Source organism: Triticum dicoccoides, chromosome 2A (genome assembly GCF_002162155.2).
Source record: "Triticum dicoccoides isolate Atlit2015 ecotype Zavitan chromosome 2A, WEW_v2.0, whole genome shotgun sequence".
Lineage (NCBI taxonomy): Eukaryota > Viridiplantae > Streptophyta > Magnoliopsida > Poales > Poaceae > Triticum > Triticum dicoccoides.
Window position 1 is genome coordinate 132635039 of NC_041382.1, and position 72089 is coordinate 132707127.

The 72089-nt window shown below is 48.3% G+C and overlaps 1 protein-coding gene across 1 annotated transcript; it reads right to left on the reverse strand.

The window, feature by feature from the left end:
- Positions 1 to 18104: 18104 nt before the first annotated feature.
- On the reverse strand, positions 18105 to 22765 carry LOC119353802 (oligouridylate-binding protein 1-like). Its single transcript, XM_037620483.1, has 12 exons — positions 22539 to 22765; positions 21299 to 21360; positions 20876 to 20978; positions 20672 to 20748; positions 20505 to 20566; positions 20325 to 20415; positions 20062 to 20137; positions 19946 to 19976; positions 19636 to 19755; positions 19088 to 19173; positions 18714 to 18887; positions 18105 to 18588 (listed from the first exon to the last, which is right to left on the reverse strand). The coding sequence occupies exons 1-12, from the start codon at positions 22659 to 22661 to the stop codon at positions 18307 to 18309; spliced, it is 1287 nt and encodes a 428-aa protein (XP_037476380.1). The 5' UTR covers positions 22662 to 22765; the 3' UTR covers positions 18105 to 18306.
- Positions 22766 to 72089: the final 49324 nt, after the last annotated feature.

Here is a 72089-nt window from a genome sequence, read left to right on the forward strand (position 1 = left end):
TTGCGAGGGCAATTGCTCCAGTGTTGTCACAGAAGAGTTTGATCGGCCCCGACGCATTGGGTATGACTCCTAGGTCGGTGATGAACTCCTTCACCCAAATCGCTTCATGTGCTGCCTCCGAGGCTGCCATGTACTCCGCTTCACACGTAGATCCCGCCACGACGCTCTGCTTGCAGCTGCACCAGCTTACTGCTCCACCATTCAACATATACACGTATCCGGTTTGTGACTTAGAGTCATCCAGATCTGAGTCGAAGCCAGCGTCGACGTAACCCTTTACGACGAGCTCTTCGTCTCCTCCATAAACGAGAAACATGTCCTTTGTCCTTTTCAGGTACTTCAGGATATTCTTGACCGCTGTCCAGTGTTCCTTGCCGGGATTACTTTGGTATCTTGCTACCAAACTTACGGCAAGGTTTACATCGGGTCTGGTACACAGCATGGCATACATAATAGATCCTATGGCTGAAGCATAGGGGATGACACTCATCTCTTCTTTATCTTTTGCCGTGGTCGGTGATTGAGCTGAGCTCAGTCTCATACCTTGTAACATAGGCAAGAACCCCTTCTTGGACTAATCCATTCTGAATCTCTTCAAAATCTTATCAAGGTATGTGCTTTGTGAAAGACCTATGAGGCGTCTCGATCTATCTCTATAGATCTTGATGCCTAATATATAAGCAGCTTCTTCAAGGTCCTTCATTGAAAAACACTTATTCAAGTAGGCCTTAATGCTGTCCAGAAATTCTATATTATTTCCCATCAGGAGTATGTCATCTACATATAATATGAGAAATGCTACAGAGCTCCCACTCACTTTCTTGTAAACGCAGGCTTCTCCATAAGTCTGCATAAACCCAAACGCTTTGATCATCTCATCAAAGCGAATGTTCCAACTCCGAGATGCTTGCACCAGTCCATAAATGGATCGCTGGAGCTTGCATACTTTGTTAGCGTTCCGAGGATCGACAAAACCTTCCGGCTGCATCATATACAGTTCTTCCTTAAGATGTCCGTTAAGGAATGCTGTTTTGACGTCCATCTGCCATATCTCATAATCATAGTATGCGGCAATTGCTAACATGATTCGGACGGACTTTAGCTTCGCTACGGGAGAGAATGTCTCGTCGTAGTCAATCCCTTGAACCTGTCGATAACCCTTAGCGACAAGTCGAGCTTTATAGATGGTAACATTACCATCCGCGTCCGTCTTCTTCTTAAAGATCCATTTGTTTTCTATCGCTTGCCGATCATCGGGCAAGTCTGTCAAAGTCCATACTTTGTTTTCATACATGGATTCTATCTCGGATTTCATGGCTTCAAGCCATTTGTTGGAATCCGGGCCCGCCATTGCTTCTTCATAGTTCGAAGGTTCATTGTTGTCTAACAACATGATTTCCAGGACAGGGTTGCCGTACCACTCTGGTGCGGAACGTGTCCTTGTGGACCTACGAAGTTCAGCAGTAACTTGATCCTAAGTACCTTGATCATTATCATGGTTTTCCTCTTCAGTTGGTGTGGGCATCACAGGAACGGTTTCCTGTGCTGCGTCACTATCCCGCTCAAGAGGTAGTACTTCATCGAGTTCTACTTTCCTCCCACTTACTTCTTTCGAGAGAAACTCTTTTTCCAGAAAGCATCCGTTCTTGGCAACAAAGATCTTGCCTTCGGATCTTAAGTAGAAGGTATACCCTACAGTTTCCTTAGGGTATCCTATGAATACGCATTTTTCCGACTTGGGTTCGAGCTTTTCAGGTTGAAGTTTCTTGACATAAGCTTCGCATCCCCAAACTTTTAGAAACGACAGCTTAGGTTTCTTTCCAAACCATAATTCATACGGTGTCGTCTCAACGGATTTAGACGGTGCCCTATTTAAAGTGAATGTAGCTGTCTCTAGAGCGTATCCCCAAAATGATAGCGGTAAATCGGTAAGAGAAATCATAGACCGCACCATATCCAATAGAGTGCGATTACGACGTTCGGACACACCGTTTCGCTGAGGTGTTCCAGGCGGCGTGAGCTATGAAACGATTCCACATTTCTTTAAGTGTGTACCAAATTCGTGACTTAAGTATTCTCCTCCACGATCTGATCGTAAGAATTTTATCTTTCGGTCACGTTGATTCTCCACCTCATTCTGAAATTCCTTGAACTTTTCAAAGGTCTCAGACTTGTGTTTCATTAAGTAGACATACCCATATCTACTCAAGTCATCTGTGAGAGTGAGAACATAACGATATCCTCCGCGAGCCTCAACGCTCATTGGACCGCACACATCGGTATGTATGATTTCCAACAAGTTGGTTGCTTGCTCCATTGTTCCGGAGAATGGAGTCTTGGTCATTTTGCCCAAGAGGCATGGTTCGCACGTGTCAAACGATTCATAATCAAGAGACTCTAAAAGTCCATCGGCATGGAGCTTCTTCATGCGCTTGACACCAATGTGACCAAGGCGGCAGTGCCACAAGTATGTGGGACTATCGTTATCAACTTTAAATCTTTTGGCATTTACACTATGAACATGTGTAATATTACGCTCGAGATTCATTAAGAATAAACCATTGACCATCGGAGCATGACCATAAAACATATCTCTCATATAAATCGAACAACCATTATTCTCAGACTTAAATGAGTAGCCATCTCGTATTAAACGAGATCCTGATACAATGTTCATGCTCAAACTTGGCACTAAATAACAATTATTAAGGTTCAAAACTAATCCCGTAGGTAAATGTAGAGGCAGCGTGCCGACGGCGATCACATCGACTCTGGAACCATTCCCGACGCGCATCGTCACCTCATCCTTTGCCAGTCTCCGTTTATTCCGCAGCTCCTGCTGTGAGTTACAAATATGAGCAACGGCACCGGTATCAAATACCCAGGAGTTACTACGATTACTGGTAAGGTACACATCAATCACATGTATATCAAATATACCTTTGGTGTTGCCGGCCTTCTTATCCGCTAAGTATTTGGGGCAGTTCCGCTTCCAGTGACCCTTCCCCTTGCAATAAAAGCACCCAGTCTCAGGCTTGGGTCCATTCTTTGACTTCTTCCCGGTAACTGGCTTACCAGGCGCGGCAACATCTTTGCCGTCCTTCTTGAAGTTCTTCTTACCCTTGCCCTTCTTGAACTTAGTGGTCTTATTGACCATCAACACTTGATGTTCTTTCTTGATTTCAGCCTCTGCTGACTTCAGCATCGAGAACACTTCAGGAATGGTCTTTTCCATTCCCTGCATGTTGTAGTTCATCACAAAGCTCTTGTAGCTTGGTGGGAGCGACTGGAGGATTCTGTCAATGACCGCCTCATCTGGGAGGTTAATGTTCAGCTGGGTCATACGGTTGTGCAACCCAGACATCTTCAGGATGTGCTCACTGACAGAACTGTTTTCCTCCATCTTACAACTGTAGAACTTGTCGGAGACATCATATCTCTCGACCCGGGCATGAGCTTGAAAAAATAGTTTCAGCTCTTCGAACATCTCATATGCTCCGTGATGCTCAAAACGCTTTTGGAGCCCCGGTTCTAAGCTGTAAAGCATGCCGCACTGAACGAGGGAGTAATCATCAGCGCGAGACTGCCAAGCATTCATAATGTCTTGGTTCTCTGGGACGGGAGCGTCACCTAGCGGTCCTTCTAGGACATATTGTTTCCTGGCAGCTATGAGGATGATCCTCAGGTTCCGGACCCAGTCCGTATAGTTGCTGCCATCATCTTTCAGCTTGGTTTTCTCTAGGAACGCGTTGAAGTTCATGTTGACATTAGCGTTGGCCATTGATCTACAAGACATATTTGCAAAGGTTTTAGACTAAGTTCATGATAATAAAGTTCTAATCAAATTATGAACTCCCACTTAGATTAGACATCCCTTTAGTCATCTAAGTGTTACACGATCCGAGTCGACTGGCCCGTGTCCGATCATCACGTGCGACGGACTAGTCATCGTCGGTGAACATTTTCATGTTGATCGTATCTTCCATACGACTCGTGTTCGACCTTTCGGTCTCCGTGTTCCGAGGCCATGTCTGCACATGCTAGGCTCGTCAAGTTAACCCTAAGTGTTTTCGCTGTGTAAAACTATCTTACACCCGTTGTATGTGAACGTAAGAATCCATCACACCCGATCATCACGTGGTGCTTAGAAACGACGAACTGTAGCAACGGTGCACAGTTAGGGGAGAACACTTCTTGAAATTTTATAAGGGATCATCTTATTTACTACCGTCGTCCTAAGTAAACAAGATGCATAATACATAATAAACATCACATGCAATTATATAGTTGTGACATGATATGGCCAATATCATATAGCTCCATTGATCTTCATCTTCGGGGCTCCATGATCATCTTGTCACCGGCTTGACACCATGATCTCCATCATCATGATCTCCATCATCGTGTCTTCATGAAGTTGTCACGCCAACGACTACTTGTACTTCTATGACTAACGTTTAGCAATAAAGTAAAGTAGTTTACATGACGTTATTCAATGACACGCAGGTCATACAAAAAATAATGACAACTCCTATGGCTCCTGCCGGTTGTCATACTCATCGACATGCAAGTCGTGAATCCTATTACAAAGAACATGATCTCATACATCACAATTCATCATTCATCACAACTTCTGGCCATATCACATCACATGATCAATCGCTGCAAAAACAAGTTAGACGTCCTCTAATTGTTGTTGCATCTTTTACGTGGCTGCAATTGGGTTCTAGCAAGAACGTTTTCTTACCTACGAATCACCACAACGTGATTTTGTCAACTTCTATTTACCCTTCATAAGGGCCCTGTTCATCGATTCCGCTCCAACTAAGGTGGGAGAGACAGACACCCGCCAGCCACCTTATGCAACTTGTGCATGTCAGTCGGTGGAACCGGTCTCACGTAAGTGTACGTGTAAGGTTGGTCCGGGCCGCTTCATCCAACAATACCGTTGAGCAAGAAAAGACTAGTAGAGGCAAGTAAGATGACAAAATCCACGCCCACAACAAAGTTGTGTTCTACTCGTGCAAAGAGAACTACGCATAGACCTAGCTCATGATGCCACTGTTGGGGAACGTTGCAGAAAATTAAAATTTTTCCTACGGTTTCACCAAGATCCATCTATGAGTTCATCTAAGCAACGAGTCTAGGGAGAGAGTTTGCATCTACATACCACTTGTAGATCGCGTGCGGAAGCTTGCAAGGTGATGATGTAGTCGTACTCGACGTGATCCAAATCACCGATGACCAGCGCCGAACGGACGGCACCTCCGCGTTCAACACACGTACGGGACAGGAGACGTCTCCTCCTTCTTGATCCAGCAAGGGGGAAGGAGAGGTTTATGAAGATCCAGCAGCACGACGGCGTGGTGGTGGATGCAGGGCGTCACAGCAGCAGGGCTTCGCCGAGACTACGAGGGAGAGACGTAACGGGGGGAGGTGGAGGCGCCAGGGGCTGGTGTATGAAGTCCCTCCTCTCCCCCACTATATATAGGGGTGCCAGGGGGGGGCGCCGGCCCTAGTAGATGAGATCTACTAGGGGGGGCGGCGGCCTAGGGGAGGTTTCCCTCCCCCCCCAAGGCACCTAGGGGTGCCTTCCACCACTAGGACTCCTCCTAGGGGGAAACCCTAGGCGCATGGGCCTATAGGGGCTGGTGCCCTTGGCCCATGATGGCCAAGGCGCACCCCCTACAGCCCATGTGGCCCCCCGGGACAGGTGGCCCCACCCGGTGGACCCCCGGGACCCTTCCGGTGGTCCCGGTACAATACCGATAACCCCGAAACTTGTCCCGATGCCCGAAATAGCACTTCCTATATATAATTCTTTACCTCCGGACCATTCCGGAACTCCTCGTGACGTCCGGGATCTCATCCGGGACTCCGAACAACATTCGGGTTTCTGCATATCCATATCTTCATAACCCTAGCGTCACCGAACCTTAAGTGTGTAGACCCTACGGGTTCGGGAGACATGCAGACATGACCGAGACGCTCTCAGTCAATAACCATCAGCGGGATCTGGATACACATGATGGCTCCCACATGCTCCTCGATGTTGTCATCGGATGAACCACGATGTCGAGGATTCGATCAAACCCTGTATGCAATTCCCTTTGTCAATCGGTACGTTACTTGCCCGAGACTCGATCGTCGGTATCCCAATACCTTGTTCAGTCTCGTTACCGGCAAGTCACTTTTACTCGTACCGTAATGCATGATCCCGTGTCCAACACCTTGGTCACATTGAGCTCAATATGATTATGCATTACCGAGTGGGCCCAGAGATACCTCTCCGTCATACGGAGTGACAAATCCCAGTCTCGATCCGTGTCAACCCAACAGCTACTTTCGGAGATACCTGTAATGCACCTTTATAGTCACCCAGTTACGTTGTGACGTTTGATACACCCAAGGCACTCTTACGGTATCCGGGAGTTACACGATCTCATGGTCGAAGGAAGAGATACTTGACACTTGCAAAGCTCTAGCAAAACGAACTACACGATCTTTTATGCTATGCTTAGGATTGGGTCTTGTCCATCACATCATTCTCCTAATGATGTGATCCCGTTATCAACGACATCCAATGTCCATAGTCAGGAAACCATGACTATCTGTTGATCACAACGAGCTGGTCAACTAGAGGCTTACCAGGGACATAGTGTGGTCTAAGTATTCACACGTGTATTACGATTTCCGGATAATACAGTTATAGCATGAATAAAAGACAATTATCATGAATAATGAAATATAATAATACTTTTATTATTGCCTCTAGGGCATATTTCCAACATAGACTTCACAGAAGCCTTCGTCCGTAACTTCACCAGCACCTACAAGCGGGCTCCCAAGCCCAGACAGCTCTCCTTGTGCGTACAAGGCCCCGCCGAATCCACTCGCGACTACCTCACACATTGGGCCGAGCTCCGCAACTCTTGCGAAGGGGTGCACGAGGTGCAAGCCATAGAATACTTCACTGACGGGTGTCGAGAAGGCACCCTCCTCAAGCACAAGCTCCTCTGCGACGAGCCGACTACCCTCGACGAGCTTCTGGTCATAGCGGACAAGTACGCCACCGCCGACTCCTCAATGAAGACTGAACTCCGGGTAGACGCGTCCGAGAAGGTACTCAACCCGGCGCCCAAGACGCCGGCTGGGGACTCCGGCCGACGCCCGTACCAGAACGACCACAAGCGCAAGGGCCCTGTGCCGCTCTCCACTAGTCGGCGGGTGGCCACAGTCAAAGACGAGCAGCCCGAAGGGCGGCCCGCACCCAAGAAGCAGAGGGGCGGCAGGCCGGCTTGGCAGCCGGCCTTCTCCTATGAGCAAACTATCGACGCCCCATGCAAGTTCCACAGCGGCGCGAAGCCGTCCAACCACACAACCCGGAAGTGCCACTGGCTCACCCGAATCTCCAAAGGCGAAGGGCTCGCGCCGCCTCCGCCTACTGGTCCGCCGCCTCCGGCTCCGCAGCTGCCGACCGCTCGGCCAGCAGTTGGAGCTGTGCACGACGAGTTCCCCGACGAGCATGACGCCTATGTCGTCTTTACAAGCCAGCCCGAAGGCCGGTGCAGCAGACGCCGAGAGCACCAGGAAGTCAATGTGGTCGCTACCAACCTCGCCGAGCACATGCACTGATCAGAAAAGCCTATCAGCTGGAGCCGGGCCGACCACCCAGAGGTGATGCCATCTCCCGGCTCTTATGCGTTGGTTTTGGATGCCACCCTTGCAACGGATAGACGCGCCGCCCGTTTCTCCCGCGTGCTGATAGACGGTGGGAGCAGCATCAACATCCTGTACCGTGACACCCTAGAGAAGCTGAACGTCAAGACGAAGCAACTCATGCCTACTCGGACTGTGTTCCATGGCATTGTACCTGGCCTGTCCTGCGCCCCCATTGGCAAGATCAAGATTGATGTTCTCTTTGGGGACAAGGATCATTTCCGCCGGGAAGCGATCTGGTTTGAAGTGGTGGACCTGGAGAGCCCCTACCATGCGTTGCTTGGCCGTCCTGCCTTGGCCAGGTTCATGGTTGTTCCCCACTATGCTTACCTCAAGATGAAGATGCCGAGCGCCAAGGGCATCATCACCATAGCTGGCGATTACAAGAAATCTTCCGAGTGCGCAGCAGCCAGCAGCCGGCTGGCCGAGTCCCTTGTGATTGCCGAAGAAAAGAAGATGTTGGACCGAGTCGTGGCCATGGCCGGCAAACAGCCGGCCCTGTCCCCCGATCCCAAGGAGTGTGATGCCCAAGGATCTTTCCAGACGGCCAAGGAGACGAAGAAGATACCTCTTGACCCCGAGCACCCAGAAAGGTTTGCCGTCATCAGGGCAAACCTAAACAGCAAATAGGAAGGCGAGCTCGCCGATTTCCTCCATGAGAATTTGGACATCTTTGCATGGTCCCCTAAGGACATGCCGGGTGTTCCGAAGGAATTCGCCGAGCACAAGCTACATGTCTGAGAAGGCGCAAAACCAGTCAAACAACCCCTCCGCCGACTGTCAGGGGAGAAAAGAAGGATTGTAGGAGAAGAGATAGCCTGGCTTCTGGCAGCTGGCTTCATTATGGAGGTTTTCTTTCCAGAGTGGCTCGCCAACCCGGTCCTCGTACTAAAGAAGAACAACAAGTGGCGCATGTGCATAGACTACATGAGCCTCAACAAGGCCTGCCCCAAAGATCCCTTTGCCCTGCCAAGGATTGATCAAGTGATAGACTCCACGGCCGGATGCGAGCTGTTGAGTTTCTTGGATGCTTACTCAGGATACCACCAGATAAAGCTAGATCCGGCTGACCGCCTGAAGACCGCCTTCGTCACGCCATTCGGAGCTTTCTGCTACCTGACTATGACATTCGGCTTAAGAAATGCCAGTGCCACTTTTCAGCGTTGCATGCAGAAGTGTCTCCTCAAGAAGCTCGGCAGAAATGCCCATGTCTACGTAGACGACATTGTGGTGAAGATAGAGAAGCGCGACACCTTGCTAGAAGACCTCAAGGAAACATTTGAGAACCTGCGTCGGTTCCAGATCAAGCTCAACCCCGAGAAATGCGTGTTCGAAGTGCCAGCCGGCCAGCTCCTAGGCTTCCTGGTCTCCGAACGCGGCATCAAATGCAACCCAGTAAAGATCAAGGCCATTGAGAGAATGGTGATTCCCACCAAACTTCGAGACATCCAGAAGTTCACTGGGTGCTTGGCCTCCCTGAACCGCTTCATCAGCCGGCTCGGAGAGAAAGCTCTCCTCCTCTACCGCCTCATGAAGAAGACCACTCACTTCGAGTGGAATGACCAAGCCGACCAAGCTTTTCACGAGCTGAAGAGTGGCCACGCCGCCTGTCCTGGCGGCGCCGACTGAGAAAGAGCCCATGCTCCTCTACATTGCTGCAACTAGCCGGGTGGTCAGCACCATCATCGTAGTCCAGCGCCCAGAAGAGGGCCGAGCCCAGCCAGTCCAGAGGCCGGTGTACTATTTGAGTGAGGTGTTGTCTACCTCGAAGCAGAACTACCCGCACTACCAGAAGATGTGCTATGGCGTGTACTTCGCCGCCAAGAAGCTGAAGCCCTACTTCCAAGAGCACCTCATCACGATCGTATGCACCACCCCGCTTGCCGAGATCATAGGCAGCCGGGATGCATCCGGCCGGGTGGCGAAATGGGCCATCGAGCTGGCCCCCTACACGATCTTCTACCAGCCTCGCACCGCCATCAAGTCCCAAGCATTGGCTGACTTCCTCGTCGACTGGGCCGAGACCCAGTACCTGCCGCCAGCTCCCGACTCCACTCATTGGCGCATGCACTTCGACGGGTCCAAGATGCGCACCGGCTTGGGAGCCGGCGTCATCCTCACCTCTCCCAAAGGCGACAAGTTCAGATACACGCTGCAAATTCACTTTGCCGCCTCCAACAACGTGGCCGAGTACAAGGCACTCATACACGGGCTCCGGCTTGCCAAAGAGCTCGGCATACGCCGGATCCTATGTTACGGCGACTCGGACTTGGTAGTCCAGCAATCATCCGGCGACTGGGACACCAAGGACGCAAATATGGCAAGCCACTGCTTCCTTGTTCAGCAGATCAGCGGGTACTTTGAAGGATGCGAGTTCCTCCACGTACCGCGAGCCGACAACGAGCCAGCTGATACCCTGGCTTGAATAGGCTCCACTCGGCAGGCAATACCAACCGGTGTCTCTCTACAACGCCTCCTCAAGCCGTCTATCAAGCCGTCTCCAGAGTCCGATTCCATCTTCGTGCCGCCTGACCCCGACGCAGCCGAGTCCGGCTCGAAGAACCAAGCAGGTGACCTGGGGACTTCGATAGTCGGCCCGGGGACGTCAGTAGGCGGCTCGGGGACTTCCGTAGTTATGCCCGACCCGGGGACTGCGGTAGTCGGCCCGGGGACTGCACCAACACAACAGGCGGCGGCCGAATCCAGCATTTCACCACCCAGCCCGCCCGCCCTGGTCGCAGTAGCCGTGTTGGCAATAGAAGAAGTCGCAGCTCCATCATGGGCCCAGTCCATCCTCAACTTCCTAATAAACCAAGATCTGCCGGCTGACGAAACAGAGGCAAGACAAGTCCAACGCCGAGCCGGAGCATACACAATCGTCAACAGAGAGCTCGTCAGGCGCAGTGTCACTGGAGTCTTCCAGCGATGCGTCGAGCAAGAGAAGGGCATTGCAATCCTCAGAGACATCCACCAAGGAGAATGCGGCCACCATGCGGCCTCAAGATCACTCGTCGCCAAAGCTTTCCGCCATGAGTTCTTTTGTCCGACTGCTTTGGATGACGCCAAGGAGTTAGTTAAACATTGCAAAGGGTGCCAAGTCTTCAGCTCCAAGCAACACACGCCGGCTTCGGCACTCAAGACCATTCCGCTCACTTGGCCCTTCGCCGTTTGGGGACTGGACATGGTGGGCCCATTCAAGACGGCGCGCGGCGGCATGACACATCTGCTTGTCGCCGTGGACAAATTCACCAAATGGATTGAGGCAAAGCTGATCAAGAAGCTGAATGGGCCGACTGCCGTGACATTCATCGCAGATATAACAACTCGGTATGGCGTGCCACACAGCATCATCACCGACAACGACACGAATTTCGCCAAGGGAGCATTGGCACGTTTCTGCGCGACGCAGGGCATCCGATTGGACTTAGCGTCCGTTGCCCACCCGCAGTCAAATGGCCAAGTCGAGCGAGCCAACGGCCTCATCCTTTCCGGCATCAAGCCCCGACTGGTCGTACCACTGGAACGTTCGGCCGGCTGTTGGCTCGATGAGCTGCCGGCCGTCCTCTGGAGTCTGCGCACTATCCCAAACAAGTCAACCGGCTTCACTCTTTTCTTCCTCGTGTATGGTGCCGAGGCGGTCATCCCAACTGACATCGAGTTCGACTCGCCTCGGGTAACCATGTACACGGAGGCGGAGGCCAAGGAAGCACGAGAAGACGGTGTCGACCTGCTGGAAGAAGGCCGGCTGTTAGCCCTCAACCGGTCCGCCATCTACCAGCAGGGCTTGCGCCGCTACCACAGCCGGAAGGTCAGACCAAGATCTTTCCAAGAGGGCGACCTCGTGCTCCGGCTGATCCAGCGAACAGCTGGCCAGCACAAGCTCTCGGCCCCTTGGGAAGGCCCCTTTGTCATCAGCAGAGCGCTGGGAAATGACTTCTACTACCTGATCGACGCACAGAAGCCGAAGGTACGAAAGAGAGACGACTCCAGCAAGGAGTCGGAACGACCATGGAACGCCAACCTCCTCCGAAGATTTTACAGTTGAACTGCAGTATGTATCACACTAACTTTTGTACTAAGTACGAGACAATAGGCCCCCCGAGGAGAGCTCGGGGACTGCCATCTTTTATCTATGAATGAAGAGTATCATGCTTATGATCATGTCATTACATTCACTTTTTTCGTCCGGCACCGGGTTCGACTAGTCGGCCCGGGGACTGGCCGCCTTGAGTTATATTAGAAGTCCTACCCGCAGTCAGACAAGTAGTGTGCCGGCACCCAAGCCTTCTCTTGCCAAAAGTCGCAGTTCGAATAACCGGTTGTCCGGCTGGCAAGAGTTAAAGGCAGGAAAGGACGCCCACACGAAAAACGGCTAGGGACTAACGGACTAATATAACAAAAGCCGGTTTTTCTCACACCACCGACCGACTAGCAGAGTAGCCGACCGGCTGGCTTCCATTCACCTCGCTTCAATCTAAGAAAGCTCGAGTACTTGCCTTCCCCCCCAAAAAAATAATAATAAATATAGCCAAGTTCTTCCCTAGCCACAGGCTGCAGAGCAGCTGCCGGTTGGGAAGGCAGCAGCCAGGGTAAGGCGGCAAAGGAAACATCCTAAGGATAAAAAGCATACGCGAATGGAAGCCAAACACACACACGATCATATTTACACAAAAGACCTTCGAAAGGCCAGCATTCAACATAGTTTGAGTACACCCCCAGTGGGTGGAACTGCGCAAGTTTAATAAAAATTGTTCAAAGAGTAACAAGCAAGAAAAGCAAGGACGGCAGATTAAACCAAGGGAACGACTGGCGAGTCGGGCAGGTCGGTAGAGACGGCAGTGCTGGCTGGAGGAGTGGCCGGCTGGCGAGCCTCGGCATGATCACCACCTCCCGCAGAGGGCGCGCTAGCACGCGCCTCGTTGCTGGAGGCACGGTCAAGCTAAGGCTGGCTGGCCGCTTCACCGGCCGGCTCGACGTCTTCGCCTTCCTCTCCTTCGTCGTCTTCACCTTCATCGCTGGAAGCGATCTCCTCCGCCGAGTCCTCACCCTCTGCCGAGTCCAGCCCGAACCATTCCTCCGGCTGGGCAACGCCGTCGTCATTTATCTCAAGAGCAAAGGCGCTGATGTCAGTGCACTCGGCGATCGTCGAGGCACGCTAAGCGATAGCCGGCCGCACCTCCTCCATCTCCTCGTCGGCTTCCAGCCGCCAGGTGCGCAGCTGGTCCAGGTTCAGCCCGGGATACCAGGCTCGGACGAACTCCAGCGCCCGCCCAGCTCCAAGCTGGGCTGCCGATGCCTTCCAGGCCTCGAAGCGGCCAACCGCAACCTCCAGCCAGTCGGCAGTCCGACTCGGGGTGCGGGGAATCGCTTCGCCTGGCCAGAAGGCGGCCAACATCTGCGCCCCGGCGCGCTGGAGGCGGCGGAGCATGCGGTGAGCCGGCTGCAGCCGGGCTTGGACCGCCAAGAGTTGCTCCTCAAGCGTCCGGCTCGCGTCCGGCGCGATTTCAGCCCCCGCCAATCGACGCGCCTCGCGGTGGGCCTCGATGGTCTGGGTGGCAATGACGGAGTAGCCGTGGAAGTAGTCTGCACAAAGAACAAAAAGCAGCACAAGTCAGAACACAAATCAGAGGGCAAGGGGCAAGCAAGGAGTGAGGAAGGCGGCTTACCATCGATCAGATCCTCAACCCGGCCGTAGCCCTCGCTCAGCGCTTGTTTTGCCTCAGCCCAGCTCGCCGCTTCGGTCTCGAACTCAGCTTTGAGGGCGTCCTCACTGTCCTGCGCCTTCTTCAGGGCCGCCTTGTGGCTCTCCTCCTGGTCGGCCAACTTCTTGGCCAGGCGGTCACGCTCTAGAACTAAGGCGTTGCACTCGGCTTCCTTGGCGTGAATGGCGGTCTGGGCCCCGCTGAGCTGCTCCCTCAAGTCGGCATTGGCTCCTGCGAGCATGAAGACAAAGGAAAAATCAATAAGGAAGAAGTCGTCAGGGAAGATCCGACCCGACTACTCAGCAGTTGGCCCGAATCTCGGGAACTACACCCAGTGGGTGCACTAACGCGCCCCCACAGGAGATAAACGAGACAAAGCACGCACTCCGGCTGTTGGTCAGGTCCTTGGTTTTCTGGCCCAGCTCCCGAGCCTGGGAGTTGAAGGCAGCAGCGCGGAGGTTATGGTATTCCTGGAAGATCAGACAGGATGCAAGAATAAGATAGCTGTCAGGGCCTAGTAAGTTCCAAGCCGCCTGCTCAGCAGCCGACTCAGAACTCGGTGACTACACCCAGTGGGTGCACTGACGCGCCCCCACGGAAGAAATCAAAAAAGCAAAACAACCAAGGCCAGAAGGCTCACCCGGATGACGGCCCGCGTCGTGAGGAACTCTTGGGTATATCGCCGCAGCGAAGCGACCTGGGCTTGAAGCCGGTTCCGGACCTCCTGGGCCGCCGTGTTCAGCTCGGCCGTCCCCCCGTTGGGCGTCCACTCGGACGTGCTGGCGTTGGCCGCCTCCAGGGCCTCCGCCGTCCGGCTGGCGCCCGCAGCTCTGTGCGGCTCCGGCGCGGAGGTAGCTCCCCCTGCGCACCGGCGAAATGCCGGCTGCACCTCGAGGCCGGCCCCTGCCTCCGGCTCGCCCCCGGCCGGCTGCTCTGGCGTCACGGCTGGTTGGCCGCTTTGGCCCGCTCCAGTCGGCGCCGTCTGCGGCGCCTCCTCCACGAAGACCACGTGGTCCTCCCTCCTCTCCATCACCGGTGGGTCTCGGTCGACCTCCTCTGACGGGGGCACGGGGATGTCGGGGGCCACGGCGCGGAGGGGAACGATGAGCTGCGGAGGCTGGTTGCGCGAGGCCTCCGCCTCCTTCTCCACGGCCACCGCCTCCGCCCGGGCCTTGGCCGCCGCGTCGGCCTGCTCCTTCGCCGCCTGGGCGGTCCTTCGCTCCGCCGCCTCCCGCTCCTCCCGCGCCTCCCGTGCGTTCCGCTCCGTGGCCTCCATGAGGTCGGCGCGGGGATCCACGTGACGGGAGCCTGAGGACCCTCCAGTCGGCCCAACTACGGAGCCGCCAGGACCTCGCTCGAGGGAAAGCGGTGCCCTGCCCGGCGAGCAAAGAAAAGTTTAGAAGAGCCTCAATCGAAGAGGACAACAAAAAATACAAGACGTTTGACGCTTACGCCGAGATCGCCTGCGGCTGTTTCACCGCCTTGCGGAAGCGGGCCGCCTTTACGGCCGCCTCATCCCGCTTGGTCGCCGCCGTGGAACCCTTGGATTTCTTCGGCCGACTGCCGAAGTAGGTCGACGCGGCCTGGCGTTTTTGTGCACCGCCACGGGCAGCCGGCGTGGCAGACGGGCCCGCGCCTTGATGATCAAGCGCCGGCTGGCGGTGCGGAACAACTTCGACCTCGTCATTGTCCGCCCAGTCCTCGAGGTCGTCCCCGAGCCCTGTGCCGCCTGCCTCGTCGCCTTCCCCCACGACGGCATCTTCCATGGCGGTCGCTCCCAGGTCCGGATCATCGACGTCGTCCACCGTGCGGTCAGGGAGGAGCTGGCGCTCTACCCCTGCGGCCCCGGCCGTTGGCAGAAGAAGAGGGTTCTGCTGAGGACAAACCAATTGATCAGAAGTCGGCCATCATGAGGCCGGCTACAAAAAGGAAGAAAAGAAGAAAAACTTACAGTAGGCGAAGGGTTGGCGCGAGAATACGGCCCCTTGCCGTATCATCGATCCTCGGCGAGCTTGCAGTTGGAGATGTAGTTCACCATGTAAGACACCTCGACATGACGCATCTCCCTGGTGCTCACCCGGCACGGGTCGAAGCGGCCGCTCATCTGACAAATCATGTGAGGCCGGCCTTGGAGTGGAAGTACTCGGTGCTCCACGAAGGCGGCCACCAGGTCGGCTCCGGTCAGGCCCTCCGACTGGATCATCACCCGGAGCCGGGCGACTGCTGCGTTCCCGGCCTGAGACAACGACCTGGCCCGGTAGCTCCACGAGGGTTGCCTTCCAGCCGGCGGTCCAGCTACGTAAGCCGGCAGGTTGACGAAGTCGCCTTGCTGGGCGACATTCTTTACGTAAAAATAGGACTTCTGCCAGAGCTTCATCGATTGGATCAGCGGGATGGGCGGGAACGGATTGTTCTCGCCCGTCCGCCTCATGGCGATGAAGGCTCCGCAGGGGGCGGGCACGCCCGCGACAACGGTGCCGAGCTTGCACTGGAAGAATTCTCCCCAGAGCTCGAGAGTGGGGAGAACCCCAAGAAAGCCCTCGCACAGGGTGACAAAAGCCGACAGCAGCATCACCGCGTCGGGTGTGAGGTGATGCGGCTGGAGGTGGTAAAACTTAAGAAAAGCGCGAAGGAATCCGCTCGCCGAGAGGCCGAAGCCGCGCAGGCAGTGCGAGCGGAAGATTACCCGCTCGCCCTCCTCCGGTACCGGCGAAATATCCCTCGCCGGCGCAGGACGAACCCGCACGTAGTTCTCGCCCGGCAGACGCCGCGTCCGGCGGAGGAACTCAATGTGGTCCTCGTGGACGTTGGAGCCGTCCCACGAGCTCGACAACACCATGGGAGCGATGCGGCGAGGAACAAGGCGATGCAACAGCGGAGACGCGCACGACCCCGCTACGGCGGGACCGAAGGAACCGAGAGGTCCGACGGCGGAGCGACGCGGCAATGGGTCGCTGCGGCGGCGGAAGGAAGGAGAAGGAAGGTGAGAAAAGGTGGAGCGAGGGAGGGAGTGCGAGCCTCTGCCGCTCCCTCTCCTTCCCCTACTTATAGACCCACGCGACGGAGCCGAGGAGGCGTGGTGTGGAGGAACATGGGATCAACTGCGCCCACTCCCCCACGTCCCGCGATTATTGCGCCCTGATGACGAAATGAAACCGCCGCGGGAAGGCGAGCGGTCCGTTGTGGGCCGCAGAAGATCCGCGCTTGGGCCGAGGCCTAGAAGTGGCGGGCCCGGGCCTGCGGTGGCGTCCCATCGCGCGCGTGCGTTGGCAGGCTTTCCTTGCCACGTGGCCCGCGGGGTGGCATGCGGTCAGCTCGCAGGCCGACCCACGTTCCCGTCTACAAGATACGGAGCTTTCCCAAGACGGCGCGCATAAGCAAAGCCGGCTCCTCAGGATAGGAAGCTGACCAAGCTTCTCGTCCCTTTGTCAGCCTTGAAACTCGATCAGCTTCGGGGACTACTGTCGGAGTAAACGACCACGGGTAGCCTAGCCGGCTCCCCCTGGCCCTTCTGAAAAAATAACGAGCCGATCCGGCCCTCAAAAATCCAAGACGTGGGGCCGCCTTCCCCTTGCCAGCTGTCTCCCAGGCCGACTATCGGAAGGCGGCCCGGCTTTAGCCCTCATGAAGAAAGCCGCGGGATGGCCGGCTCCAAGAAGCCGGCCGCGAGAAGCCGACTCCCACAAAGCGATCAAGATCGTACCCTCGAAGTCTGACCCGTCCGGCGCGGCACTGTTGCTATGTTGACCCTGATGCCACCCACGACGGGCTGTCAGCGCGGCCCACGGGCGGTGGGCCCCTTCAGGCAGAGAGACACCCGAAGGCGGCCAGGCCTCCCCCAGTCGGCCCAAGACAGGGCCAGCTCCCCACAGCCAGCTTGCTTCCTCCCTCGAAGGAGACACCCCATTAAGAAGACAAGACGAGGTGAGGCTACAGCGATCGCCCACCGGGCGGCAGCACTATAGCCACGCTTACCTCGGCGAAGCCCTCGTCACCAGGTTTGAGCCAACAGTAACCAGCCACCGACAAGGCCCTTGACAGTGGGGCCTGCCTGTCGACCAAGGAGCCGGCAGCCGGCGGGACCCATCAGCCGGCAGGCCCCAGCAGCCGGCGCAGAAGTCGGCGAGCGTAGACACAGACGGCTAGGGCCCACGCCCAGCCGGATTACCATTGTATCCCGGGGGGTGGGCCTATATAAACCCCCTGGGGCACCCATGCAAAGGGTGGATCTGAGCTAGTTTTAGACACCGCATATAGAGGAGAGGAGAGCTAGCCGTGCCCTTCTTCTTCTTCTCGCCAAACAGCTCAAGGAGCATCTTGTAGCCACTCATTCATCTAGTGATCATGCGAAGACCCCGCAGAGCAGCAGTAGGGGTGTTATCTCCATGGAGAGCCCTGAAGCTGGGTAAAATTCGCCGGCGTACATGTCTTCGCCTCATCCCGCTTCCAGGCACCGGCGACGTCTTACTGGCTCCCACAATGATAAGCCACCCATTGGCATATGTCACACCTACCACCCGACATTTTCCTTCCCTTCTAGCTTCTCAAATGAGTCATGTCATCTTACCTAATGATTTTTCTTTCAGCATGTGATCGATGCTGCAGTGCTGCCTCATCATAGAGATAAACTCCTTGAATTAGCCTCATCGATCACATTATCAATAAACAGGAGGGTGGCCTATATATATACACGAGAAAATAACATAAAATTCGATATTAACCGGTCAACTGGCATCACTACAGACACAGATTCGGTGCACTACCAACACAGCCAGACGGCAACACCAACATATAGTGTCACACTGCATATAGACACGACGAAGATAGAAAAGAAAACATAAAATCCGGGTTAAATTACAAAGGTGAGCTCCCTCCAAGGCTGGAATTAATAATACATGAGCTGCTGCTGCTGTTGCTGCTGCTGTGAGGTACCGACGTTCTGGCAAGTACCATCGTACATCGCCTGACTCGCACCTACACCCATCCCCATGGCTGCTTGCCTGAGATGCTGAGCCTGCATCAATGCCTGGGTCGAAGCCATCTTGCTCATCGCAATAGCACGTTGATACGCTACAAGATCGGTGGCAGCGGGGTGGCTAGGAGCAGCAGGAGGGGGCAGAGGTGCAGAGGTGGTACCAGGGGGTGTAGGCTTGTTGCCCCAGGAACACTGCAGAACAAGAGAAAAGACAGACGTGCATCTCCAATCAGGACATCAGTCAGAAAATACTAGCGAAGAAAGGGCGGTCAAGATGAACATCGGCAAAATCGTTAAGCAGGAAAGGAGCTGCTAACCTTGACTGGTTTACCACCCAAAATACGACCATTACCCGTCTGAATTGCAAGGGCAGTTTCAGCATGGTTGCTGTACTTGACAAAACCAAAGCCTTTGCCATGCTGGACACGGACCTCCTCGATGGCTCCAGCACCAAGTGCATGGAAGAAACGATGAAGCACGTCTTGAGTAACCTGGTATTAAGAACATCACGAAATCATTAAGGCAGCAATTGGGACAGATGTGATAATTCATCAGACATTTTGAAATAAATTCATTATACCACATGCAAAGTGATTCGTGTAACAGCAGAGTTTATAGTCTATATGAGCCATGCAAGTGAATGACAAAGCATAAGAGAAGCATCCATAGAAGCATGCTTGAAGAGAATTACCTCGTGAGCAAGGTTCCCAACATAAACAGTTCTGTACAGTGGATTATTTTCAGGAGCATCTTCATTTGACTTCTGCTTTGCATTTTCTGGACAAGACAAATAGTAGACACCACAAATCTCAGGATAAGGATAATAATGTAAACACGTTGATGACATATGAAGAACTGCAATACTTAAGTTCCTAGCAGTCAAAGCCCAAGAACATCATGTAAACATAAAGCATTGCAACAAAAACAGATATCACATAACCAAATAAATACAATCAAACAGCCTAGAATCACATACCCATATTCTGGTCAAACCAGCTAATTACTGCTAAATTTAGAGAAATGCAGCTTTAAGTGGGTATGCTTTACTAATCAAACTACAGTATCAACATGAACCAATAAAACCTTTATGAAAAGTATTGTTAACTAAAAGATTATTTGACAATGATAATAGCACATAACGAAGAACTAATGTTCTACCTAACCCATCTTTTGAAACCAACATCTTAGCAAATTAATAATCTAAATAGTACAAAATACAACAGATCTATAGAATTATACCTGTAAAATTGTTATTTACATCAGCTATACTTTTCGAATCTGATGTTAGCTGGTCCTCGCCACTGTTGGCACCTTTTGTTGCCCAGTTGCAACGAATCTGCCGATTCCCAAGCCATTGACCTAGAAAGGTTAATTTTTGTAATTTTGTCATCACCGGTACTTTAAAACTAAGAAGCTGGCACTCGCAATGTCATTTACATAACTGTTTCAATCGTGGAAAATATCAAATGCATAGGCCTATAGGCAAAACAAATCAAAATCCTCACTGCACACAAAACAGGTCTGAACAAGAAAAGTTTTGAGGGCATACCATTTAAGTCATTTATGGCACTCTGTGCATCCTGCAGACCAAATAAATCAATTTCAGCAAAAACCTGGAACGGACAAAGCACAGATTCAGATGGTTGGGACTGAGAATCAGCACACCTGTTGATTCCTGAAGGAAACAAAGCCATAACCTCTTGATCTTCCCGTCTTTTGGTCCCACATTACTCGAGCATCACTAGATAACACAAATCACACCATTTTAAAATGATTCAACACTAGGCAACACAAGCACCACTGTCAATCGACAAATATTAGGTATAACAGCACCATTACAAGATTATAGTTCAGGAAAGGCACAAATTCTCTAACTAAGCCCAATAGCAAAAGAAAGTAACGAATATAAGGAATCATGAAATGCTTACGAGCAGTTGGGAGAATATGCTGAGAAGAATGCAAATAATGCAGAATCCGTGACCTCGGGGCTAAGATCACCAACAAAAATATGGAAATGGTCTGTAAAATGAATAACGATTAACATAACTGGTCAAAAGCTACCGCACAAGATGCTAGAATAGTGATTCACAAGAAACAGAAGTACTAACCTGTTGTATCCTCCCTCTGACCACTAGCATATGCCCAATTAACTCTGATAGGCTGCCCAAAACTGCAATAATGTTCTTCAGTAAGATATAGTATTGGAAACAAGTGACAAAACTAAGTTTCAGAAGAATAGAACTAGTAGCTGCTCCTAGCTATTCTTTTTTCTTACATTTGCTTCCCGTTAAGTGTAAAAATTGCTAGGGCAGCTGATCCGCGTTCGTAGTAGTCAACAAAACCATATGAGGACTGCAGAAAAGATATAGTCAAAAGGTCAATTTTGCCATCCTCTAAACTTGAATCATTTATTTGTATTCACCTTCTAAAAGCAAACATATCTGCACCCAAAAAAAGGAAAACAGAAAAAGAAAACTACCTTCTCTTTTCTTATAAGCTTGCATCCGTCAACTGAACCAGCACTCTGGAAAACCTCCCGGAGAAGTGCCTCGGTCACTTGAACATGAATATTGCCGACATATCTAAAGTTTATAGAAACTTGGCAAATCAAAAAACAGCGTAAAAATTGCTTGTAGTTAAGTATTTGCCAGACAAAAATAGACGATATCCATGCAAGAGCATCAAAGTGAAACTAGGCACTCCCTCCAATCCAAAATAAGTGTCGCAGTTTTGAACTAAGGTTAGTTCAACATTAGTTCAAAACGGTGACACTTATTTTTGATCGGAGGGAGTATTAAATCTACAGGTGTGCAAGCAAAAGGAAGTAAAAGTTCAAAATGTGATATGCAATTCAAAGCATGCAAACAAAAAAAATAAAGAAAAAAACACTAATGGGACTCACACACTGCGGCATGTACTTGTATCAAAACCAGGTGGCAGATTTCCAGTAAGAATTGGCTCTATCTGCAAAAATAAAAATGTAAAAATATTGAAAGAAAGAAAAGAAAAATCTATTGATAAGAAGAATGTAAGGAGAAGAAGTCAAATGTGTGCAAGCTATAGAGCACAGCACACCCTATAAGATATCACCAGGAAGTTCCAATATGTTAAGTGCAACATCAAGAATAAAAGACTCTACATACTTTGCGATGAAAACCTAATCGGTCAGGAAAAAATGTATGTGTAAATGCAAAGTATTGGAAATCGTCATGTGTAATAACAATGTAAGCATTTTACATCAGGTGCATGACAAGGCAAGTGCAAAAACTCATGATTTGAGTGAAAGAGACTTAAAAACTAACCCACGATGTCAAATCATTTGGGTAAAAAATTATACAACAGAGCGGCAAGGTAAACGCGATTCCCAGCTAGATTTGGCTGAATAAAATTTAATCAATCAACCAAAATGTCCAGAACACTGTAATTTGAAGCATTAGCAGTCTTCCACCAAATAAGCATCACAAGCAAACCACTAACTAAACATCAAAGTTTGAATACTAGCACTCTAGAGCAATAAGCCCTCAATCCCGTTGAGAAAGTTAACCAAACAAGCTGAAATCATCCTATTAGTTTTACAAAGTGAAACAAATGAGAAATTGTAGCACCTGACACTTACCAATTACTCGCTAATCGTTCACTACAACATATAACATATAAAAACGCCCATATGACCTGGAGACTGTTCCCTCACTTAACTGAACATCAAAATCTAAAATCGCCACGGATTTGAACACTAAGCGCCTTAAGATCACTCACTCTGCTCCTTTTACCCGAAACGAAACAGAATGAACTTGATCGTTCACAGTCAGTCAGAAATACTGCTGTCCTCAGTTTCTACTTCGGCGCAAGAATCCAGTCCACCCGGACTTCGGAGACACACAGAACAGCAGAATTCCACGAATCCTCGGGCTCGCTAAACAACCGCTCCATTTACCATACACCACCGCAGACCAGAAGCGCCTCCGAATCCACTAAAACAAAGCGGGAAACAGGGGACAAGCCGGAAACGCCTACAGCCCTCCCCGATGTGCGCACACTAAGCTCATCCACAATCAGCCTTCTGGCGGACCAAACTTTCGCGGGGCGCTGCCGTGCGGGCGGGCGCGATGGGGGAGTGAGTAGGTGAGTGGTAACGTACGGACCTGCTGCGGCGGCGCGGCGCCGAGGAGGTGGTGGTGATGCGGCGGCGGCGGCATCGCGTACATGGACTGCATCGCGGCCGCCTGCTGCATCATCGCCGCGGCCTGGCTCTGCTGCGGCAGCATCGCGCGGCCCGGCCCGCTGCCCGGTCCGGCGACGGTAGATTGGTGGGGTGGGAGAGGGGATGGAAGGGTCGAGAAGGTCGGGGTGGAGGAGAGAGAGAAAGAGAGGTGAAGGGGAGTAAAGGGTAGAGTTTGTTTGTTTTGCTTCGTGTCTTGGGTCAGTCCCTGGATACGTGGGCCTGGAATCTCGCTCGCTTGTTTTCGGTTTGGAGAGAGAATCGTCCCGGCGACCCACCGGCGACCCCTGTATTTGTTTTCTTTTTCTTGACGCGAACTTAGGATGTTTATCCAGTGTTTAGAGCATCTCCAACGGCCGCACAATAATTTAGGGCCCAATAAAAATTATAGCGCGCCACTTTAGCATTTTTAATGCGTCGAGACCAACATTGCTTTTGCAGACGCCCAAAAACGCGCGCACAAAAAGCACATGGTGCAAATTGTGAAGCGTGCGCAATCCGAAACCCAAAATATGCTGCGCGCGATAGCGTTTTTCAGCGCGCGCCTAAAAAATTTTAGCGCTACAGCATCTGCTGGAGCTGTGCGGCGCCCAAAAAAACAAAATTTTAGTGCGCGGAGTTCTTTTTGGACGCCTGTTGGAGATGCTTTTAATCCTGCCTAAAATAACCACTGTTGATCTCTACTCTTTACTTTTTACTCCCTCCGTTTCTTAATATAAGAGATTTTAATATGAACTGCATACGAAGCACACTAAGTAAATCTACACTTTAAAATATGTCTATGTACATTTGTATGTGGTTTGTATTGAAATATCTAAAGAACTTATATTTATATTTAGAAACGGAGAGAGCATTAATTTATATATATAAAGACTTTACTTTAACTCCGCCTATGCTGTCTCAACGTAGCCGGTCCCAAGCCCAGGTAAAGGAGGAGGATTGTGATAGGCTTGGCGAGCCAACGTAAAAACTCAACCACTTTTATGGAGATGAAACCCAAAAGATTTTCGTTGGGGCGTAACCCTCTCAGCGATGCGCCACATCAGAACCCGGATGTGGTGGAAAATGGGCAAGGGCCGGGCCGTCACCCCCCAGGTGGCGCGCCGTATCTTGATCTGGATACGGTGGCAAGTAAGCGAGGAGCGGGTCGTCGCATCCTTAGTGGCACGCTACATCGGCGCCTGGATGTAGTGGAAAATGAGAAAGGGTCTTCGCATTTGACTTGACGAGTGCGAAGGATAAGGAAGCTAGCCGAGCCTATGAGGATTCGCTTAGATAGTTGGAACGTAGGGTCTCTGACAGGGAAGCTTCGGGAGCTAGTTGATGCAACGGTGAGGAGAGATGTTGATATCCTTTGCGTCCAAGAAACCAAATGGAGAGGGCAAAAGGCGAAGGAGGTGGAGGATACCGGCTTCAAGCTGTGGTACACGGGGACGGCTGCAAACAAAAATGGCGTAGGCATCTTGATCAACAAGAGCCCCAAGTATGGAGTGGTAGATGTCAAGAGACGTGGGAACCGGATTATCCTGGTCAAGCTGGTAGTTGAGGACTTGATTCTCAATGTTATCAGCGCGTATGCCCCGCAAGTAGACCATAATGAGAACACCAAGAGGGAGTTCTGGAAAGGCCTGGAAGACATGGTTAGGAGTGTACCGATTGGTGAGAAGCTCTTCATAGGAGGAGACCTCAATGGCCACGTGGGTACATCTAACACAGGTTTTGAAGGGGCGCATGAGGGCTTTGGCCATGGCATCAGGAATCAAGAAGGAGATGAATGTCTTAAGCTTTGCTCTAGCCTACAACATGATTGTAGCTAACACCCTCTTTAGAAAGAGAGAATCACATCTGGTGACTTTTAGTAGTGGCCAACACTCTAGCCAGATTGATTTCATCCTCTCAAGAAGAGAAGATAGGCGTGCGTGCCTAGACTGTAAGGTGATACCTGGAGAGAGTGTTGTACCCTAGCATAAGCTGGTGGTTGCTGACTTCCGTTTTTGGATTCATGTCCAGCGGGATAAGCGTGCCAAAGTCGCTAGAATGAAGTGATAGAAACTCAAGGGGGAGGTAGCTCAGGCGTTCAAGGAGAGGGTCATTAAGGAGGGCCCTTGGGAGGAAGGAGGGGATGCGGACAATGTGTGGATGAAGATGACGACTTGCATTCGTAAGGTGGCCTCAGAGGAGTTTGGAGTGTCCAGGGGAAGGAGAAGCGAAGATAAAGATACATGGTGGTGGAATGATGATGTCCAGAAGGCGATTAAAGAGAAGAAAGATTGCTAGAGAAGTACAAGATGGCGAAGAAGGCTGTAAAGCAAGCTATTGGTGAAGCAAGGGGTCGGGCATATGAGGACCTCTACCAATGGTTAGGCATGAAGAAAGGCGAAAAGGGACATCTATAAGATGGCCAAGATCTGAGAGAGGAAGACGAGGGATATTGGCCAAGTCAAATGCATAAAGGATGGAGCAGGCCAACTCTTGGTGAAGGGTGAGGAGATTAAGCATAGATGGCGGGAGTACTTTGACAAGCTATTCAATGGGGAGAATGAGAGTTCTACCATTGAACTGGACGACTCCTTTGATGAGACCAGCATAAGTTCAATGCGGCGAAACCAGGAATCTGAGGTCAAGGAGGCTTTAAAAAGGATGAAAAGAGGCAAGGCGATGCACCCTGATTGTATCCCCACTAAGGTGTGGAAAGGTCTCGGGACATAGCGATAGTATGGCTAACCAAGCTTTTCAACCTCATTTTTCGGGCAAACGAGATGCCAGAAGAATGGAGACGGAGTATATTAGTACCAATCTTCAAGAACAAGGGGGATGTTCAGAGTTGTACTAATTATCGTGGAATTAAGCTGATGAGCCATACAATGAAGCTATGGGAGAGAGTCATTGAGCACCGCTTAAGAAGAATGACAAGCGTGACCAAAAATCAGTTTGGTTTCATGCCTGGGAGGTCGACCATGGAAGCCATTTTCTTGATACGACAACTTATGAAGAGATATAGGGAGCAAAATAAGGAGTTGCATATGGTGTTCATTGACTTGGAGAAGGCCTATGATAAGATACCGTGGAATGTCATGTGTGAAGGAAATATGCCCTAGAGGCAATAATAAAGTTATTATTTATTTCCTTATTTCATGATAAATGTTTATTATTCATGCTAGAATTGTATTAACCGGAAACATAATACTTGTGTGAATACATAGACAAACTAAACGTCACTAGTATGCCTCTACTTGACTAGCTCGTTGATCGAAGATGGTTACGTTTCCTAACCATAGACATATGTTGTCATTTGATTAACAGGATCACATCATTAGGAGAATGATGTGATTGACATGACTCATTCCATTAGCTTAGCACCCGATCGTTTACTATGTTGCTATTGCTTTCTTCATGACTTATACATGTTCCTATGACTATGAGATTATGCAACTCCCGTTTGCTGGAGGAACACTTTGTGTTCTACCAAACGTCACAACGTAACTAGGTGATTATAAAGGAGCTCTACAGGTGTCTCCAAAGGTACATATTGGGTTGGCGTATTTCGAGATTAGGATTTGTCACTCCGATTGTCGGAGAGGTATCTCTGGGCCCTCTCGGTAATGCACATCACATAAGCCTTGCAAGCATTTCAACTAATGAGTTAATTGCGAGATGATGTATTACGAAACGATTAAAGAGACTTGCCGGTAACGAGATTGAACTAGGTATTGAGATACCGACGATCGAATCTCGGGCAAGTAAAATACCGATGACAAAGGGAACAACGTATGTTGTTATGCGGTCTGACCGATAAAGATCTTCGTAGAATATGTAGGAGCCAATATGAGCATCCAGGTTCCACTATTGGTTATTGACCGGAGACGTGTCTCGGTCATGTCTACATTGTTCTCGAACCCTTAGGGTCCGCACGCTTAAGGTTTCGATGACAGTTATATTATGAATTTATGAGTTTTGATGTACCGAAGTTAGTTCGGAGTCCCGGATGTGATCACGGACATAACGAGGAATCTCGAAATGGTCGAGACATAAAGATTGATATATTAGACGGCTATATTTGGACACCGGAAGTGTTCCGGGTGATTTCGGAGAAAACCGGAGAGCCGGAGGGTTACCGAAACCCTACCGGGAGAAGTAATGGGCCATATGGGCCTTAGTGGAGAGAGAGAGAGAGGGGCAGCCAGGGTGGGCCGCGCGCCTCCTCCCCCCTGGTCCGAATTGGACTAGGAGAGGGGGGGGGGCGGCGCCCCCCTTTCCTTCTCCCTCCCCACTTCCTTCCCCCTCCTAGTAGGAGTCCTACTCCTACTAGGAGGAGGACTCCTCCTGGCGCGCCAATAGGGGCCGGCCGGCCTCCTCCCCTTGCTCCTTTATATACGGGGGCAGGGGGCACCCCTAGACACACAAGTTGATCCACGTGATCATATTCTTAGCCGTGTGCAGTGCCCCCTTCCACCATAATCCTTGATAATATTGTAGCGGTGCTTAGGCAAAGCCCTACGACGATAGTACATCAAGATCGTCACCACGCCGTCGTGCTGACGGAACTCTACCCCGACACTTTGCTGGATCGGAGTCCGGGGATCGTCATCGAGCTGAACATGTGCTACAACTCGGAGGTGTCGTAGTTTCGGTGCTTGATCGGTCGGGCCGTGAAGACATACGACTACATCAACCGCGTTGTGCTAACGCTTCCGCTGTCGGTCTACGAGGGTACGTAGACTATACTCTCCCCTCTTGTTGCTATGCATCACCATGATCTTGCGTGTGCGTAGGAAAATTTTGAAATTACTACGTTCCCCAACAGTGGTATCAGAGCCTAGGTTTTATGTGTTGATGTTATATGCACGAGTAGAACACAAGTGAGTTGTGGGCGATATAAGTCATACTGCTTACCAGCATGTCATACTTTGGTTCGGCGGTATTGTTGGACGAAGTGGCCCGGACCGACATTACGCGTACGCTTACGCGAAACCGGTTCTCCCGACGTGCTTTGCACAAAGGTGGCTAGCGGGTGACAGTTTCTCCAACTTTAGTTGAACCGAGTGTGGCTACACCCGGTCCTTGCGAAGGTTAAAACAACACCAACTTGACAAACTATCGTTGTGGTTTTGATGCTTAGGTAAGATTGGTTCTTGCTTAAGCCCGTAGCAGCCACGTAAAACTTGCAACAACAAAGTAGAGGACGTCTAACTTGTTTTTACAAGGCATATTGTGATGTGATATGGTCAAGACATGATGCTAAATTTTATTGAATGAGATGATCATGTTTTGTAACCAAGTTATCGGCAACTGGCAGGAGCCATATGGTTGTCGCTTTATTGTATGCAATGCAATTGCGCTGTAATGTTTTACTTTATCACTAAGCGGTAGCGATAGTCGTGGAAGCATAAGATTGGCGAGACGACAACGATGCTACGATGGTGATCAAGGTGTCATGCCGGTGACGATGGTGATTACGATGGTGCTTCGAAGATGGAGATCACAAGCACAAGATGATGATGGCCATATCATATCACTTATATTGATTGCATGTGATGTTTATCTTTTATGCATCTTATCTTGCTTTGATTGACAGTAGCATTTTAAGATGATCTCTCACTAATTATCAAGAAGTGTTCTCCCTGAGTATGCACCATTGCGAAAGTTCTTCATGCTGAGACACCACGTGATGATCGGGTGTGATAGGCTCTATGTTCAAATACAACGGGTGCAAAACAGTTGCACACGCGGAATACTCAGGTTAAACTTGACGAGCCTAGCATATACAGATATGGCCTCGAAACACGGAGACCGAAAGGTCGAACGTGAATCATATAGTAGATATGATCAACATAAGTGATGTTCACCATTGAAAACTACTCCATCTCACGTGATGATCGGACATGGTTTAGTTGATTTGGATCACGTGATCACTTAGATGACTAGAGAGATGTCTGTCTAAGTGGGAGTTCTTAAGTAATATGATTAGATGAACTTAAATTTATCATGAACTTAGTCCTGATAGTATTTTGCAAATCATGTTGTAGATCAATAGCTCGCGTTGTTGCTTCCCTGTGTTTATTTTGATATGTTCCTAGAGAAAATTGTGTTGAAAGATGTTAGTAGCAATGATGCGGATTGGATCCGTGATCTGAGGTTTATCCTCATTGCTGCACAGAAGAATTATGTCCTTGATGCACCGCTAGGTGACAGACCTATTGCAGGAGCAGATGCAGACGTTATGAACATTTGGCTAGCTAAATATGATGACTACTTGATAGTTTAGTGCACCATGCTTAACGGCTTAGAATCGGGACTTCAAAGACGTTTTGAACGTCATGGACCATATGAGATGTTCTAGGAGTTGAAGTTAATATTTCAAGCAAATACCCGAGTTGAGAGATATGAAGTCTCCGACAAGTTCTATAGCTAAAAGATGGGGGAGAATCGCTCAACTAGTGAGCATGTGCTCAGATTGTCTGGGTACTACAATCGCTTGAATCAAGTGGGAGTTAATCTTCCAGATAAGATAGTGATTAACAGAATTCTCTAGTCACCATCACCAAGTTAGTAGAACTTTGTGATGAACTATAGTATGCAAGGGATGACGAAAACGACTCCCGAGTTTTTCATGATGATGAAATCGATGAAGGTAGAAATCAAGAAAGAGCATCAAGTGTTGATGGTTGACAAGATCACTAGTTTCAAGAAAAGGGCAAAAGGAAAAAAAAGGGGAACTTCAAGAAGAACAGCAAGCAAGTTGCTGCTCAAGTGAAGAAGCCCAAGTCTGGTCCTGAGCCTGAGACTAAGTGCTTCTACTGCAAAGGGACTGGTCACTGGAAGCGGAACTACCCAAGTATTTGGCGGATAAGAAAGGATGGCAAAGTAAACAAAGGTATATTTGATATACATGTTATTAATGTGTACTTTACTAGTGTTCATAGCAACCCCTCAGTATTTGGTACTAGTTTAGTTGCTAAGATTAGTAAGTTGAATTGGGAGTTACAGAATGAACAGAGACTAGTTAAGGGTAAGGTGACGATGTGTGTTTGAAGTAGTTCCAAAATTGATATGATCATCATCGCACACTCCCTATACTTTCGGGATTAGTGTTGAACCTAAATAAGTGTTATTTGGTGTTTGCATTGAGCATAAATATGATTTGATCATGTTTATTGCAATACGGTTATTCATTTAAGTAAGAGAATAAATTGTTGTTCTGTTTACATGAATAAAACCTTATATGGTTACACACCCAATGAAAATGGTTCGTTGGATCTCGATCGTAGTGATACACATAATCATAATATTGAAACCAAAAGATGCAAAGTTAATAATGATAGTGCAACTTATTTGTGGCACTGTCGTTTAGGTCATATTGGTGTAAAGCGCATGAAGAAACTCCATGCTGATGGGTTTTTGGAATCACTTGATTATGAATCACTTGATGCTTGCGAACCATGCCTCATGGGCAAGATGACTAAAACACCATTCTCCCGAACAATGGAGCGAGCAACTGACTTATTGGAAATAAAACATACTAATGTATGCGATCCGATGAGTGTTGAGGCTCGCGGCGGGTATCGTTATTTTCTGACCTTCACAGATGATTTAAGTAGATATGGGTATATCTACTTGATGAAACATAAAGTCTGAAACATTTGAACAGTTCAAAGAATTTCAAAGTGAAGTGGAAAATCATCATGACAAGAAGATAAGGTTTCCACGATCTGATCGCGGAGACGAATATTTGAGTTACGAGTTTGGTCTTCAATTAAAACAATATGGAATAGTTTCACAAATTCATGCCACCTGGAACACCACAGCATAATGGTGTGTCCGAACGTCATAACCGTACTTTATTGGATATAGTGCAATCTATGATGTTTCTTACCGATTTAACACTATAGTTTTGGGGTTATGCATTAGAGACAGCTGCATTCACGTTAAAAAGGGCACCATCTAAATCCGTTGAGACGGCACCGTATGAACTGTGGTTTGGCAAGAAACCAAAGTTTTCGTTTCTTAAAGTTTGGGGTTGCGATGCTTATATGAAAAAAATTCATCTTGATAAGCTCAAACCCAAATCGGAGAAGTGCGTCTTCATAGGATACCCAAAAGAAAATGTTAGGTACACCTTCTATCACAGATCCGAAGGCAAGATATTCGTTGCTGAGAATGGATCCTTTCCAGAGAAGGAGTTTCTCTTGAAAGAAGTGAGTGGGAGGAAAGTAGAAAACTTGATAAGGTAATTGTACCTTCTCCCTTATTGAAAAGTAGTTCATCAAAGAAATCTGTTCTTGTGACTACTACACCAATTAGTGAGGAAGCTAATGATGATGATCATCTAACTTCAGATCAAGTTACTACCGAATCTCGTAGGTAAACCAGAGTGAGATCTGCACCAGAGTGGTACGGTAATCATGTTCTGGAAGTCATGTTACTAGACCATGACGAACTTGCGAACTATGAGGAAGCGATGATGAGCCCAGATTCCACGAAATGGTTTGAGGCCATGAAATCTGAGATATGATCCATGTATGAGAACAAAGTATTGACTTTGATGGATTTGCCCGATGATCGGCAAGCCATAGAAAATAAATGGATCTTCAAGAGGAAGACGGACGCTGATAGTAGTGTTACTATCTACAAAGCTAGAATTGTCGCAAAAGGTTTTCGACAAGTTCAAGGTGTTGACTACGATGAGAGTTTCTCACTCGTATCTATGCTTAAGTCTGTCCGAATCATGTTAGCAATTGCCGCATTTTATGAAATCTGGCAAATGGATAAACAAAACTGCATTCCTTAATGGATTTATTAAAGAAGAGTTGTATACGATGCAACTAGAAGGTTTTGTTGATCCTAAAGGTGTTAACTAAATATGCAAGCTCCAGCGATCCATCTATGGACTGGTGCAAGCATCTCGGAGTTGGAATATATGCTTTGATAAGTTTATCAAAGCATATAGTTTTATACAAACTTGCGGTGAAGCCTGTATTTACAAGAAAGTGAGTGGGAGCACTACAGCATTCCTGATAAGTATATGTGAATGACATATTGTGATCAGAGATAATGTAGAATTATTCTGCAAAGCATAAAGGAATGTTTGAAAGGAGTTTTTTCAAAGAGAGACCTCGGTGAAGCTTCTTACATATTGAGCATCAAGATCTATAGAGATAGATCAAGACGCTTAATAAGTTTTTTCAATGAGTACATACCTTGACAAGTTTTTGAAGTAGTTCAAACTGGAACAGTCAAAGAAGGAGTTCTTGGCTGTGTTACAAAGGTGTGAAGTTGAGTAAGACTCAAAACTCGACCACGGCAGAAGATAGAGAGAGAATGAAAGTCATTCCCTATGCCTCAGCTATAGGTTCTACAAAGTATGACATGCTGTGTACCAGACCTATTGTATACCCTGCCCTGAGTTTGGCAAGGGAGTACAATAGTGATCTAGGAGTAGATCACTGGACATTGGTCAAAAATTATCCTTAGTGGAATAAGGATATGTTTCTCGATTATGGAGGTGACAAAAGGTTCGTCGTAAAGGGTTACGTCAATGCAAATTTTTGACACCGATCTGGATAACTCTAAGTCTCGATCTAGATATACATTGAAAGTGGGAGCAATTAGCTAGAGTAGCTCCGTGCAGAGCATTGTTGACATAGATATTTGCAAAATACCTACGGATCTGAATATAACAGACTCGTTGACTAAAACTTATCTCACAAGCAAAACATGATCACACCTTAATACTCTTTGGGTGTTAATCACATAGCGATGTGAACTAGATTACTGACTCTAGTAAACCCTATGGGTGTTGGTCACATATCGATGTGAACTATCGGTGTTAACCACATAAAGATGTGAACTATTGATGTTAGATCACATGGCAATGTTAACTAGATTATTGACTCTAGTGCAAGTGGGAGACCGAAGGAAATATGCCCTAGAGGCAATAATAAAGTTATTATTTATTTCCTTATTTCATGATAAATGTTTATTATTCATGCTAGAATTGTATTAACCGGAAACATAATACTTGTGTGAATACATAGACAAACTAAACGTCACTAGTATGCCTCTACTTGACTAGCTCGTTGATCGAAGATGGTTATGTTTCCTAACCATATACATATGTTGTCATTTGATTAATAGGATCACATCATTAGGAGAATGATGTGATTGACATGACCCATTCCATTAGCTTAGCACCCGATCGTTTAGTATGTTGCTATTGCTTTCTTCATGACTTATACATGTTCCTATGACTATGAGATTATGCAACTCCCGTTTGCCGGAGGAACACTTTGTGTGCTACCAAACGTCACAACGTAACTAGGTGATTATAAAGGAGCTCTACAGGTGTCTCCAAAGGTACATGTTGGGTTGGCGTATTTCGAGATTAGGATTTGTCACTCCGATTGTAGGAGAGGTATCTCTGGGCCCTCTCGGTAATGCACATCACATAAGCCTTGCAAGCATTTCAACTAATGAGTTAGTTGCGAGATGATGTATTACGAAACGAGTAAAGAGACTTGCCGGTAACGAGATTGAACTAGGTATTGAGAAACCGACGATCGAATCTCGGGCAAGTAAAATACCGATGACAAAGGGAACAACGTATGTTGTTATGCGGTCTGACGATAAAGATCTTCATAGAATATGTAGGAGCCAATATGAGCATCCAAGTTACGCTATTGGTTATTGACCGGAGACGTGTCTCGGTCATGTCTACATTGTTCTCGAACCCGTAGGGTCCGCACACTTAAGGTTTCGATGACAGTTATATTATGAGTTTATGAGTTTTGATGTGTTCGGAGTCCCGGATGTGATCACGGACATAACGAGGAGTCTCGAAATGGTCGAGACATAAAGATTGATATATTAGACGGCTATATTCGGACACCGGAAGTGTTCCGGGTGATTTCGGAGAAAATCGGAGAGCCGGAGGGTTACCGGAACCGTACCGGGAGAAGTAATGGGCCATATGGGCCTTAGTGGAGAGAGAGAGGGGCAGCCAGGGTGGGCCGCGCGCCTCCTCCCCCCTGGTCCGAATTGGACTAGGAGAGGGGGGCGGCGCCCCCCTTTCCTTCTCCCTCCCCACTTCCTTCCCCCTCCTAGTAGGAGTCCTACTCCTACTAGGAGGAGGACTCCTCCTGGCGCGCCAATAGGGGAAGGCCGGCCTCCTCCCCTTGCTCCTTTATATACGGGGGCAGGGGGCACCCCTAGACACACAAGTTGATCCACGTGATCATATTCTTAGCCGTGTGCGGTGCCCCCTTCCACCATAATCCTCGATAATATTGTAGCGGTGCTTAGGCGAAGCCCTGCGACGGTAGTACATCAAGATCGTCACCATGCCGTCGTGCTGATGGAACTCTACCCCGACACTTTGCTGGATCGGATTCCGGGGATCGTCATCGAGCTGAACGTGTGCTAAAACTCGGAGGTGCCGTAGTTTCGGTGCTTGATCGGTCGGGCCGTGAAGACGTACGACTACATCAACCGCGTTGTGCTAACGCTTCCGCTGTCGGTCTACGAGGGTACGTAGACTACACTCTCCCCTCTCGTTGCTATGCATCACCATGATCTTGCGTGTGCGTAGGAAAATTTTGAAATTACTACATTCCCCAACAATGTGGTGGGCCTTGGAGAACCACAAAGTCCCGACAAAGTACATTACTCTCATCGAGGACATGTACGATAATGTTGTGGCAAGTGTTCGAACAAGTGATGTCAACACTGATGACTTCCCGATTAAGATAGGACTGCATCAGGGGTCAGCTTTGAGCCCTTATTTTTTTGCATTGGTAATGGATGAGGTCACAAGGGATATACAAGGAGATATCCCATGGTGTATGCTCTTTGCGGATGATGTGGTCCTAGTTGACGATAGTCGAACGAGGGTAAATAGGAAGTTAGAGTTATGGAGACAAACCTTGGAATCGAAAGGGTTTAGACTTAGTAGAACTAAAATCGAGTACATGATGTGCGGTTTCAGTACTACTACGTGTGAGGAGGAGGAGGTTAGCCTTGATGGCCAGATGGTACCCCAGAAGGACACCTTTCGGTATTTGGGGCCAACGCTGCAGGAGGATGGGGGGATTGATGAAGATGTGAACCATCGAATCAAAGCCGGATGGATTAAGTGGTGCCAAGCTTCTGGCATTCTCTGTGACAAGAGAGTGTCACAAAAGCTAAAAGGCAAGTTCTACAGGACGCCGGTTCGACCCGCAATGTTGTATGGCGTTGAGTGTTGGCCGACTAAAAGGCGACATGTTCAACGGTTAGGTGTGGCGGAGATGCGTATGTTGAGATGGATGTGTGGCCACACGAGGAAGGATCGAGTCCGAAATGATGATATACGAGAGAGAGTTGGGGTAGCACCAATTAAAGAGAAACTTGTCTAACATCGTCTGAGATGGTTTGGGCATATTCAACACAGGCCTCCAGAAGCTCTAGTGCATAGCGGACGGCTAAAGCGTGTGGATAATGTCAAGAGAGGGCGGGGTAGACCGAATTTGACATGAGAGATGTCCGTTAAGAGAGACCTGAAAGATTGGAGTATCACCAAAGAGCTAGCTATGGATAGGGATACATGGAATCTTGCTATCCATATGCCAGAGTCATGAGTTGGTTGCGAGATCTAATGGGTTTCAGCTCTAGCCTACCCCAACTTATTTGGGACTAAAGGATTTATTGTTGTTGTTGTTGTTGTTGTTGTTGTTGTTGTTGTTGTTGTTTATAAAGACTTTACTTTAAAGACGTACGATTCTCTTTTCAGTTAGGCAGAACCGTAGAACAATTCATCCAACTTTACATACTCTTCTTCCTTCACTGTTTTTACTTGAAAACCATCTGAATTATCTCACCGTCAATTATCGACTTACTTGTAAGTACCCATGTGTTGCAATGGGTAAATTTTTAAGATAGCTTCAAAAAATACAACCATACTTCATGAAGATCGGATGGCCTTCGACCTTGCAAGACCTAGCAAAAGTCCAGTTCTCCGGTGCATCTTGTTACATTAAGTGCTTCGCATTACACAAAATTAATACTCCCCCATGGTTCATAACACTGGCACCGCTGCATAATAGCGACAATTTGTCTCTCTAACTACACCCACCTCTGGTGAACCTTCTACATTGCTCGAAACCATGCTTCGACTGCTCATGGTTGATCACTGCATTTCAATATTAGTAAGAAAATTTTGAACAATCCTAAAAAATTAACGAGGCAGCGGCTAGTCCTTTCTAATTTTTAATTGTACATGATGCCTCACCCTTTTAACATCTTTATTTTTATTTGAGTCCTCCATGACACCATCCTCTAAATCAGCATGCTCTGAGTGCTATCATGTCTTCTTGTCACCATGTGTTACACAGTGTGTGTTGTCTGGACCTGGTATATAAAGACAACATTGTCATGTTCCTTGCATGTGGCTACTATAGATAAGTTCATGGCAACAGATTATCAAAAGGTTGGAAAATCCGCAATAGAACACAAATAAGTGCAGTAACTGAGGGTCAAGGAGGACTAGTTCGTCTCCTTCAATCGTCTCCCACCTATAGACGTAGGTGATAACGTGACACTTCCATGGCTGAGCTAGCCTGGTTATCACTGGCCTCAGCCCATGTGCAACGATTAGCGAATCGCCTAGGCATGCAGAAAACATGGGGTCTTTACATTCCAAGATAGCTATGCCTCGCTTACCGTGAGACCTAAGCTTGTCTTGCCTCTAACACTTCCGCTAATGGGCTAGTTCACAATGTGTGTACCTTTAGCCTCTGGGGTCGGTTATGGTAAGCTTATATGAACTGGTTCCAACTGTTTTTTCTGTAAGTTTTTCTGTGAGTTTTTATATATTTTCTCATCATTATGTTCATTTTTCTTTTATGTTCTTTTAATATTTCACATTTTTTAATACATGCAGATTTTTTCAAAATACATGTTGAACATTTTTCATATATAGGTTGAACATTTTTTGCCTTTTGTTTCTATGAGTTTTCTGTATCAGTTTTCATCATTTTTCTATTTTTCCACTTTTTACTTTTTCTTCATTTTCTAAATACATGTGGACCTTTTTCAGATACATGTTGAACATTTCCATATAATGGTTGGACATTTTTTAGATACACACTGAACATTTTTCAAACAGATGTGGATCATTTTTTTTCTGAAATTATACACGTTGAAAATTATTTAAATGCACATTGACCATTTTTAATACATTGTGAATATTTTACATATATGAAAAAAATCATTTTTTAAAATATGCAAACATTTGGTTAAGTGGTAGATATATTTTTTAATTGCATGACCATTTTTCTGAATGGTACCTTTTTAAAAAAATATTGAGAGCATTCTTTTACATGGTATAAACATTTTTTAAAATGTGAGAGCATATTTTTATAACGGTTGAACATTTTTTAAAGGTGATCAACTTTTTATGAATGATATAAAAAAACTTTACAAACCATGGGATAAATTGCTTTTACATTTTTAATAATGTCATTAAGAACGTTTTGAACATGTGAAGATTTTTAAATGTCATGAAATTTGTTGAGAAGGTGCACAATTTTTTTTAACTGCATGATTTTTTTAAATACGAGATAAACACTTTCAAAAGTTGGGTCCATACCTCCGTCTCGTTGTGCAATCAACCGTCTGTATTGGTCGTGTGTGCCAAGAGATCTCATGATGATGCACATGGGTGTCAAACAGAGGAGTCTTCAGGTCCACCCTGCCTATGGTCGGTTTTCTAAAAAAAATTACACATCAGTTTTTCTATCGGGTTTTCACCTAAAAAACCAGATGATGTCTTTTAGGAGCTGGATATTTTCAAAATCTCTTAAAATTTGGATACATATATTTTATAAAACTGTTCAATATGTGAATGCTCGGTGTGTGTTATAAAAATGTTCTTCATATAACTGAAGTAAAGTTTGCCGTATATTAAAAAATCAGTGTATATAACAAAAAAATGGTCATCATATATTAGAAAAATGTTCATCATATATTGTGAAACTATAAAAATTAACAAAATGCGTGGAAAATTAAAAACAGAAGAAAAACCAAAATCTGAAAAAGACAAAGGAATCGAAGCAGAAAACCCAAACCAATAAACACACAGAAAAAAAACCCGGAAAAGATAAATGCGCACATGCGTTAGATGGGCCGGCCCATCTTGCCCCGCTGTGTTTACTTTTTAGAAAAATGTTTGAAATTCAGAAAAGTTATTTTATGATTTCAATTTGTTCACACCTTTGAAAAAAAGTTCACCGCAACATACATTGAAAAAATGTTCATCGTGTATAGAAAAATTGTTCCGATTGCATTTTCAAATAAAGTTCACCGCAGTGAAATAATGTGCAATGTACATTGAAAAAATGTTCACTGTGTACAAAAAAATGTTCATCGTGTATAGAAAAATTGTTCAGATTGCATTCGGAAAAATGTTCATCGTATTTTTCCAAAAATGTTCAGTGTATATTTGAAAGTGTTCATTGTATACTAACAAAATGTCCAATATGTATTTTACATTCATTTTTTTAAAAATGTTCACTGTTCACAAAGATTGCTCGGAATTCGGAATTAGTTCCATTATTAAACAATATTCACATTTTTCAGAAAATATGTTCACACCTTTTTCCAACAAAGGTTTCGCAAATTGAAAAAAAGGGATCTGTCACGGTACTTTAATGTTAACGCTACGTTTTAGTCACAAACAGTTTCGCGGATGAGTGGCTATCAACGGTTTATTCGTGCTGAGGTCGGGAGTTCGGTTCCCACGCTCTCGCTGATTTTCGTGATCTTTCTACATCCGCTTGAGGCATGCTAATGGACCATCCTGTTTTGCGCGCCCCTTCAGCGAAGGCTGGACTATTGGATGCACCAAGTTTCCCCCTTTGGGCTGCAAAACAACAACTAAAAAGGTCAAGTGGTTGTAAGTTCAGGAAAAATAGTCAAGTGCTGGCTTCCTCCTCTACATGCTCTTTTAGGTCATGACATTGTTCCAAGTGTAGATTACATTAGGGCATGGCCAATGCATAGCCTCAGGGTGATGCCCCATAGGCCACGTAGGATCAGATTTTAGGAAAAGTAGGTTCGGATGGAGCAGCGGGATCATCCGTAGGAGGCGAGTGCTGGAAGAGAAAAGGTGTCGTCTGATGCATAAAGCCGAAAAGGTTGAAGTGGAGAGTAGAGATGCATGTGTAGTGGGTGTCTTTATTTTCTATTTTTATGAGGCTCACTAGTGGTAGCTTGCATTGGTGACACAGGGCGTCAAGCAATGCACGGATGTGCGAGGCAGACATGACGCAGGGTGGAGCATGATTGCAGTTGGATAATTTCGGCTGGGTCAGACTGGATTGTCTGATGGATCGACATGAATGTTGTTCAAAGTAGAAGATGGCGGTGATTTCAGCGACGACGACGTAGGAGCGTGATGCTGATGGTGGCCAACTTCTGGGACATGGAAACACATGGTGCAGGCCTGAGGGCTTGTGCGGCTTCGACAGACTATGACGCGGTGTTGATTCAAGATGGTGCACACATGAGAGAGCTTGAAGTCGACAAGGCATGGGGTGGCAAGGCGCATCTACATGGAGTCATGTTGAAGGTGGAGCTGGAGTCTAGCGGAAGATTTCACTCTGTGCTGATGGAGGGGCTTGTTGGGAATCGTTGCATGGAAAACAAAAAAAATTCTACTCACACGCGGTGATCTATCCATGGAGATGCATAGCAACGAGGGGGAGAGTGTGTCTACATACCCTAGTGAAAAGCAATTACACGATAGTATCACATTTGGGGCGGCGGTGGCGAATTGGAACCAAGTTTGGTAATTTTTACGTGTCTATACCATGTTTGGGTCGAACCGTTGCAAATCGGGCTAAACTTCGTATTTCTACATATTGACGATGGAACTGACCGCCCGGGCCCATGCGTCAGCTGCCACATTGGCGAATCGGCATGCGCCCGCTCGCTCGATAGGTGCGGTCCGGCTCGAACCGGACCGACCCGTGCTCCACTCTGTTCCTCCTCGCTCGTGCCTCCCTCCTCGCTCCTCTCTCGCCGCCCTCGTCGCCGCCCGCAGCATTGCCGGACCAAACCGCCGCCGCCCGCCATGGTTTTCGAAGACAAAAGTAGTGAGGACACTAGGGCTGCAAACGAGTCGAACTCGAGCGAGTTGGAGTTGGCTCAGCTCAACTCATATGAAAATTTGAGCGAGCTCAAACTAAGTGAAGCTCATGATCGAGCTGTAGAATATGACTCGTGCTCAGCTTGTAACGATCTCGAGACGATCTCGAGCTAGTTTCGAGCTAAATGAGATGATAAAAATTATAAATCTATGGATGAAAAACAAAAAATTAAGGTGAATATGCAGGGAACCTTCGCCAAAAATATAGGATATTTAACACATAATCAACCACGTGCCATAATTAGGCCTAAATCTTCTCTACACTTAATTAAGTTTCCATGTTCGTTGGTAAATAAAATGGAGAAAAAAATATGAACAACATATATGGTAATAAATTATTTTATTTTCATTTAATATATGGCATGATCATTTAACATAATGATACTCTGTCGAGCTATCGAGCTAAAATTTATCGAGCCAACATTGGCTCAAGATCGGCTCGTTTCTCGGTCGAGCTACATAAAGTGTTCAAACTCAGCTTGTTTATTTTCGAGTCGATCTCGAGTCGAGTCAAAAAACGAGTTGATCTCGAGCGGCTCACGAGCCTCGAGCTTTTCTTGCAACCCTAGAGGACACGTCCAGCCTGCCGTACATGCACTCGACATCATCCACGGACGGGCTTAACCAGGTGATTTTCCTTGAGCTAGGTTTAGGGTTAGGGTTTCAGATTTGGGGCCTTTTGATTTGGTTGATTTCGCTGGGTTTTGATTTGGGCATTTTGTTTGTACGAGCTTCGGCAGGTCCCTTTCAGCGTTGAAGATCCAGATTACCAGGGGCTTGAGCTGGAAATGATGTCGCCATGTGAGAAGCACGGTAAGGGATCTGAGAGGCTTGTCACATTTGAAGGAACAGACACAGGGAGAAGGTTCTTAGAATGTGCAGAGCCGGTATGAATTGTTGGCTGTTAGTGGGATATTATATTTAGGTTGATAGTGTCATATTATTGTTGGTTTGACAGTGGCATATTGAACATGAGTACAAGGGATGATTATTAGGGCATATTTAGGTTGGCAATGGAATCTTTACTGTCATTTTGTTAGGGCTGATTATTCACTTTTGTAACAGCAGTAGCTTGTGTAGTTTAATGATAGTGGTACTGTTATTTTGCAGTGGCATTGTTTCTTGCTATCCTGTGAAATATTCAGTTTGGGACTTCTACAGGTTTTATGTTGCTGTTGTGGCATTTTTGTGTAGTTGAATGATAGTGCTACTATTAATTATGTTGCTATTACTTTTGCTCTTGTTTGGGACTAAATATTGAGTGAACTGTTACTTTTACGTTGGGATGCACCTGCTATTATGTATATAAATGCTACAAATATTCAGTTGAATGGATAGTATGTACTGCATATGCTTTGGCAGTTCACCAAGTTTGCAGTTTGAGATTGCTCTTGTTTTGTAGCTGATTACCAAAATCTAGTTCAAATTTGTAGCTGAGTGGTGCTATAATTTGTCATGCTGTTATTTAGTGGGTAGGTACATCTCAATTACCAGTGTAGCTTAGTGGTGATGTTATTACCAATGTAGAAAGGAAAAACAGTGCTATTGCTTTCCACTAGTTATTTACCTGTGGTACGAACTAACTTGTTTTTTTAATCTTTTTTGCTCTTTTTGCAGGAAGGGGAGAATTGTGGGTTTATTGAATGGGTTGATCACCAGTGGCCCCCAACAATGCAGAATGCATTGTTGAAGATGTGGGCAATGGTTGAAGATAGCAAGACTGCTAGGGTGAATGATAATCTTGAAAGTGCTTTAACTATTCACCATCTGACAGAAGAGAAGAACAAGCTGGAGGCCAACTATGACAAGTTAGTACAATATATGCATGAGCTTATGACCTTCCAGGAGGAGAGGGTGGTGGATTTCATATATCTGCATATCAGCAGCAATGCAGAAGTGAACTGGTGGCTGATATGAAGGCACAGATGGCAAAGAAATATGCAGAGTCCGAGAAGCTTAATCAGAAGTATGAACTGCTAGTGAACCTGAAAAGAGCTCAAGCAACAGTCATCCAGAACTTGAAGTTGAAGAATATTATAGACAAGCAATTGCTTAGTGAAGCTAAGATGAACTTGGAATTGAAGAATGCAGAGCTGACAAAGTCTGAAGAGAAGCTCACCCAAGATAAGCTAGAGTTGAAGTTTCAGGTTGCTGATTTGCTTAAGGGAAAGAAAAAGCATGTTGAAGAGAAGGGGCAGCTAGAGCTTTAGATTGTTGAGTTAATGAAGGCAGAGGAGAAGTTGAATATGAGACTAGTGGGCAATGCTGACCTTTTGGGCATGATGGTTGTGTAGTGTATGGTTGTACTAATTGTGAACTTCTCTAAGATGAACTATGGCTATGTATGTATGTATGTATGTAGTAGATATGCTTTTCATCCTTTTGTGAGAAAAGGATGAACTATGCATCTAAACTCCACTATGTATTGTGAACAATGGTTGTGTACCCTATAATATGTTGAACTCCAGTAAGTATTGTGTGTTATGTTTCCTAGACTTAAAATGATGATATATCATGCATTGGAAGATGGATAAGATATTCTGTGCCAAGATAGGTAGACTAAAAGTTATGATCATATTTCCTATGTGTTTATGAATAAAGATAGTCCTTGGACATTATCAATGATGTGTATCAGCAAGTATGTGACTTGTTTGTGGGACTATGCATTGTATGATGACTGTCCTAAAAGGTCCCTAGTCGAAAGGGCTGTGTGAACACGCAACCAACTAGACTAGCATATGACACGGTCGATGGCTTGGTCTCACTAGCCATGAAGCATTGGATGCTAACCGGATAATATGGACTTGGAAGGATTTGGTCGGATTCGACATAGTCGGATCCGAGTTGAGATAAGGTCCGAGTCGGACAGACCCAACTATGAGATGCAGCGATATGTCATCTGTGAGTCTCTAGTACAACATACGTTCTATGTCCTAAGACCTGAGCTGTCGCATGTACTCGGGATGGTGACAGACTTGCTTTGGGCCAACCAAACGCTACTTCGTGACTGGGTAGTTACAAAGGTAGGTTTTAGGCTTGTCCAGACCCATGCCGCAAGACATGGTCGAGCAAGATGGGATTTGCCCCTCTAATCAAGAGAGATATACTCTGGGCCCCTCGTGTGATCCGACCAGGATAAGCATGGCCATGCGACAAGGATTATGAGATAATCTGGTTTGTGGTCGGCATCATTGAAACGAGAAAGAGGTCGGGCTAGCAGAAGTATGATAGACTCGCCTTGAGCCCAACAACATATATCGTGTGGCAAAAGGAATGGAAGTGTGATGTACATGTTCGCCTAACCAGCTTCATAGTCTGTTTGGTGTTCGGCATGCCTTGCTAGAGGCCGCTACCAACTGTGCAGTTCGGAGGTGATCCAAACTGCGACCAAGTCGGCTTGAACCTAAGGGGTCGCGTGCTTAAGGGAAGGAACCTACGAGGTCGGATCCGAGGACACTGGATGGATGTGATCCGAGCTGTATTCGGATTGTGGCCGAGTAGACTTATGGGCTTTAGGGTCCGTGCGAGGTCCAAGTGTTGAGCCTGCAACGGACACCTATATAAAGTGGAGGTGCCGCACACTCACACGGTTGATCGCTTCGGCGCTGTCACTAGGGTTTGCATGTGTTGCGAAAAGACACCTCCACTCGCCGCCGGTTGTGTGATCGGACCTAGCAGTCCGCCACACGACGTTCCTCCTGCACACGCGGATACCGTTAGAGGTGGTGCACTTGCGCCGCTCTGGCGAACCTGTACGTGGGATCCGACAACCGGCTGTACGAGGGAGATCGGACGAGGAGGAGACGATCCACGCGGACGCGCTGCCCTAACTCTTCTTCTGCTGCACGACACCGCGCGTCTAGTGGTAACGAACTGTGATCCATCTCCCGTAGCATGTTCTTGGTTGTTCTGCACGTAGGAAAATTTTAATTTGCAATCGACGCACCCTACCATAGATCCTAACCGTGGTATTAGAGCCTCTGCTATAGGATTTGGATTCAGATCGTATGCATATTAGATATGTGGAGGCGATAGATGAGATCTGTTGTCGTTGATAAGATCGGCTATGTGCATGGTTGATGAGATCAACTGCACATGGGGATCGATGTGGCTATGTTTTCTGATGATCGGAGTCGATGAGGTCGTGACACAACCTACCCCTACTGGTTGGTATCCACCATCGGGGTTAACAATGAAACATAAATCCGAATCGGGCTTGCGATGATCGATAAGATCGGTCAGATCGGAAAATTCGGCGTGATCGGAGCTCAGATGTGATTTGTGATTTCCGAAAATGTCGGGCGCTGCCTGCACCCGCGAGGGGCGTTGCCCCTTCGAACCCCGCCCGCTAACCGGCTAGCGGGACCGTCGTGTGCGTAGCGCCTTGTATTTCGTACACGATCACTCAAAACGGTAGAATGCGATTCTATGCGTAACTTTGTTTAGCAGGTTTGATGTGAATAGTATGGCTCATGTGTATGTGATGCATGTGTGTGAATTATACATGGCCTGCGTGTCATGTTTGTCAGCCGGCAGGAGCCAAAGTGCTGTCATTATATTGTATAACGACCTGCATGTCGACTTGTGACTCTATGTAAAATTCATTACTAGTTGTAGTAGTTGGATAATAGAGATCAGGTTGGTGGCTTGGCGTCCCGGTGTGACAAACAAGATGGAGTTCCTAGATGGTCATCAGAGTCGAAGCCGACCTGGAAGAACGTCCAGGAAGGAGCCATACTATTTCACAATATATGTTTTACTTGTGATTTATGCTTCTTTGTTTCTATGCATGTTAGAATGGTAGAAAGATCCCTCATAAATATCAAGTAAATTGCCATTCCCGATGTTGCACCTTCGCACGTTAAGTACGTCTAGTAGTGGGCTCATAAAATTGGGGTGCTGCTAGGTGTCCTTGAACTGAAGGGTTCGTGTCGGACACGGACATGCACTGCATTAGGTTAACTTGACAAGGCTATCAAAACGGTTTTGGGCCTTGTGGCAAAAGAGGCCGGGAGCCGGGCTATGAGATACCTACCCGACAGACAGGAGTCGTATAGAGATACGATTAGCAAGGAGTTGCTTACCGGATAGGCATGTTGTCTAGCAGTGATGCTAAAGCTCACTAGTCGCATGTGCTAGTCGGATCCTGAATCACTGAGAGTTTGCGGAGGGATGCTGACTTCAGTGGGAGTATTTCTGTTTAAGGCTAGAACTACTCTACATAAACACATTGCTTAGTGATTGCATATTTTTCTGTTTCTTTGTTCCTTCTCTTGAGGAACCATGTATTTGTACCTTGTTTTTTTCTAATAAAATGTTGTGGGGTGTAAGCCCTGCAGTCTTCTAGGTCAAAAACAACTTTGCGTTGAAATCAATTCTGGAAAAGGATAAATTGAATGGAACAAACTTTACCACCTGGTATAGAAATTTGAGAATTGTTCTCAAGCATGATAAAAAGGAACATGTTCTAGAGGATCCACTTCTAGAGGAACCTGCCGATAATGCTAGTACCACAACCAAGAATGCCTACCAGAAACTCATTGATGAATCAAACGAGATCAGCTGCCTCATGTTGGCTTGTATGGAGCCCGATTTGCAGAAGCATTTCGAAGACGTTGGGGCTCTCGATATGATCGAGAGTCTCAAGAGCATGTTTCAGGTGCATGCTAGGACCGAAAGGTTCAACGTCTGGTGATCCTTGATGGATTGTAAGCTGAAGGAAGGTGATCCACTGAGCCCGCATGTGATCCAGATGATCGGATATGTGCAAGCTTTGGATCGGTTGGGCTTCCCGCTCTTGGATGAGCTGGCTACTGATGCAGTTCTGGGTTCTCTTCCACCCAGCTATGGGACGTTCATCTCGAACTATCATATGCATGGCATAGATAAGAAGCTCACTGAATTGCATGGGATGCTCAAAGTGGCAGAGAAGGATATTAAGAAAGGCACGCATCAAGTGTTGATGGTGCAGAAATCAGCTAAGTTCAAGAAGAGTTGTTCCAAGAAAAAGGCTAAGGCAAAGGGCATGGAGACGGTAACCCCCGCCGCTGCACCGAAGTCTGAACCGGACTCAAAGACCATTTGCTATCATTGCAAGGAAACTGGTCACTGGAAGAGGAACTGTAGCAAGTGGCTTGTAGAGCATGGCAAGAAGGCCGGGAATGCTGCTTCAGGCAAAGGTACACTTGTTGTATATGTTATAGAAATTTACCTTGCTGACATACCTACTAGCTCTTGGGTATTTGATACCGGATTGGTTGTTCACATTTGCAACTCGATGCAGGGGCTGGTAAGAACTAGGCGTGTGGCGCAAGGGGATATTGACATCAGGGTCGGCAACAAAGCAAGAGTTGCTGCGTTGGAGGTCGACACGATGCAGCTCCAGCTTTCTTCTGGATTTATTTTGGAATTGAATAATTGTTATTACATTCCTGCACTTAGTCGGAACATTATTTATGCCTCATGCTTGATGAGTCAGGGTTATGGATTCAATTTAAAGGATAATGGTTGTTCGATTTATTTGAATGGTATGTTCCACGGCTATGCACCCATCGTGGATGGGTTATTTATATTGAATCTAGAACATGAACCGGTCTATAACGTGATGTCAAGAGGCATAAGCCTAATGAGATAAATCCAACATACTTCTGGCATTGCTGGCTTGGACACATTAGTCTGAAACGCATGAAGAAGCTCCATGATGATGGACTCCTAACTTCGACCGACTTTGGGTCGTTTGAGACATGCAAATCATGCTTGCTCGGCAAGATGACTAAGTCTCCTTTCGCAAAGAGTTGTGAGAGGGCATCCGAGCTATTGGAATTGATACACAGTGATGTGTGTGGACCAATGAGCACAACTGCCAAAGGTGGCTATCAGTACTTCGTGACTTTTACCGATGACTTGAGTAGATATGGATATATCTATTTGATGAGGCACAAGTCAGAGACTTTTGAAAAGTTCAAAGAGTTTCAAAAGTAGGTTGAGAATTAGCTCGGCAAGACTATAAAACTTCTACGATCTGATCGTGGAGGTGAGTACATGAGCCAGGAGTTTGATGATCATCTGAAAAGCAGAGGCATAGTACCTCAGCTCACACCTCCGGTACACCACAGAGAAATGGTGTATCAGAACGGAGGAATCGTACCTTGTTGGACATGGTTCGATCTATGATGAGCAAATCGGATTTACCCTTGTCATTCTAGGGATACGCTCTAGAAACTGCAACTTCCACACTTAATAGGGTACCATCAAAATCCGTAGATAAGACACCACATGAGATGTGGACCGGGAAGGCTCCCGGTTTGTCTTTTCTAAAGATTTGGGGTTGTGAAGCATTTGTCAAGCGACTTATGTCAGACAAGCTTACACCCAAGTCAGACAAATGCATATTCATGGGATATCCAAGGGAAACCTTGGGATATAGCTTCTACAACCAGGAAGAGAACAAAGTGTTTGTTGCTCGGAATGGGGTTTTCCTTGAGAAAGAGTTTCTTAGTCGGGAGGCCAGTGGGAGGACGGTCCGACTCGAAGAAATTCGAGTACCACTCGAGGACAGCTCGGCGGGTGATGAGATCATACCAAAGTCAATCAGGGAACCCGTAGTGGAAGCGGCACCAGAACCACGGAGGTCGGAAAGATTGCGCAGAGTGCGTGATGTATTGTTGCTAGATAGTGACGAGCCGGCCACGTATGTGGAAGCGATGGTGAGCCCGGATTCCGAGGCATGGCTGGAGGCCATGAGATCCGAGTTAAAGTCCATGGATGAGAATCAAGTCTGGGACTTGGTTGATCCACCGCCTGGCGTAACAACCACTGGTTGCAAATGGGTCTTTAAGAAAAAAACCGATGTGGATGGAAATGTTCAGATCCGCAAAGCTTGGCTTGTCGCTAAGGGTTATGGACAAGTTCAAGGAATTGACTACGACGAGACTTACTCGTCGGTAGCGATGCTAAAGTCGGTGAGGATTGTACTAGCTATAGCTGCATATTTCGATTACGAGATGTGGCAGATGGATGTCAAGACGGCTTTCCTTCACAGAAATTTAACCAAGGACGTGTATATGATACAACCCGAGGGTTCTGTCGATCCGACTAGCACTAGTAAGGTATGCAAGCTCAAGAGATCCATTTATGGGTTGAGGCAAGCATCTCGGAGCTGGAACATTCGTTTTGATGAGGTCGTCACTGGTTTCGGCTTCATCAAAAGCGAAGAGGACTCTTGTTTATACAAGAAGTTAATTGGGAGCTCAATAGTGTTTTTGATCTTGTATGTGGATGACATACTATTGATCAGAAATGATATTTCGATGCTGAACTCGGTCAAGGAGTCATTGAATGGCAAGTTTTCGGTGAAGGACCTTGGTGAGGCAATGTACATTTTAGGCATTAAGATCTATAGAGATAGATCAAGGAGGCTGCTCGGCTTAAGCCAGAGCATGTACATAGATAAAGTGTTGAAGCGGTTCAACATGAGTGAGGCAAAGAAAGGGTTCTTGCCACTCTCACATGGTATAAGGCTAAGCGAGACTCAGAGTCCTTCGACATCTGATGAGCGAAGCAGGATGAGTAGGATTCCGTATGCCTTGGCAATCGGATCCATCATGTATGCCATGATATGTACGCGGCCCGATGTTGCTTTTGCAATAAGCCTAACAAGTAGATACCAGGCCAACCCAGGTGAGAGTCACTTGACAGTGGTAAAAGACTATTTTGAAGTACCTGAAAAGGACTAAAGAGATGTTCCTAGTTTATGGAGGTGAGGAAGAGCTCGTCGTAAGGGGTTACGCCGATGTGATAACCCACAAGTATAGGGGATCGCAACAGCTTTTGAGGGTAGAGTATTCAACCCAAATTTATTGATTCGACACAAGGGGAAGCAAAGAATATTCTCAAGTATTAGCACCTGAGTTGTCAATTCAACCACACCTGGAAACTTAGTATCTGCAGCAAAGTGTTTAGTAGCAAAGTAATATGATAGTGGTGGTAGCAGCAACAAAAGTAAAGACAGCAAAAATAATGTTTTTGGTATTTTGTAGTGATTGTAATAGTAGCAGTGGGAAAGTAAATAAGCGAGAACCAGTATATGGAAAACTCGTAGGCACCGGATCAGTGATGGATAATTATGCCAGATGCGGTTCATCATGTAACAGTCGTAACATAGGGTGACACAGAACTAGCTCCAATTCATCAATGTAATGTAGGCATGTATTCCGTATATAGGCATGTGTGCTTATGGAAAAGAACTTGCATGACATCTTTTGTCCTACCCTCCCGTGGCAGCGGGGTCCTATTGGAAACTAAGGGATATTAAGGCCTCCTTTTAATAGAGAACCGGAACAAAGCATTAGCACATAGTGAATACATTAACTCAGACTATGGTCATCACCGGGAGTGGTCCCGATTATTGTCACTTCGGTGTTGCCGGATCATAACACATAGTAGGTGACTATAGACTTGCAAGATAGGATCAAGAACTCACATATATTCATGAAAACATAATAGGTTTAGATCTGAAATCATGGCACTCGAGCCCTAGTGACAAGCATTAAGCATAGCAAAGTCATAGCAACATCAATCTCAGAACATAATGGATACTAGGGATCAAACCCTAACAAAACTAACTCGATTACATGATAAATCTCATCCAATCCATCACTGTCCAGCAAGCCTACGATGGAATTACTCACGCACGGCGGTGAGCATCATGAAATTGGTGATGGAGGATGGTTGATGATGACGACGATGATGAATCCCCCTCTCCGGAGCCCTGAACGGACTCCAGATCAGCCCTCCCGAGAGGTTTTAGGGCTTGGCGGCGGCTCTGTATCGTAAAACATGATGATTTCTTCTCTCTTATTTTTTCTCTCCGAAAGCAAATATATAGAGTTGGAGTTGGCGTCGGAGGGCATCCAGGGGGCCCACGAGGTAGGGGGGTGCGCCCTAGGGGGGGCGCCCCCCACCCTCGTGAACAGGGTGTGGGCCCCTTGGTCTTCATCTTTGGCGAGGATTTTTTATTATTTTTTCTAAGATGTTCTGTGGAGTTTCAGGTCATTCCGAGAATATTTGTTTTCTGCACATAAAACAACACCATGGCAATTCTGCTGAAAACAACGTCAGTCCGGGTTAGTTCCATTCAAATCATACAAGTTAGAGTCCAAAACAAGGGCAAAAGTGTTTGGAAAAGTAGATACGACGGAGACGTATCAACTCCCCCAATCTTAAACCCTTGCTTGTCCTCAAGGAATTCAGTTGACGAACTGAAAGAAAGAAAGAAAAACTTTTACAAACTCTGTTTGCTCTTGTTGTTGTAAATATGTCAAGCCAGCATTCAAGTTTTCAGCATAGATCATAACTAACCACATTTGCAATAATTCTCAGGTCTCACAATTACTCATATCAATAGCATAATCAACTAGCAAGCCATAATAATAAATCTCGGATGACAACACTTTCTCAAAACAATCATAATATGATATAACAAGATGGTATCTCGCTAGCCCTTTCTGAGACCGTAAAACATAAATGCAGAGCACCTTTAAAGATCAAGGACTGACTAGACATTGTAATTCATGGTAAAAGAGATCCAATCATAGTCACACCCAATATAAATTAATAGTGATGAATGCAAATGACAGCTGTGCTCTCCAGCTAGTGCTTTTTAATAAGAGGGTGATGACTCAACATAAAAGTAAATGGATAGGCCCTTCGCAGAGGGAAGTAGGGATTTGTAGAGGTGCCAGAGCTCGGTTTTGAAATAGAGATAAATTGTATTTTGAGCGGTATACTTTTATTGTCAACGTAACAACTAAGAGATGGCGATATCTTCCATGCTAAACACATTATAGGCGGTTCCCAAACAGAATGGTAAAGTTTATACTCCCCCTCCACCAACAAGCATCAATCCATGGCTTGCTCGAAACAACGAGTGCCTCCAACTAACAAGAGTCCTAGGGGGAGTTTTGTTTGCAATTATTTTGATTTAGTTTGCATAAAGCATGGGACTGGGCATCCCGGTGACTAGCCACTTTCTCGTGAGTGAGGAGCGGAGTCCACTCCTCTTGAGAATAACCCGCCTAACACGGAAGATAAGGACAGCATTGCTTGATACATGAGCTATTCGAGCATACAAAACATAATGTTTATTTGAAGGTTTAGAGTTTGGCACATACAAATTTACTTGGAACGGCAGGTAGATACCGCATATATGAAGGTATAGTGGACTCATCTGGAATAACTTTGGGGTTTAAGGGATTGGATGCACAAGCAGTATTCCCGCTTAGTACAAGTGAAGGCTAGCAAAAGACTGGGAAGCGACCAACTAGAGAGCAACAACAGCCATGTACATGCATTAAAATTAATAAACATTGGATGCAAGCATGAGTAGGATATAATTCACCATGAACATAAATATCGTGAATGCTATGTTGATTTTGTTTCAACTACATGCCTGGACATGTGCCAAGTCAAGTCACTTAAATTATTCAAAGGAGGATACCACCCCATCATACCATATCATAACCATCTCAATAGCATGTTGGCACACAAGGTAAATCATTATAACTCATAGCTAATCAAGCATGGCACACGCAACTACGATCTCTAATTGTCATTGCAAACATGTTTATTCATAATAAGCTGAATCAAGAACGAGGGACTCATCATATTTACAAAAACAAAAGAGGTCGAGTTCATACCAGCTTTTCTCATCTCAGTCAGTCCATCATATATCATCATAATTGCCTTTCACTTGAACGACCGAACGGTGTGAATAATAATAAGAGTGTACGTGCATTGGACTAAGCTGGAATCTGCGAGCATTCAAAAAATAGGAGAAGACAAGGCAATATGGGCTCTTGGTTAAATCAACAATAATGCATATAAGAGCCACTTCAACAATTTAATTATGGTCTGCTCCTACTGACCCTCAAATAAAAGAAAAGAAATAAAACTATTTACACGGGAAAGCTCCCAACAAGCAAAAGAAGAACGGGAAATATTTTTGGGTTTTCTTTTTAATTATTACTACTACAACAGAAAAATAAACTACTACTAATTTTTTTTGGTTTTTTTAAGGTTTAACAAACACACAAGAAGAAAGCAGGAAACAGAAAATAAACTAGCATGGATATTATAGTGAAAAAGTATGAGCACCGACATCTAGCAATGAGTGTGTGTGAACATAAATGTAATGTCGATGAGAAATACGTACTCCCCCAAGCTTAGGCTTTTGGCCTAAGTTGGTCTATGGCCACGGCTGGCCTGGCTGATATCCATAATAATAGTTGTTGGGGTCGTACTGTGATGAGGAAGAAGAAGGCTCCGATTGCCACTGGCTGGCAATCATCTCCAGATCCCACTGATAGTTAGACTGCCGTGAAGGATCAAATTGTGGTTCCGGTTCTGTCTCCTCGGCTGGTGCAGGGTTCCGGTAGGCGTGAATAGTCGTCAACGGAACAAGGTACGTGCCTACAGTCAAATCAAACAAAGAAGGAGCAGGCATGATAATAGCCTCAGGATGATGTTTGTTAAAGAACAATTGATATTTAAGCTCTCCTGCCCTATTCTTAACAATAAAATCATGTGCCACCATACTTTTATGATCTAGATAAACACGGGGCAGCACCTTTTCTTCCTTCTCAGCATGCCTAATAAGTATGTTAAAATATACGGCTAGGCGTGTAGCATAGATGCCTCCAAAGATGGGGCCTTTGGTACGGTTCATACTTAACCGTCTGGCAATAATACCACCCATACTAAAAGTGTTATCACTGTATAAACTATGGAGCAGAATAATTATATCAGGGATACTAAGGTTTCCATAGTTTCCGCGTCCAATTAAACAACGACTAGCAAATAATGCAAAGTAACGTAAAACAGGAAAATGTATGCTAGTGATTCGTGCATCGGAAACCTTCCTAGTTTCTCCTACAGTGATAGTATCAATAAACCCAACCACATCATCATGATGTGGTTCTTCTGTCTTGCCCTCAAAAGGGACTAAACAAATCCGGCAAAAATCATAAAGTGACATCTCCTTATGCTCATCATATAAATGAAACTCCACCGTAGGTGGTGAGTTCCTAGAATGAAAATGAAAGTTTTGCACAAAGGTATTTATGAGTAAGAGATACTGATCGCATTGGTCATGGAGGAAAGCAGTGAGGCCTGCATTGTGAGCCAATTCATGAAAATCTTCATAGATACCGGCTGCTCTCAAGAAATCATCGGAAGGCCATTCACACGCCCGAATCTCCGCGGTGCGCGACAAATTATACTTAGGCTTCGGTGCCTTTTCCTTCGAGCTTTGGCTCGATGAGCCCCTCAAAAATCTCCTCATTATTTTTTTGAAATAATATGAAATTTTAGTAACTTCAAACAAAAGTGAACCAAACTCAATAATATTGATAGCAACTACTCCTACAAGTGCCTAGAGCCTATATCAAGCATTAGAACTACTTAGAACCATATAAATTTGACATGCAAGCTCAAGAACATGATCACCTATGCAGCACAAATTTGCAAAGAATAAATCACTAGAACAAAAACTAATTGGACCAATGGAGGAGTCACATACCAAGTAACAATCTCTCCAAGCAGTTTTGTGAGAGGTGCTTTCAGCAAGGAGATCGAAAATCACAGCAAAAGTGGCTGGAACTCGTGCTTGAGTTGGTTTTTCGGGTTTGTGTGAGACAGAGGAAGAAGATGGGTGCTGGGATAAGTGGAGGAGGGCCAACGTGGGCCCACGAGGCAGGGGGCGCGCCCACCACCCTCGTGGCCAGGTGGCAGCTCCTCCCGCGATAATTTTTGCAGAGTGAATCCTCAAATATTCCCGAAAAAATCATATTAAATTGGCATGGCATTCCGAGGACTTTTATTTTCGGGATATTTTTATATTGCACGGATAAGCCAGGAAACAGGCAGAAAAAAACTATTTTTACTTTATTTAATATAAATAACAGAAAGTAAAAGTGGGGTACAGAAGGTTGTGCTTCTAGTTTCATCCATCTCATGCTCATCAAAAAGAATCCACTAACAAGGTTGATCAAGTCTTGTTAACAAACTCATTCCGATAATCATGAAACCGGAGAAATTTCGAATAACACTAAGTTACCTCAACGGGGATATGCACATCCCCATTTCTTTTTGACAGTAGGAAGAAGAAATTCAAAACCTCCAATTATAATCGATGGAATTTTTCCAATGGAGTTGATACTATGAACTTGAGGTTGTTTCCTCGGAAAGTGTACCGTATGCTCATTACCATTAACATGAAAAGTGACATTGCCTTTGTTGCAATCAATAACAGCCCCTGCAGTATTAAGAAAAGGTCTTCCAAGAATAATAGACATACTATCATCCTCGGGAATATCAAGAATAACAAAGTCCGTTAAAATAGTAACGTTTGCAACCACAATAGGCACATCCTCACAAATACCGACAGGTATAGCAGTTGATTTATCAGCCATTTGCAAAGATATTTCGGTAGGTGTCAGCTTATTCAAATCAAGTCTACGATATAAAGAGAGAGGCATAACACTAACACCGGCTCCAAGATCACATAAAGCAGTTTTAATATAATTTCTTTTAGTGGAGCAAGGTATAGTAGGTACTCCGGGGTCTCCAAGCTTCTTTGGTATTCCACCCTTAAAAGTATAATTAGCAAGCATGGTGGAAATTTCAGCTTCCGGTATCTTTCTTTTATTAGTAATGATATCCTTCATATATTTAGCATAAGGATTTGTTTTGAGCACATCAGTTAATCGCATACGCAAAAAGATAGGCCTAATCATTTCAGCAAAGCGCTCAAAATCCTCATCATCCTTTTTCTTGGATGGTTTTGGAGGAAAAGGCATGGGTTTCTGAACCCAAGGTTCCCTTTCTTTACCATGTTTCCTAGCAAAAAAGTCTCTTTTATCATAACGTTGATTCTTTGATTGTGGGTTATCGAGATCAACAGCAGGTTCAATTTCTACATCATTACCATTACTAGGTTGAGCATCATCATGAACATCATCATTAATATTTTCATTAGGTTCATGTTCATTACCAGATTGTGTTTCAGCATCAGACATAGAGATATCATTTGGATTATCAGGTGGTTCAGCAATAGGTTCACTAGAAGTTTGCACAGTTCTACCATTTTTCTTCTTCTTCTTTTTAGAAGAACTAGGAACATCAATATTATTTCTTTGAGAATCTTGCTCAATTCTCTTAGGGTGGCCTTCATGATACAAAGGTTCCTGAGTCATTCTACCAGTTCTAGTAGCCACTCTAACAACATAATCATTTTTCTTACTATTCATTTCATCAAGCACTTCTTTTTGAGCCTTAAGTACTTGTTCTACTTGAGTGGTAACCATAGAAGCATGTTTGCTAACAAGTTTAAGTTCACCTTTAATATTAGCCATATAATCACCCAAGCGTCTAATCATATAAGCATTTTCTTTTAATTGTCTACCAAAATAAGCATTGAAGTCATCTTGCTTAAACATAAAGTTATCAAACTCATCCAAGCACTGACTAGCAATTTTAGTAGGAGGGACTTCAGCTTTATCATATCTATAGAGAGAATTTACCTTTACTACCTGTGTCGGGATATCGGGATCAGGAGGTTCTTCAGTAAATAAAGAATTGAGATCATATGTTTCTTCATGAGGCGGTATATTAAGACCATGTATTTCTTCAATAGGAGGTAAATTCTTAACGTCTTCAGCTTTAATACCTTTCTCTTTCATAGATTTCTTTGCCTCTTGCATATCTTCGGGACTGAGGAATAGAACACCTCTCTTCTTCGGAGTTGGTTTAAGAATAGGCTCAGTAATTGGAGCAGGGGCTGGCTCAGGAGCTGGCTCAGGAGGTGCCCAATTATTTTCATTTGTCAACATATTATTCAATAGAATTTTAGCTTCATCCGGTGTTCTTTCCCTGAAAAGAGAACCAACACAACTATCCAGGTAATCTCTGGAAGCATCGGTTAGTCCATTATAAAAGATATCAAGTATTTCAGGTTTCTTAAGAGGATGATCAGGCAAAGAATTAAGTAACTTGAGAAGCCTCCCCCAAGCTTGTGGGAGACTCTCTTCTTTAATTTGCATGAAGTTGTATATTTCCCTCAAAGCAGCTTGTTTCTTATGAGCAGAGAAATATTTAGCAGAGAAGTAATAAATCATATCCTGGGGACTACGCACACAACCAGGATCAAGAGAATTAAACCATATCTTAGCATCACCCTTTAATGAGAACGGAAATATTTTGAGTATATAGAAGTAACGCGATCTCTCATCATTAGTGAACAGGGCAGCTATATTATTTAACTTAGTAAGATGTGCCACAACAATTTCAGATTCATAGCCATAAAACGGATCAGATTCAACCAAAGTAATTATATCAGGATCGATAGAGAATTCATAGTCCTTATCAGGAACACATATAGGTGAAGTAGCAAAAGCAGGGTCGGGTTTCATTTTATCTCTAAGTGATTCTTTGTTCCATTTAACTAATAACCTCTTAAGCTCATATCTATCTTTGCAAGCTAAAATAGTGGCAGAAGATTCCATATCAAAAAGATAGCCCTCAGGAATAACATGCATATTTTCATCATCACTATCATCATCGTGTTCAGATTCAATAATTTCTTTTTCTCTAGCCCTAGCAAATTGTTCATCAAGAAATTCACCAAGGGGCACAGTAGTATCAGGCATAGAAGCAGTTTCATCATAAGTATCATGCATAGCAGAAGTGGAATCATCAATAACATGCGGCATATCAGAACGAATAGTAGAAGCAGGTGTAGGTGTCACAAACTTACTCATAACAGAAGGTGAATCAAGTGCAGAGCTAGATGGCAGTTCCTTACCTCCCCTCGTAGTTGAGGGATAGATCTTGGTTTTTGGATCTCTCAAGTTCTTCATAGTGTCCAGCAGATATAAATCCCAAGTGACTCAGAGAATAGAGCTATGCTCCCCGGCAACGACGCCAGAATTTGGTCTTGATTACCCACAAGTATAGGGGATCGCAACAGCTTTCGAGGGTAGAGTATTCAACCCAAATTTATTGATTCGACACAAGGGGAGCCAAAGAATGTTCTCAAGTATTAGCAGCTGAGTTGTCAATTCAACCACACCTGGAAACTTAGTATCTGCAGCAAAGTGTTTAGTAGCAAAGTAATATGATAGTGGTGGTAGCAACAACAAAAGTAAAGACAGCAAAAATAATGTTTTTGGTATTTTGTAGTGATTGTAATAGTAGCAGTGGGAAAGTAAATAAGCGAGAACCAGTATATGGAAAACTCGTAGGCACCGGATCAGTGATGGATAATTATGCCGGATGCGGTTCATCATGTAACAGTCATAACATAGGGTGACACAGAACTAGCTCCAATTCATCAATGTAATGTAGGCATGTATTCCGTATATAGTCATGCGTGCTTATGGAAAAGAACTTGCATGACATCTTTTGTCCTACCCTCCCGTGGCAGCGGGGTCCTATTGGAAACTAAGGGATATTAAGGCCTCCTTTTAATAGAGAACCGGAACAAAGCATTAGCACATAGTGAATACATGAACTCCTCAGACTATGGTCATCACTGGGAGTGGTCCCGATTATTGTCACTTCGGTGTTGCCGGATCATAACACATAGTAGGTGACAATAGACTTGCAAGATAGGATCAATAACTCACATATATTCATGAAAACATAATAGGTTCAGATCTGAAATCATGGCACTCGGGCCCTAGTGACAAGCATTAAGCATAGCAAAGTCATAGCAACATCAATCTCAGAACATAATGGATACTAGGGATCAAACCCTAACAAAACTAACTCGATTACATGATAAATCTCATCCAACCCATCACCGTCCAGCAAGACTACGATGGAATTACTCACGCACGGCGGTGAGCATCATGAAATTGGTGATGGATGATGGTTGATGATGACGACGGCGACGAATCCCCCTCTCTGGAGCCCCGAACAGACTCCAGATCAGCCCTCCCGAGAGGTTTTAGGGCTTGGCGGCGGCTCCGTATCGTAAAACGCGATGATTTCTTCTCTCTTATTTTTTTATCTCCGAAAGCAAATATATAGAGTTGGAGTTGGCGTCGGAGGGCATCCAGGGGGCCCACGAGGTAGGGGGCGCGCCCTAGGGGGGGGGCACGCCCCCACCCTCGTGAACAGGGTGTGGGCCCCCTGGTCTTCATCTTTGGCGAGGATTTTTTTTTATTTTTTCTAAGATGTTCCGTGGAGTTTCAGGTCATTCCGAGAATATTTGTTTTCTGCACATAAAACAACACCATGGCAATTCTGCTGAAAACAATGTCAGTCCGGGTTAGTTCCATTCAAATCATACAAGTTAGAGTCCAAAACAAGGGTAAAAGTGTTTGGAAAAGTAGATACGACGGAGACCTATTACAATGCTAGTTTCCAAACCGACAGAGATGATTGTCGATCATAGTCCGGATTCGTGTACGTCATGAACGGAGGAACAGTGAGCTGGATGAGTTCCAAGCAAGATACAGTGGCCGATTCTACTACAGAAGCCGAATACATTGCGGCTTGTGAAGCTGCAAAGGAAGGTGTTTGGATTCGGAACTTTCTGGATGATCTTGGTATTTTCCCAGCCTCGGTAAAACCGTTGGACCTTTATTGTGATAATTCTGGTGCCATCGCACAAGCCAAGGAGCTGAGGAATCACCACAAGGTCAGACACATAGATCGGAAATATCACCTGATATGAAAGATCGTAAAGAGTGGTGATGTAGAGTTATGCAAAATTCACACGGATGCAAATGTTGCGGATCCGTTGACTAAGCCTCTTCCACAACCCAAGCATGAGGGGCACGTTAGAGCTATGTGCATTCGATGTCTATTTGATTGACTCTAGTGCAAGTGGGAGACTGTTGGACATATGCCCTAGAGGCAATCATGTATGATGATATTTCCTATGTGATTATGAATAAAGATAGTCCTTGGACATTATCAATGATGTGTATCAGCAAGTACGTGACTTGTTTGTGGGACTATGCATTGTATGATGACTGCCCTAAAAGGTCCCTAGTCGAAAGGGCTGTGTGAACGCGCAACCAACTAGACTAGCATATGACATGGTCGATGGCTTGGTCTAAGTAGCCATGAAGCATTGTATGCTAACCGGATAATATGGACTTGAAAGGATCTGGTCGGATTCGACGTAGTCGGATCCAAGTTGAGATAAGGTCCGAGTCGGACAGACCCAACTATGAGACGCAGCGATATGTCATCTATGAGTCTCTAGTACAACATACCTTCTATGTCCTAAGACCTGAGCTGTCGCATGTACTCGGGATGGTGACAGACTTGCTTTGGGCCAACCAAACGCTACTTCATGACCGGGTAGTTACAAAGGTAGGTTTCGGGCTTGTTTAGACCCATGCCACGAGACATGGTCAAGCAAGATGGGATTTGCCCCTCTGATCAAGAGAGATATACTCTAGGCCCCTCGTGTGACCCGACCAGGATAAGCATGGCCATGCGACAAGGATTATGAGATAATCTGGTTTGTGGTCGGCATCACTGGAACGAGAAAGAGGTCAGGCTAACACAAGGATGATAGACTCGCCTTGAGCCCGACAACATATATCGTGTGGCAAAAGGAATGGAAGTGTGATGTACAGGTTCGCCTAACCAGCTTCATAGTCTGTTTGGTGTTCGGCATGCCTTGCTAGAGGCCGCTACCAACTGTGCAGTTCGGAGGTGATCCGAACTGCGACCAAGCCGGCTTGAACCTAAGGGGTCGCACGCTTAAGGGAAGGAACCTACGAGGTCGGATCCGAGGACACTAGTCGGATGTGATCCGAGCTGTATTCGGATTGTGGCCGAGTAGACTGATGGGCTTTAGGGTCCGTGCGAAGCCCAAGTGTTGAGCCTGCAACGGACGCCTATATGTCGGTGTACTAGAGTAGGGGTACCCTAGTATCCCGAACTTGTGCACGGGCAGTCGCAGCGTCCCGCGGCAAAGCTTGCCGGGTGACCGCCAAGGTCCTCCGTGGTTCCTTTGGAGCCATTCAAGAACAAAGTATCCAAGCCAAGGAGACAAGACCCCGGCAAGAGGAGCTTGCCGGGAAGGCCAACCAAGGCACCTCAAGGAACTTGCCGCGACGCGCCACGCGCCCCGGCAAGGCCCAGTGAGCGACAAGCTCCCGGACGTGACAAGACAACGATCACGGCAAGGCGCTTGCCGCGGCAAGCCACCACTCCGCGCCCGCGCTCCAGCACATCCACCAACGTGTCGCTCTGGGACCCTTCCAGGCGTACGTGGCGGGAGGCTGTGCAGCCAGGGGTGCGCGGTGGCAAGCGGCGCTGACAAGATTGCCATCGTGGCAAGCGGTGGCGTCCCTGGCGGTCCCTTTTGCACTGTTTAGGCGACACAGACGGGCATTTAATGCCCTTGTCCCCTGCCGTCAGGGTTAGGTATGATACACTGTAGCAGGTAGCTGTACCTACCGCGACACCTTTACATTTTTACCCTTGTCTACGTTGCCACCTGTCGGTGACCCCTTGAGCATATAAAAGGAGGCCCATGCACAACGTAGAGGGGGGTTAGAAGGTTGGCTGGTTAACGGGCTAGCTAGTTAGCTAGTTCGGAGAACACTCCCGCTCGGTCTCGTTAGCTGCTGGTGTGTACTGTAGCACTCCGCGCTCCCGAGCAAGAAATCAATACAAACCACAAAGCAGGAGTAGGGTTTTACGCATCCGTGCGGCCCGAACCTGGGTAAACCGCTCGTGTGCTTCGCCTCGATCCGCTCTTTGCACGATCTCCGCCCCCACCGAACCGAAAGGGACTCGGCCCGCCGGTCCCATAGGTGTTCGTGGATCAGTCCCCCGACATCTTTGGCGCGCCAGGTAGGGGGCGTCGAGGTTGTGTGAACCAGATCCGGCGACCACGCGAGCTAGATCTTCATCATCCTCATCGACATGCCACCGAAGAAGAAGGCTTTGGAGGCGGCTGCTCCGTCTGCGCCGAACCCACCATCGCCGGAGCAAGCGGCTGATGGGGCAGGTGCCGGCGGAAGAACGGGCGTCGACGAGGGAGCTCACGGTGCTGCCAGGTCCAAGGACAAGGCTGCGCTGCCCATCGGCGGCGTGGCCGGCTCCCACAACGACCGGGCGCACTCCAAGACCTCGGCGTCCGTACATGCACCGCGCCCATCTTAGGAGGCGCGGGACCGGCAGCGTCATGGTACCCACGGTACCATGCGTTTGCTAGACCAAGATCGAGCTGGTGGATCTCGGAGCGCTCAGGACCACCATGCACACCAACATGCTGGCGCGAGCGAGACACGGTCGCCTGGACGGGATACTACTCCTTCTAACGTGGTTAGAAGTTCGAGCATATCCCGCTCCTCGCACCGTTCGCCACCGCCACCCGCCACTGCAGTAGAAGCTTTGGCGCGAGCTCAACTGCTCCTAGACTACCCTCCAACGGCAGACAAGATTGACGACTGGAGGGCCACCATTCAGAGTCTCATCGGCTTCACCAATGGCGACGCCCAAGGGCAGCCGGGCACGTCGCTGCCGCGGCAAGTCAGCCAGGCACAAGCCGGTGGCGACAAGACCGGTGGGGGTGCAACCACTGTGCACTCTCCGCCCCGAAGGCCAAGATCGCCGACTCGCCGGATCCACCTCGACAGCGACTCCACCGCGTCATCAGATCCACGAGCTCATCGCGATCAGCGCCAAGTTCTTCACGAACGACAACAAGAAGACGCTCGTACTCGCATCGAGCGCCGAAGAGAAGCGCGACGTCAATCAGACCAGCGCGCTGGGCCCTCTGTCGACATGCATGCGCCAGGGGAACCAGGCGACTTGCCGTATGCGGTAGGTTGCCCTGCGTTTACCCGTGAGCTGCGGCAAGTCCAGTGGCCCAGCATGAAGAATTTCAAGCCAGACGTACCGGAGAAGTACGACGGCAAGTCGCATCCGTCGGAGTTCCTCAGCATCTACACCATCGCGGTGCAGGCTGCCGGGGGACGGGACGACAAGATCCTTGCCAACTACTTCCCGCTGGTGCTCAAGCCCAACGTCAGGTCCTGGCTCATGCACTTGCCGGACAACTCCATATCCTCCTGGGCAGACCTATGCCATCAGTTTGTCGGCGCCTTTACAGACGGCCACAAACCTCATGGCCAAGAGAGTGACCTTCATCTGCTCGCCCAGAAGGAAGGAGAGCCCCTGCGCAAGTACATTCAGAGATTCAGCCGTGTACAACACAACATCCCAGATGTCCACCCTGCCGCGGTCATCAGCGCGTTTCATCAGAACGTGCGTAACCGCAGGATGCGGGAGGAGATGGCGATGTGCAAGATCAGAGATGTCAGTGAGATGTATGCCCTGGCCGACAAGTGTGCACGTGCTGAGGAAGGGAGGAGACTCCCCGGAGAGGATACAGGAGCAGGAGGATCTGACAGTGAGGATGCTGCCCCGGCAAAGAAAAACCGGCGGCGGAATAGGAAGAAGAAAGGCAAAGATGTGCTAGTCGTTGAGCAGTCCGGCAACGAAGGTGGCGCCAAGAAAGCCAATGTTGGTAGCTCCGGCAAGGAGATTGCCGCATGCACCAACTGCCAGGCTGTAGCGGTCGCCGACAAGCAGGACGGCTCCGACAAGTAGTACTGCAAGATCCACCGCACCAAGGGCCATGACCTCCAGAGCTGCAAGAAGGTCGAGCAGCTTGTCCAGCAACAAAAGGCTGAATACGAGCGACGCGACAAGGAGAGGGCCCAAGGTGGCGCTGGAGAATCCGGCAAGAAGCGCGCCGGCCGGGGAGGACGTCGCGGCAAGGCCAAGCAGCGGCAAGGAGATAGACCTCCCCGCGGCCGCGACAACGATGAAGACGACGACGACAACGAAGACATGGATGATGTCGAGACCAGTGAGCAGGAGTTCCAGAAAGCCACAGAGGTCTTGTGCGTTGACGGTGGTGCTTCTCTGCATACTTCGCACCGCCAGCTCAAGCAGTGGGTGCGGGAAGTCAATGCAGCAGAACCACCCGTCGAATCACGCAAGCTTCTGAAATGGTCCAACACGCCTATCATATTTGATATTGAGGACCACCCTGATCGCACAACTACGGTCGGGTGTTTGCCGATGTTGGTTTCACCAACTATCCGCAACCTCAAGGTCACTAAGATGCTAGTTGACGGCGGGGCCGGCTTGAACCTGATCTCCTCCGCTGTACTCCAGAAACTCCAGATCCCTGACGGCGAGCTTGAAGAGATCGGCACATTCCAAGGAATTAACCCGGGAAGGAGCAAGCCGAAGGGGAAGGTCACGTTGCCAGTAACATTTGGCAGCGAGCTGAACTTCAGGACTGAGAGAGTCACTTTTGACGTTGCCGATATTCCATTACCTTACAATGGGATACTTGGCCGTCCAGCACTCGCCAAGTTCATGGCAGCCTCTCACTACGCATACAACATGCTGAAGATGCCAGGCCCGATAAGCGTCATCTCTGTCCCCAGCGACAAGAAAGATGCTCTTATCTGCACCGACAAGATCTACCGGGAAGCGGCAGCCGCAGCAGACTGCAAGTCACTTGCCGTTGAAGCTCCCGGGGGGAAGAAGACCAAGTCCGGCAAGAGTTCTGATGCCTACTCCGGCAAGCGCACCTCTTTGGGGTGCTGCGCTGCCGTCGAGGACGCACCATTGAGCTCCACCGGCAAGTGTAAGCAGATAATGGCAGCTCCGCCAGAGACCAAGAAGGTGTCCGCCAAGGAGGACGGCACTGGTGGAACCTTCACCATCAGTGCCACTCTCGACCCCAAATAGGAAAGCGCGCTCATTGCTTTCCTGCGAGCGAATGTCGACGTGTTTGCGTGGCAACCGTCTGACATCCCCGGTGTTCCCAGGAAAGTAATTGAGCACCACCTTGCCGTTTGTCCTCATGCGCGGCCCGTCAAGCAAAAGATCAGGAAGCAAGCAGTGGAGCGCCAAGAATTCATAGCAGAAGAGATCAAGAAATTGGAAGCAGCAGGCCTTGTCAGAGGAGTGCTCCATCCTACGTGGTTGGCCAATCCTGTAGTCGTGCGCAAGGCGAACGGGAAATGGAGACTTTGTATCGACTTTACCGATGTGAACAAAGCTTGTCCCAAAGACCCATTTCCTTTGCCGCGCATTGACCAGATTGTTGACTCCACGGCCGGATGTGATTTGCTTTCATTTCTTGACGCATACTCAGGATACCATCAGATCTTCATGGCAGAAGAGGAAGTTGATTTCTGGTGACTATTTGCCGGCAGAGCTCCCCAAAGTCGCCGCCAAGAAGGTCCCCAAGATCAACGCCAAGTGCGCTGAGGAGCAGTCTGCTCCGGCAAGCCCCAGGGTTTGTTCCGTTGAAGCAGAAGCTCCCGACAAGTTTTGCTCCGGAAAACTTGCCGGGGAACGTCAAGCTCCGGCAGAACCGCAGATCCTTGCCGTAGAAGCGGACGTTCCCGCAGCAACAGATTTGCCTTGCGCTGAGGAGCAATCTGCTCCGACAAACCCCAGGGTTTGTTCCGTTGAAGCAGAAGCTCCCGACAAGTTTTGCTCCGGCAAGCTTGCCGGGGAACGTCAGGCTCCGGCAGAGCCCCAGGTTCTTGCCGTAGAAGCGGATGTTCCCGCAGCAGCAGATTTGCCTTTAGTCCTTGTTGCCGAGCCACAAGCTCTAGCATGGGCACAGCAGATTGCCCATTTCCTTCAGACATGAGAACTTCCCGAAGAGCAAGAAGAAGCGGAAAGAGTAGCCCGGCAGTCAAGTATGTACCAGTTTGTCGACAAGACACTGTATAGAAGAAGACTCAACGGTGTGAAATTGAAGTGTATTCACCGGGAAGACGGACAAAAGCTGTCGGCAGAGATACATGGAGGCATATGTGGTCACCACATTTGGCGCAAGAGCACTTGCCGGCAAAGCATTCCGGCAAGGTTTCTTTTGGCCGATAGCCCTCCAGGATGCAACTGCACAAGTAACCAAGTGTGAAGCGTGCCAGTTCCATTCCAAGCAGATACACCAACCAGCTCAAGCTCTCCAGACGATCCCTTTATCCTGGCCATTTTCGGTCTGGGGGCTCGACATCCTCGGCCCCTTTCCTTGAGCAGTCGGGGGCTTTGAGCACTTGTACGTTGCAATCGACAAGTTCACAAAGTGGCCGGAAGTGGAACCAGTGAGGAAGGTGACAGCATAGTCAGCAGTCAAGTTCTTCAGGTCGATTGTTTGCCGCTTCAGAATCCCTAACAGGATAACTACCGATAACGACACAAAATTCACGAGCCGCACCTTCATGCAGTACGTCCAAGATCTTGGCGCCAAGGTCTGCTTCGCTTCTGTTGCTCACCTGAGAAGCAACGGTCAAGCGGAGAGGGCAAATGCTGAAGTGCTGCGCGGGCTCAAGACCAGAACTTTCGACAGGCTGCACAAGTGCGGAAGAAACTGGATCGAGGAGCTGCCAGTGGTTCTTTGGTCGATCAGAACGACGCCAAATCGAGCCACTGGCCAGACACCTTTCGCTCTAGTCTATGGAGCAGAGGCAGTTATCCCCATGGAACTCGTATACGGGTCACCTCGAATGCTCGCTTATGATGAGCTCGAGCAAGAGCAGCTGCGACAAGATGACGCGCTGCTCCTTGAGGAAGATCGTCTTCAGGCTGCTGTGCGAGCTGCTCGCTACCAGCAAGCTTTGCGCCGCTACCATAGCCACAAAGTTAATGCCAGAAGTCTCGAGGAAGGCGACCTTGTTCTTCGGCGTGTTCAGTCCGCCAAGAATTCCAACAAGTTGACGCCAAAGTGGGAAGGCCCTTACCGGGTGAAACGAGTCACTAGGCCTAGCGCTGTCCGCCTTGAGACCGAAGATGGCATTCTGATGAGCAACTCCTGGAACATTGAGCATCTTCGTAAGTTTTACCCGTAAGGCGCGGTTGCAGGAACCTGTTCCGGCAACCACCTTTTGTACAAGTCTTGCCGCTGTTGCATGTAATCCTTTGTACAAAGCCGGGCGCAGACCCCGTGCATAAGTAAACCTCATGTGCTCCGCACATTTTGTCAATTTCATGCTTTTTATTTTTGGCATATATGATCTGACACTTTGTGCAGGACCTACTCCCCGGTAAGCAATAACGAGCCGTAAGGCTCCATATCTTTATTTTCTCTTCTTTCTTTTTTCAAGGAAAGGAAGGTTCCCTCGCCCACAAGTTTGCCGGGGGGGAAGGAGAAGATAATGGTATGGACCAGGCGTCGCTCAAGAAAGTTTCGCCTTGCCGGGAAGCAAACAACAGAAAAGATAAGTTGCCAAAGTTTGAGCAGTCAGATTCTTTAAAAAAATTTAAGTTATCTTCCTTGAACGACCGTGCTTTGTATGGAAAACCTGTGCACGGAGGAACCAGCTCGTAGCTAGTGGCGCCCTTACTTTGTTTCGAGTCCGCTCAACAACTTAAGTGAGCTGCGACTAGTTGTCACGCCCTTACTTTGTTTCGAGTCCGCTCAACAACTTAAGTGAGCTGCGACTAGTTGCGACAAGGTTTCTTGTCGGCAGCGGCACCGCCAGCAGGCTGCTGACGTCCCGCACTCAGCGCTCGCGGCTAAGGTGCCTGCGCCGGCAAGTTCCCTAAAAGCGTAGGGTAAAAGCATACAAATCAAGGAGTCAAGTAAAGGGAATAACATTGCAATGGCTACCCAAAATAGAGTTATATTACAAAATAGCTTGTCGCAGCTCTAACAGATCGTTTTCATAACTTGATCGACAGCGACAAGAAAAAGGAGGAAACGGGCGGCCTAGTCTGCGCGATCGCCCTCAATCCTCTTGATCCCGCTCACCTTGTCCACAATGGGTGCGACAAGGGCCTTGAGCTCCTCCAGATCGGCATCCGGCGGCAAGGTCCTGAGGACATTGGTGAGGCGGAGGCCCGGGTTGCGGAAGGCCACCTTCATCAACACCTTCTGAAGGGCTCCCGCACAGATCTTGCGTGACTCGTCGGCCAGCTGCTTTGGGATCCTCTCCCGGAGTCGCTGGAGGGCCGTCGCCACGCCCTTGAAGAACAAGACGAGCTTGGCGCTGGGTTGGAGGTTCTCGTCGGAGGGATACCCGAGATCCTCCATCCCCAGCTGCGCCAGCTCCTTGTCGATGTCTGTGGCGGCATTCACAAGACTCTCCGTCCAGTGCTCCACAGTTTCCCTGAAGGCATTTTGGGTGGTGGCAACACTTTCTAGCAGCGCCTTGTCGGCCTTGATCTCCTCCCTCAAGGCCGCCTCCTACTTCTTGGCGCCGTCCAGAGTCTTGGTCAAAGCGGTCATCTTCAACTCAAGATTCGCATTGGAGTCCTTGGCGGCGCTGAGCTCTTTGCCCTTCTCGGCGAGATCGGCCTCCAGCTGCGCCACCTTCGTCTCCAGCTCCTTCTTGGTGGCCTCGGCGGCGGCGGCAGCGTCCTCTGCTTGCCTGAGGGCTCCGCCAAGTCTTTCCTCGCGCGCGGCAAGCTCCTCCTCGTGGGCGTCAAGATTGACCTTCCGCTGCGCCAGCTCGCCCTCCTCCGCGGATAGCTTCACAGCGGCAAGCCGCTGTTGCTCTTCGACTTCAGCTTTCTCGAGGAGGAAGGCCTTCTGCGCTTCGTCGAGTTGCTCCCGCTCCTCTGCCAAGGACCGACGAGCTTCCTGATGGAAGCCCCGGAGCTCCTCCGCGCGCTTCTTGATGTCTGCTCCCGCCTTCGCGATAAGAGCCTCGCGGGACTCCAGCTTGGCTTGCCGCGCGCGGTAGAGCGACACCAGCTTCCGCAGCAGCCGCTCCTCCTCAGGCTCGTTGCTGCTACTGCTTGGCGCGTCAACCACCATCAACCCAGCGGAGGCGAGCACTTCCCCGTCGAAGATCTCTCCCTCGACCGACGCCCTGGAGCTTGACGCCCAGGGGAGGTTGATGAAGACATCATCGCCGGCCTTCAAATAGACGCCTGGCTGGGGCTCCTCGGAGTTTGGCGCTGCGGCATCGGCGGACGGGTCGGCGGTCGGCGTAGCGCCTGGCGCTCCTGCGGCCTCAGGGCCGTCAGTACGATCGCTAGACCCCTCGCCTGTTGCTGCGGCGGCAGCCTTGGCGGCCTCGACGCCGGTGGGATCGTCAGCGCTAGCTGCTCTTTCGGCAGCAACCTCGGTCTCCATCTGCTCCGTAGCAGATGGGTCTGACGGCCGGAAAGGGGAGAAGAGTCAAGCAAAATCCAACAAAAACCCAAGAACAAGAACCCAAGGGAAGCCTTGAAGCGAAGAGATTACCTGTGCCGGGTTCTGCAGTCGTGGTCTCCGCCGTCGGGGGGCCGCTGGTGCTGTCCCTTGCCGGAGAACCCTCCCTTGCCGGAGACTTCTCCCTTACCGGAAAGCCCTCCCTTGCCGGAGAGCTCTCCCTTGTCGGAGGATTCTCCCTTGGCTCCTGGTGGGGCTGCTCTGCTCCTACACAAATCAACAATCAAATATCAACAAAGAAAGAGTACCCATGCGCACCTCACAGTGGAAAGCAAACCATATACTTACGCTGGGGGCTGCTCTGGAGAAGAGTTGCCGGGTCCGGCAAGGTTGTCTTGAGCGTGCCCCCCGCCGTCGCGGTGGGTTCGTCCTCGATGACGATCACCGGGACCTTGGCTCTCTTTGCTGCTCTCTGGGCCAGAGTCCTAAAGAGGAACAAGTTCAGAGAAAAGCAAGTGAGAAACAAGACAAACATCAAGGATTGAAGAAACGCAAGTGCAGCAAGAGAAGCTTACTCTTCTTCTTCTTCCTCATCGGAGCTGAACGCGGAGAAGTCGAAGTCCGGCGCGCGCCCGGCTCGAGGAGGCGGAGGAGAAGCTTCCCTTGGCCGCTTGACGGGAGCACTGGCGGTGGTCTGAGACGATCCCGCTCCGGCTGCGCGGCGTGAGCAGCGGCAGGAACTGAAGCGGTGGTCTGGCTAGACCCCGCTCCAGTTGCCGTCGCAGCATGAGGCGCTCCCGCGGCAACGGTGTTTGCCGCGGTGGAGCGTGTCACGCGGCGCGATGACTGTTGACCCGCTCGCCGCTCCACTACGTCACCGGCCTTGCGGAGACGCCTTCTTGGTGGGGATGGAGGCTCTGCTTGCGGCGAGCTGCCCGAAGACGAAGAGGAAGAGGAGTTGATATCCAGCGAGCCGCTCGTATCCTTGGCGGGCTCGCTCGACCCGACGCCATGTCTGGAAAGTTCCTTCTTGCCGGCGGGCTCCCCTCGCTCGGCACGGCTTGCCGCCTCTGCTGCATCTGCCTCCTCCATGGTGAATCCAAAGTTGCCCACGGCTGCGGCTGCCGCCGCCTCTTCCAGCCTAGTGGCGATGAGTGCCATCTCCGCATCGGTGGTGTCGCGAGTGAGGCCATCCTTCTCGTCGGAGTGGATCGACACTTCCACCAAGTCATCGAAGAACTGCTGCACGACGTCGTCTGCGGGCTCCTGCCAAGTTGGCACAATTCCATGCGAGTCGCACTCCGGCATCATTGTACAGATGCGGTCGAGCGAGGAATTGTTGCACAGCAGAACGACGCCCCCCGGCAACCTGAAAACCTCGAGATGTTGGGGGTCATACTTGAACAGCTCCTGCAGCATCGCGTTGAGCTCCAGGACAGTGAAGTTGTAGTTGAGGCCCGGCCGCAGCCTCATGATATCTGCCGCATTCTTGAACTCCCAAGTGGGCCTCCCCCGTTCGTGCAGGAAGGCGATGCGGCGGCGAAGAAAGTCTGCGCCAACAGCGCCTACAGTAAGCCCGGCAAGCCTGAGGCGTAGGATCCGGGTGACAGCAATCTTCAGCCTGTCGTCTTCCGGGGCCACATCACTCCAATCGCTGCCACGTGCTACTGGGGTTTTGCGCCGGGTGGTGAATGGCTGCGGGTTCTCCTCGTCAATCCAGCACCAGTCTGCTCTCCATTCCTCCCACTTGCCGCGGAATTCTCCCTCCAGATATGTTTCCTTCTTGCCGGCCCTTGAGACCCAGGCGATTCCGCCGGATAGAGGCTCCCCTCTCTCTACTCGGGGTATGAAGAAGTGGCGGAAGAGGGCTACGTTGGGATGGACTCCGACAAAGTTTCCGCAGAGATGTGCGAAAACTGCCATCGTCAGAACGACATTGGGGGTGAAGTCAAGGAGGTGGAATCCGTAGGTATTCATGATGTCACAGAAGAATTCAGAGAAGGGCGGGCAGAGCCCGCAGTAGAAGAACAAGGCGAAGAAAGGGTATCCGCTTGGGGCCTTCTTCCAAGCCGCGGCGGGGAGTACCTTCGTGCGCGGATGTGCGTGCGTCTCCGTTGACCAGAAGAGGTAGAATTTCTCCCTTAGCTCCTTCGCGGCAAGCTTGGGGGGGAAGACGGCCCGCTCCTTCCGCAGCGCGGCAAGCCGCTGCGCCTCAGTCGACTTCACGCCCTTCCCCTTGTCGGCTTTTGGAGCCATGGCGGAAGTGGTGGAGGAGGTCGACGGCGTTGGTGGTGCTGGTGGCGATGGGGGGCGGAGCGCTGCTCTCTCTTTCTCAGCTTTGGGAAGGCGAGGAAGCGGCGGAGATTTCTGAGATTGGAAGCAGCAACTGGCAAATGGGCGAGTTGCCCCTATTTCCTCTGCTTATAAAGAGGGAGGGGGCGGACGTTTCGCATTTCCGAATAAAGAAACCACCCACGATCTCTCCCACGACGCCGCATTCAACGCGTGCCGTTCGGGGAGGGCGCGGTGGATACGGAGAGAGATACGGCGTAACCTAGGCCGCGCGTGCCCGTGCCCTGTTTTGGGCCTGGCCCAACAGCGCTCGGCACCGTGTATGGCCCAGGCCCGGGGGCTCCTGTCGGTGTACTAGAGTAGGGGTACCCTAGTATCCCGAACTTGTGCACGGGCAGTCGCAGCGTCCCGCGGCAAGGCTTGCCGGGTGACTGCCAAGGTCCTCCGTGGTTCCTTTGGAGCCATTCAAGAACAAAGTATCCAAGCCAAGGAGACAAGACCCCGGCAAGAGGAGCTTGCCGGGAAGGCCAACCAAGGCACCTCAAGGAACTTGCCGCGACGCGCTACGCGCCCCGGCAAGGCCCAATGAGCGACAAGCTCCCGGACATGACAAGACAACGACCACGGCAAGGCGCTTGCCGCGGCAAGCCACCACTCCGCGCCCGCACTCCAGCACATCCACCAACGTGTCGCTCTGGGACCCTTCCAGGCGTACGTGGCGGGAGGTTATGCAGCCACGGGTGCGCGGTGGCAAGCGGCGCTGACAAGATTGCCATCATGGCAAGCGGTGGCATCCCTGGCGGTCCCTTTTGCACTGTTTAGGCGACACATACGGGCATTTAATGCCCTTGTCCCCTGCCGTCAGGGTTAGGTATGATACACTGTAGTAGGTAGCTGTACCTACCGCGGCACCTTTCCATTTTTACCCTTGTCTACGTTGCCACCTGTCGGTGACCCCTTGAGCATATAAAAGGAGGCCCATGCGCAATGTAGAGGGGGGTTAGCAGGTTGGCTGGTTAACGGGCTAGCTAGTTAGCTAGTTCGGAGAACACTCCCGCTCGGTCTCGTTTGCTGCTGGTGTGTACTGTAGCACTCCGCGCTCTCGAGCAAGAAATCAATACAAACCACAAAGCAGGAGTAGGGTTTTATGCATCCGTGCGGCCCGAACCTGGGTAAACCGCTCGTGTGCTTCACCTCGATCCGCTCTTTGCACGATCTCCGCCCCTGCCGAACCGAAAGGGACTCGGCCCGCCGGTCCCATAGGTGTTCGTGGATCAGTCCCCCGACACTATATAAAGTGGAGGTGCCGCATGATACATCCATTTTGCATCATGCTTTTATATCGATATTTATTGCATTATGGGCTATTATTACACATTATGTCACAATACTTATGCCTATTCTCTCTTATTTTACAAGGTTTACACGAAGAGGGAGAATACCAGCAGGCTGGGATTCTGGGCTGGAAAAGGAGCAAATATTATAGACCTATTTCACACAACTCCAAAAGTCATGAAACTTCACGAAAGTTATTTCCAGAATATATAAAAAATCTTGAGCGCAAGAAGTACCAGAGGGGGCCACCCGCCAGCCACGAGGGTGGGGGGCTCGCCCTACCCCCTGGGCGCGCCCCCTGCCTTGTGGGCCCCCTGGTGGCCCTCCGATGCCCATCTTATGCTATATGAGGTCTTTCGTTCAAGAAAAAATCATAAGCAAGTTTTCGGGATGAGACTCCGCTGCCACGAGGCAGAACCTTGGCGGAACCAATCTAGGGCTCCGGCGGAGCTGTTCTGTCAGGGACACTCCCCTCTGGGAGGGGGAAATCATCACCATCA

What these genes read in the sequence shown, in the direction of transcription:
- LOC119353802 (XM_037620483.1), bottom strand. Translation starts at nt 22,661, where the DNA reads ATGCTGCCGCAGCAGAGCCAGGCCGCGGCGATGATGCAGCAGGCGGCC. An exon ending in AGCTTATAAGAAAAGAGAAG is followed by an intron (nt 20,749 to 20,875) that starts GTAGTTTTCTTT and finishes TCTTTTCTGCAG; the next exon opens with TCCTCATATGGTTTTGTTGA. An exon ending in TTGGGAACCTTGCTCACGAG is followed by an intron (nt 18,888 to 19,087) that starts GTAATTCTCTTC and finishes TCTTAATACCAG; the next exon opens with GTTACTCAAGACGTGCTTCA.